The 72089-nt window shown below is 38.0% G+C and overlaps 3 protein-coding genes across 5 annotated transcripts; 1 reads left to right on the top strand and 2 right to left on the bottom strand.

Moving 5' to 3' along the window:
- Positions 1-40540: 40540 nt before the first annotated feature.
- On the top strand, positions 40541-45408 carry LOC129740390 (uncharacterized). Of its 2 annotated transcripts, XM_055732049.1 has the most exons (3): positions 40541-40697; positions 40752-40919; positions 44134-45408. In XM_055732049.1, the coding sequence occupies exons 2-3, from the start codon at positions 40877-40879 to the stop codon at positions 44904-44906; spliced, it is 816 nt and encodes a 271-aa protein (XP_055588024.1). In that variant the 5' UTR covers positions 40541-40697; positions 40752-40876; the 3' UTR covers positions 44907-45408. The 2 variants fall into 2 exon arrangements, with proteins under 2 accessions (XP_055588024.1, XP_055588022.1); XM_055732047.1 differs by having other exon boundaries at positions 40591-40919.
- Positions 45409-51434: 6026 nt separating this feature from the next.
- Positions 51435-52949, bottom strand: LOC129738310 (N-acylneuraminate cytidylyltransferase). Its single transcript, XM_055729494.1, has 2 exons — positions 52636-52949; positions 51435-52577 (listed from the first exon to the last, which is right to left on the bottom strand). Exons 1-2 carry the CDS (start codon positions 52719-52721, stop codon positions 51860-51862), a joined length of 804 nt encoding a protein of 267 aa, XP_055585469.1. The 5' UTR covers positions 52722-52949; the 3' UTR covers positions 51435-51859.
- A 5940-nt stretch (positions 52950-58889) lies between these two features.
- On the bottom strand, positions 58890-66308 carry LOC129738299 (uncharacterized). Of its 2 annotated transcripts, none has more exons than XM_055729483.1 (3): positions 65710-65888; positions 59495-59655; positions 58890-59420 (listed from the first exon to the last, which is right to left on the bottom strand). In XM_055729483.1, exons 1-3 carry the CDS (start codon positions 65762-65764, stop codon positions 59052-59054), a joined length of 585 nt encoding a protein of 194 aa, XP_055585458.1. In that variant the 5' UTR covers positions 65765-65888; the 3' UTR covers positions 58890-59051. The 2 variants fall into 2 exon arrangements, with proteins under 2 accessions (XP_055585458.1, XP_055585457.1); XM_055729482.1 differs by lacking the exon at positions 65710-65888 and adding an exon at positions 65945-66308 and having other exon boundaries at positions 58915-59420.
- Positions 66309-72089: the final 5781 nt, after the last annotated feature.

Here is a 72089-nt window from a genome sequence, read left to right as displayed (position 1 = left end):
TCTAGTGTTCCTTTAAAGAAAATTCTTTGGGAAAATGAATTCCCTCACTGTTGGTCAATAAAAATCAGGTTATTTCACTGATACCTTTCACTTATGCACTCGTCACTCCTATCTTATCTTATTTAAAGGCTCTTGATCAGTTTATGTGTCGGATAGGATTTTTTGATCTTCTTTAAATTTGATGGCGCTTGATAAAACTTCAGTTAAGTACATTTTTATATGTTCAACTAAATGTTTCCGATCTACCTCTGTAGAAAACATTTTATTCATATTTTTGTTATCAATATGATTAAAAAATAACCGTGTAGGCGAAATGGGTTAAAAAATTGTATATGGGTCATTCCATGTCAAGTGTGCACAGCGAAAAAAAAATCTTATCGAAAATTCGCCAAACTTGGCCGAAAGACATTCTGAGGCCTACAAAACAAATCCTCAATTTTTGAGAATGATCCGCCCACCCCTCGTTCCAGGACCCTCCCTTCATTTTTTCAAGATTTTGAAAAATTCATCATTTTTAAAATACAATATCTCCGGACTGGAAAATCATACCAAAATGACAAAATATGCGCTGTGTAGATTTTATTAAAATCTATCAATTGATGTTATTCATTTTTTGAAATAGTGACGTTTTAAACGTCAAAACATAGCTGTAAAAATAAAACGTTATTTTTCGCAAGGAAAGTATATTTTTTTCTCGAATTTTATGATTTCATTGTTTTTTTGAGAAAATTTTACGTAAGAACCAACCAAAATCCCAATATAATATTTTTTGTTTTCGAGATATGAAAGATTTAAGTTGAAATGTCTAACAATTATACAGTCGCAGCATTCAGTGGTTTCACTAGAGTGCATTAATCGTTGAAATTTTTAGTTACGTCTTCCATGCTTGAACAGATTTTTTGTTTTAATGATTTGTTTTATAACTAAAGAAAATTAGAAATAACATTTTGAATGAAAGAAAAACAATATTTTCGATTTATGAAATATTTTTATTCGAAATATAACTATTTTTTCTTTTTTTTTTGTTCCAACACTGTAAGTTAAATCATCTTTAGATTGTCTTTTCTTTTTGCATACATTAAATATTTTAAATTCCGTGGAGCTTGAAAATGTTTTCATTCCATTTTTTCCAGCATCCAAAGGGATTGCGGCGTGAAATGAACGAATGTCTTTGATTGCCACAGATGCATCAAACCTAAACCTTCCAGTCAATGTTATTTTGATTTTAAAGCATTCAATATAAGCAACATTTTGCGAAACAAGATACAATTTATCGAACTTGTTAGAATGGTTTTTGCAGATAGACTTTAGATTATGCACTTCTGATCGTAATTTGAACAAATTCCACCCCTTTGAGGTAAAAAGTCGTGTGTTCTTGAAAAATGTATCCACTGAACATCGCTTATGAAGTTCTTTTCCAATTAAACACGTTGCTTTTGTCATGCTCAGAAAACTGTTCCCGACTATTTAGAAGCTTAACAATAAAAGTCACTAAGACAACTCCGTTCTAATGCAGTAACAGAAATCAACTGGATATTTCAACCGAAATCTTCGATTTTAGAAGTTGTATTCAAAACTACTAGCTAGTAGCAGCAAGCGAGCAGTTGCGGCAACAATTCGTTCACAATGGTCAGTGAATTAGTAAAAAAAATTTGTTATTGTTCAGTACTCCACTCGGTGTCAAAAAAAAATCTGTTGTGATTGCTTTGCATAAATAAAGGCGATGTACAATGAACAAATGCTGTGCGTCAATAGTCAGTATTGTTAAATCAGTATCGCTATAATTCATGTAAGTTTAGTAGGTAATCAACATACGAGCAGATTCTCGACATTTATACATTTTCTGTGAATATGTTTCTGGAATAATGAACCAAATCCTCACATTAATTCATCCGCAGCATCCGCTAAGGAAGCACTTGCTTAATAATTTAAAACAGTTTGATAATGAATAAAATTATCATCCAATAGCAAACAAAATGAAACTAAAAGTGTTATTTTATTTTTTAAGCATCTTATCTTTCAAAAATTTGCTGCTCACTAAAAGATAACTTCAATATGTTTGCTGATTTTAAATTCGTCCAGAAAATCGTGAATGGGATTACCAAAAGTTTAAGGGGATACTGTAAGAAAATATATGATGGACAGTAAAACTTAAATCTTTCATATCTCGAAAACAAGAAATATTATATTGGGATTTTGGTTGATTCTTACGTAAAATTTTCTCAAAAAAACAATGAAATCATAAAATTCAAGAAAAAAATATACTTTCCTTGCGAAAAATAACGTTTTATTTATAGAGCTATGTTTTGACGATTAAAACGTCACTATTTCAAAAAATGAATAACATCAATTGATAGATTTTAATAAAATCTACACAACGCATATTTTGTCATTTTGGTATGATTTTCCAAACCGGAGATATTGTATTTTAAAAATGATGAATTTTTCAAAATCTTGAAAAAATGAAGGGAGGGTCCTGGAACGAGGGGTGGGCGGATCATTCTCAAAAATTGAGGATTTGTTTTGTAGGCCTCAGAAAGTCTTTCGGCCAAGTTTGGCGAATTTTCGATAAGATTTTTTTTTTCGCTGTGCACACTTGACATGGAATGACCCATATAAATTCTTTACATTCTGTATATTTTTTTTCAATTGTCCGCAAAGTGTCAGGTAAACGGTGTAAAACGGTAAAAGTGGCTGGTAAACGGTGGATAATGTGCAACACGAGACCCCATAGTGGTCATATCACCTCTTATTCACAACTCCTATCTCTACCTCCCCGCGGTGCCGGCTGGGGTGCGAGTAACCTAAGCGGAGATCGGGTACCCAACCCCGGTGGATGCTTTGGTCGCATGCAGACTGAGAAGGTGGCCGCACGCGTCTGTTCCCCAGGTCAGGGGCGGCGTGCAACAACAACCGAGCGTCTGTTCTCCAGGTCAGGGGCGGCTCAAACAGCGTCTGTCTTGCAGCAAGCGGCTGAATTTATGAAATGCGGCTCCCGCCAGCTAAGTCCAAGATGGCAGCCCCATCGCGGGATAGGGACTTTAGGCTAACAACCTACTGCTCCCGATTCATAACTTGTTACGGAATCCGAAAGAAATGACCGATCTGGAATTTTGGCGACGACTTTTAGCATGAAAACACGGACACGAATTGGAACTTGGAATGTTTTAACCCTTGCCCAACAAGGCAAACTGGAACAACTTGCTAGAGAGGCTAGCCGCCTCAAGCTTGAAATTCTGGGACTGAGCGAAGTCCGTTGGCCTAATACTGGAGAACACAAGACACAATCCGGGCAAGTCCTGCTTTACTCTGGCATACGAGGAGAACATGCTACTCGGGAACGAGGAGTTGGTTTCCTGTTAAGCCCGCAGGCCTACGCGGCCCTCATTAGATGGGAACCGATAAACGAAAGAATAATCGTAGCCAGATTTAGAACACGGGTTAGAAACCTTACAATGGTCCAGTGTTATGCGCCAACTGACGTTGCCGATTTGCAGGAGAAAGAGCAGTTTTACAGTCAACTGAACAGCGTGGTAGAGAGAATTCCGAAGGGTGACATTCAAATCCATTTGGGCGACTTCAACGCAAAGATTGGCTCCGACAATCAAGACCTTGAGCGCATCATGGGGCGCCATGGCCTAGGACAGATGAGCGAAAACGGAGAGCTGTTTGTAGAATTTTGTGGCAATAACAACATGGTGATCGGTGGATCGCTCTTCCCCCATCGACCAGCACATAAGGTCACTTGGGTATCCCGAGATGGCCGAACAGAAAATCAAATTGACCACATCTGCATCAGCCGAAAATGGAGAAGGAGCCTTCTTGATGTCCGCAACAAGCGAAGCGCAGACATTGCATCTGACCATCACCTCGTCCTCGGCGAGATACGACTGAGAGTTGCGCGTGTCCAACGGCGCGAGGAGAAAGTCGGGTGTCGATACGACGTCCGCCGGTTGGAGAATCCAGAGGTGAAAAGGGTATACGTTGAACAGCTAGAATCCCGAGCCTCGGAGCTGCCGACAGACGGAACAGTCGAAGAACAGTGGTGTGGAATCAAGAATGCCTTTATCACGACGAGCCATGGTACTCTCGGTAAAGTTTGTGGAAGAAGAAGTGGATGGATGTCGGATGAAACTTGGAGGATGGTCGATGATCGGAGAAAGGCGAAAGTCGGAATTGAGCAGGCATGTACCGGGTCAGCCAAAGCAGCCGCCCGCTTACGATATGCGGAGCTGGAAAAGGCAGTTAAACGAGCTTGTAGACGAGACAAGAGAGGCTGGACAAACTCCCTAGCCGAAGAGGGGGAAAGAGCCGCCGCCAATGGAGATATCCGATTACTTTATGACATTTCTCGCCGCCTCAGTGGTGCAAGGACTAATGCAAGAATGCCGCTGAAAGACCGAGCAGGTCAGTTATTGACCGATCGAACAGATCAGCTCAAACGATGGACTGAGCACTTCGAACAACTCTTCCGAGTCACGAATAGCGATGGCCAACAGAACCCGCAGCTTGAAGCGCCAACAGTAAGTCGCATAAATGGCGTCAACTCGGAAGCGCCCTCGCTGGCTGAAATAGAAGCGGCAATCAAAAACATGAAATCCAACAAAGCACCTGGGATCGATTGCATCCCTGCTGAAATGCTGAAAGCCGACCCTGCCCTGTCAGCACAAATGTTGCACCGTCTTTTCGCTGACATCTGGGATACTGCAACATTCCCGGCCGACTGGATGCAGGGTATCCTCGTAAAGGTCCCGAAGAAAGGAGACCTGACAGAGTGCGGTAACTGGCGAGGCATAACGTTGATCTGTACAACCCTCAAAGTACTCTGCAAAGTGATCCTGAACAGGATCCAGGAGAAAATCGACGCTACACTCCGACGGCAACAAGCTGGATTCCGATCCGGACGATCATGTGTGGACCACATCACAACGCTACGAATCATACTGGAACAAATCAACGAATTCCAGGACTCTCTTCTGCTGGTGTTCGTTGATTTCGAAAAAGCATTCGACCGACTTAATCATGAAAACATCTGGGCGGCTCTAAGGCGACGAGGGGTCCCAGAGAAACTAGTCCATCTCATCGAAGCACAATACGAGGCATTTTCGTGCAAGGTCTTGCACGATGGTGTCTTGTCCGAACCAATCCCGGTAACTGCTGGAGTGAGACAAGGATGTATCTTATCACCGCTACTTTTCCTCATCGTAATGGATGAGATTCTGACTGGATCGATCGACTGTGCACCGAACCGAGGATTGCCGTGGAATCCTGTAACCATGGAGCAACTGAACGACCTTGACCTGGCTGACGATATTGTTTTGCTCGCCCAAACACAACAAGACATGCAGAGCAAACTCGACGACCTCACCGAAAGTTCCAAGGCAGCAGGTCTCAAAGTCAATGTCGGAAAGACCAAGTCGATGGAGATCAACACAGGAAATCCCTCCGGTTTCATAATAGCTGGGCAACAAGTTGAGAAAGTGGAGTGCTTCCAGTATCTTGGTAGCCAGATAACGCCTGTTGGTGGTGCCAGAAAAGACATCGAAACCCGGATCAGAAAGGCCCGATTTGCGTTTGCGAATCTCCGAAACATCTGGCGGTCACGCCAGATCTCTCTACGAACAAAAATCCGAATCTTCAACTCAAACGTCAAATCCGTATTGCTGTACGGGTGCGAAACTTGGTGCACATATGCGGTGACGACGCGAGAACTGCAAGTATTTGTAAACCGCTGCCTGCGGAACATCATCCGCGCTTGGTGGCCTGGCAACTGGATCTCGAATGAGGAACTACATCGCCGGTGTCATCAAAGGGCGCTAGAAATCGAGATTCGGGAACGTAAGTGGAGATGGATTGGGCACACGCTGCGAAAAGATGAAAACGAGATTTGCAGAGAGGCGCTTGACTGGAATCCAGAAGGTCATCGAAGAAGAGGCAGGCCCAGAAACTCGTGGCGGCGAAGCCTAGCCGCTGAAATCCGAACTGTCGACGAGAATCTAGACTGGGACCAGGTGAAGTCGCTGGCTCCGGATCGTCAACAGTGGAGGTCTTTTACCACGGCCCTATGCACCGGAGGATCGGCGCGGGATCATTAAGTAAGTAAGTAAGCAAAGTGTCATACCATTATTTTATTAGCATCAGAACTAAATTTATATTTTTAAGACAACAAATGCTACCTACATTAACACGAATAAAATATGAAAGAATTTTTGCAAATCTTTCAATTGGTTTTGATTCGATTGATAAAATACCAATCCGTGTCACATCTAGGCGTCATTTATTTCCACGTGCTGTGTGCAATTAAGCAAGAAAAAACACATCTAGGTTGCATGTCGCTTCCACGTGCATAAGAAAAATAGGTACTTGGTTGAGAAACAGGCGCCTTATTGTTAAATTTTTCCAGCGATCAATGAACAGAATGCTTTGGATACTATCCATCCACTTACGACCAGGGGTGTTATACTCCTCAAAACAGCACAATATGTTCTAAAAGCACAATGTGAACGCAAGCTTTCTAGAACTGCGCGCACGGCGATAGAATATTTACTGCTCGCTCTCTTACTGCGCGCCGATAATCGAATTTTCTGAGAGGTTTCTCACAATGATGAAAAACACAGTGAGCTGATTCACTCTGCTCAATGTGCTGCTCAATGTGAACTCTGGCTTTAGAAATATGCCAAGCACTCTTCTTCGTTTTATTTTTTCTTCTCATCGAAAGAAAATAAAAACGATCATCGTTCGTCCAGTCCGGCACGAAGACACACCGGCTGCTTGCAAGGAAGAAAATAGCTCATAAACAAGCAACAGCAACAACACAAACGAAATTCGGTCGGGCTCGGCCTGCCGGCTGCCGACCAGCGATGCCACGAAAATCAATACCATCAGTGTATTTAGTTCTGTTAAATTGGGACATGTATCTATGGACGAAGATCAGACTCATTTATGATACAGATTTTTTTGTGGCAACGGTGTTCGGCAGCCGGCAGGCCGAGCCCGCCTAAATTTCGGCTGTGTTGTTGTTGTTGCTGTTGCTTGTTTATTCACTCAGAGGAAATCTTATTATAAATTTCATAAGATACATCTTATGAACCACTTTTTTGCGTCCAAACTAATTTTTCATAAGAGTCTTATGAAATTCTTTCAATTTTCATACGATGTTCTTATGAAAAATAGAAGAAAAAGCATTGTGAAAAAATGATGAACACGTTCATTCATAGCATCAGTTTTTTTTTATCATCTAGGGTAAATGATCTTGAGCGGAACTAGTCGAAATCTGATCTTGAGCGGAACCATTTACTTTTCCTAAGATCTAGGCAGTGGTTATTTATGAATCTTATCGAGATGTTCATAAAACACTTTTTTAAGATCTTTTCATACAATCTTTGTCATTTTTGCTAAAATTTATGGAATGAAATAATGTTATTAAAAGCTTTAAAAACATACGCTTTTCTGCTGCAATTTTCACCAATCTATGCTGACTTTGAACGTCAATTTATGTAACTCTTGGCCGCTATAAACTGATTCTCAATTATTAAAATGGTAGAAAAATTCTTAAAAAAGCATTATTCGGGTTTTTGTAACAAGTTTTCCATTAAAATATCAATTTATCGCTTAGTTTTTAAAAGTAAAATATGATCTTGAGCGGAACCATCTTTGATCTTGAGCGGAACTACTAGCTTCCGAAAAAAACCGCTAGGGTTCGCTGCCTTATGCCTTATGTCTCACACGCAGGTTTTACCCCTGAATGTAAGCAACACCCTTTTATTTTTCTTATTATAAGCTTTAGGGACAGAAAAAATATAAAATTAAGCTCGAATAAAACTAAAAATTTATTTAATTGGTGTCACAGCGTACCAAACCAGGCACTCAAAATGTTTAATTTATTGGAGTACAGGAAATGTTTTCGATTCTTTCTTTCAGAAGGACGATGGTCAGGTGGAGGAAGGCTTTCATACACATTTTTTGGCATTATTCGAGAACTAATGAAGCTAATAATGTAAAATCATTATTCCAGAATGAAAATCAATCTTCATTGCCATTACTATTCGATCTCCAAGAAGCAGCTTTCGATTAAAGAGGTAGTTCTTGATGTTGAAATTCCAATAGCAAACGATATACCAATAAACAAAAATTCAAATTATTTTTAACACAAATTCTTTCAATTCTAAAATGTGTTGCAAAGCACATCTGGTTAGCTATTTTATAATACTTAATGATTCAATTGGTGGCCTGGTTGAAAACCTATGTTTAGACTTGAGCTCATGGAAATTGGGTTTGGAAATAAGTATTTTATCTATTGAGCTAAATGCTTTCCATATTTTTTTTTAAATATGAATTAATTTTATCGTGATTCCTAAGAAACTGGAATTTATTATAAACTTTGTTCTATGAACTAGTTGTTTCGAGCAAAAATGCTGAAATCAAAGAAAAATCTGGAAATAAGTATTTTATCTATTGAGCTAAATGCTTTCCATATTTTTTTTTAAATATGAATTAATTTTATCGTGATTCCTAAGAAACTGGAATTTATTATAAACTTTGTTCTATGAATAAGTTGTTTCGAGGAAAAAAGGTGAAATCAAAGAAAAATCTTAAAATTTCACAGAATTTTGAGCAAATTTTTATCACAGAATCTGTGCCACTGAACACAGAAATATGAAATATTCACAGATTTCACAAAATTTTAGAATTTTGAATAGATTTCCAAAATTATTAAGATTTCTTACTATGAATTAGAAAAGTTTGATAAGAATTTCAATGTTAACTGAGTTTTCCCAACTAAAATATAAAAAAGAAGCAATTTATCAAAAATTTTCAATTAAATTAAGAGAATTAGCATCACCGAAATCTATCACTGAGTTTTGAGAAAAAAGTACAAAAAATCAGAATTTTTTCACAAAACACTTTGATTTAGAGCAATGAACAGTTTTATTTGCAACATCTGTAATTTAAGGCATCTTCTTTTTTATTACAGACTTTGTCGTAACCTTCAAAAGTTGTTCGGGGCAATATAACCCTAAACACGCACATTCAAATAATCACTCAAATACACAAACGAACCTAATTTTTGAGTTAAAAAACTAAAATTTGAGTCTAGAGAATCTATTCTTTCAAAATAAGATACAGTGAATCAAAGTGAATTTTTTATAAGTAAGAAATAAATTTGAACGGATATTTTGAGAACAACTTCGGAAGGCTAAGTTTTTGTAATTTATGTAAAAACATAAATTTTTGAACTTTAAAATCTTAAAAGATGATATTTAATTGAAGTTTTCATAGTTACACAAAGATTTGGAATGATAGCTATTAAAGATGTTGACAGTACAAAATGGTTCCGCTCAAGATCATATTTTAGTTCCGCTCAAGATCAGCATGGTTCCGCTCAAGATCAGAATTCTTACTTTAGTAAAACAGCTCTAGAGTTATTAGGATTAACTCTAAAATATTCTAAAAATCATCATTAGAAAGCAGAAACCAAGATCTATCCGCTGAACTAAAAAAAATTTCGTTCGGATATAACCCCTATCCATACCGCTTGGTCAAATGTTCCGAGTTGCGTCGAATTGAGCCAATTAGTTCCGCTCAAGATCATTTACCCTAACAGTACGAAGCAATCGCCAGTTCATATAGTTATTATAGTTTTCCTTCAATGTTAAATGATATTGTTATCTCCGGAATGGTAAGTTCGATTTGATGTTTTTGGTGTGAACATTGAATATATTAGTAAACTAAAATACATTATTTGTTTACTTTTCAGCAAGCTGATCGGCAAAAAACGAAAGGTCGAAGATAAACATGCGGCAAAAAAAACTTTGATGGAGCCGTCTGTTGATGCGCTGCTGATGGTGACCATGAAGAATTTAGTTTTAAACAAATTTGGCAAACAATAAAGTGAATGTTTTCAGCATGAAATATCGAGAATTTTTCTTATTAGAAAGTGATTTACTGTTTCCATAAGAATCTCTTATGAAAAGCAACAACCTCTCATTGAAATAGGCGTTCATCTTCAGAATTCATTCGCGTCATAAGACAATCTTATGAATTTCATTAATTTTTCTTATGGCGCCACTTCATAAGAGAATCTTATGGCATACATAATAGTATTTTTCTGAGTGTTGAGGAAGAATGCGTTTTCGTTTGTTGAATTCAGCGTTGTGGTGGCATACTGGTACACATTGTGCAGCTCAATGTGCTGAGGGCTACCGCTGCGTAGCTCAGTGATTTGCTTCGATGTGGCACATTGATGGACAGCTAGCTCAGGCAGTGCTCGGTTTTGCTCTCTCAATGTGCTATGGAAAAAATGCACATTGAGCTCATTGTGTGAGCGAATGACACCTCTGCTTACGACGACGTTTGCTTGACTATAGAGACGAAAAACAAACCCCTCAAAGAAAAGAAAATCTCTGAAAATGGATACCATTACCATGACTTTTCAATTTCAGATTTTGGCAAAAAAAAATGTATATGTTTTATTTGATCAACAAAATGTCAATCTGGGTCACATCTAGGCGTCTTTCATAACCATGTGCTGTACAAATGAGATAGGAATCAAGCAGAAAAAAATCACATCAAGGCTTCATATCGCCATCCCTTGCATTGAAAATATGCTTGGTTGAGAAATACGCGCCAAAATATTTCCACTGATCAGTATGCTATGTCATGGTTACTATTCTCTCGCGACGTTGGATCGCGACGCCTCGACCATGGGGACGAAAAACAAACCGCCCAAAGGAAAAAAAATCTCGAGAAAATGGATGTCATGACTTTAATTTGTTTCGAAAAACTACAATTTTGTATGGGAGGCCCCCCTCTCTTAAGTCGGATGGGGTTTTAACTATTATAGAAACCATCTCCGACCCCAAAAACCCTCAGATGCCAATTTTGACGATGATTGGATCAGTAGTTTCCGAGTCTATAGGGAACAGACAGACAGACCAACATTCATTTTTATATATATAGATTTCGCTGTGAGGTTGCAGAAATTATAGAAATATCAGATAATTTTCAACAAATTTTTGTCCTATACTCTTTAATACAGTATTCTGATTTAAGAACAGATTTGACAGATTTATTAAAAATATTTATAGTCTTTCATGAAAATGATTTGAAATTCGACATACAAAAAGATTTTTCGTTGAAATCATGACATAATTTGATTAAATCAAACACAAAACACTTTTTAAAATTTTCTGGTTTACTCATAGAATTACAAAATATTGTTGTCGAAATCACGGACGTTTTCTCCGCAATCTAGGTCGTGATTCAGCAATAAATACAGTTATTTGGATCTGATCCATATGCTCTTTGTTGCTATAATACTGTTGCAAATTTATAAAAACTTTGTAACTGCTTTATCTGGAAAAAGAAAATGCTTCAACAGCGTTAAAAAAAAGAGTTCCCTTAAAAAAATTGAAAATATTGAGAGAGAAATTTCATAAAAACATTCTCACATGTGTTTAAATGCTGACTCTGGTGAAAAATTTTCTGTTTTTAAACAAAATAGGAAATTTCTAATTGGTTTTCATCATTTTTGGTTTTATATTTTTTTAGTATGTGAAAGCCCAGCACCGCATAGAACGATTATGATAAACTTGGCCTGTTTAAAGATAATTTTTTTGTATTTTTTTACCAAATTCCAGTTTTTCAATGAAAAATGCAGTGATTATTGTGAAGCAATCTCAAATTTTTTGAAGCTGTATCTTTTCTTCAGTCATTGTACACTTGTACAGTCTTTGAATGTTGTTGAGCGTTATTTCGATAGCTGATCTGAAATGTGTCAAGTTTCATGAAAAAAATATCATCTGAAAGAGAGATGGCAGCTTTTCAGTGCTCTTTTGAACGCCATTATAGCTTTAATTCAAAGTTATATCGATGTACTCATACATATTTGGTAAAAAAACATTTAGCTGTGTCAATGTTATTACAATGCCAAAGAATGAATTTTTTTTTCCGGTTTACCGGTTTCTTACCGTTCCAAAACCCGGTATTTTCGGTATGAGACAATAGACGGTTCCGGAGAGTCCACTGAATCACACTAGCACTAAGGCCAGAACAAATATCAATTTCATAATCAATTTGTCACTATCCACTTTCTTAGACCTCCCCCCCCCCCCTCCCCCCGCACCCTTCGAAATTTCCAAAAAAACACGAAAGGGGGGAATCAATAAAGTTTGAAGTTTTTTTTTTTTATTTACATAGTATTCCGTCTCACGGCATAACTTGACGAACATAATTCCTAAAATTCACTCGGTACATGGCAACCGTTCTCCAATTTCTCGGGCACCCCACGTTGGTCAACCACCTCGCTCGTTGCGCCCCCGCTCGTCTTGTTCCTACCGGATTCGTAGCGAACACCTGTTTTGCAGGACCGTCGTCCGGCATTCTCGCAACATGTCCCGCCCAGCGTATCCGGCCAGCTTTCACCACCTTCTGGATACTGGGTTCGCCGTAGAGTCGCGCGAGCTCGTGGTTCATCCTTCGCCTCCACACTCCGTTCTCCTGTACGCCCCCAAAGATGGTTCTTAACACTCGTAGCTCAAATACTCCGAGTGTACGCAGGTCCTCCTCGAACAATATCCATGTCTCGTGCCCGTAGAGAACAACTGGTCAAATGAGCGTTATATATAGGTTAAACTTCGTGCGAGGGCTAAGTCTTCTCGACCGCAGTTGCTTGTGGAGTCCATAGTAGGCACGACTTCCGCTGATAATTCGCCTCCGGATCTCACGGGTGGTGTCATTGTCTGCGGTCACCAGTGAGCTGAGATAGACAAAGTCTTCGACTATCTCCAGCTCGTCGCCGTCGATCGTGACCTTGTTATTACTGGACAAGCGGGTTCGGTCTTTCTCGGATCCGCAGGCCAGCATGTACTTCGTCTTGAACGTATTAATCATCAACCCAATCCTTCCTGCTTTGCGTTTCAGTTTGCGATAGATCTCCTCCACCGCCGCAAATGATCTGCCGACTATATCAATGCAATGTCATCGGCAAAGCAGATAAGTTGACTGGATCTGTTGAAAACCGTGCCCCGTATTTCGCCCACCGCTCGTCGAATAACTCCTTCTAGCGCCACGTTGAACATCATGCAGGATAGACCATCACCTTGTCGAAGCCCCCTGCGCGATTCGAATGAACTCGACAATTCACCCGAAATCCGCACTGCGTTCCACCCATCGTCGCCTTGATCAGTCTGATCAGCTTCCCGGAAAAGCCGTTCTCGTCCATGATTTTCCATAGCTCGTTACGGTCGATCGTGTCGTATGCGGCTTTAAAGTCGATGAATAGATGGTGCGTAGGGACTTGGTGTTCCCGGCATTTTTGGAGGATTTGCCGTAATGTGAATATCTGGTCCGTCGTTGACCGTCCCTCCATGAAGCCGGCCTGATGACTTCCCACGAAACTGTTTGCTTGTGGCGTTAGGCGGCGGAGAAGGATTCGGGACAGCACTTTGTAGGCGGCATTGAGGACAGTGATCGCTCGGTAGTTCTCACAGTCTAATTTGTCGCCCTTCTTGTAGATGGGGCATATTACCCCCTCCTTCCAATCCTCTGTTAGCTGTTCTATGTCCCAGATCCGGACTATCAACCGGTGTAGGCAATCGGCCAACTTGTCCGGGCCCATTTTGATGAGTTCAGCTGCGATGCCATCCTTCCCAGCCGACTTGTTTCTATTCAGCTGGCGAATGGCTTCCTTAACTTCACTCATCGTTGGGAGTGGCTCCTCTACGTCGTTGGCTACGCCGGCGATGTACCTTTCCCCGCCGTCTTGATCTCCCGCATGTGCGCCGTTCAGGTGTTCATCGAAGTGCTGCTTCCACCTTTTGATCACCTCACGATTGTCCGTCAGGATGCCTCCGTCCCTATCCCGGCACATTTCGGCTTGCGGCACGAAGCCTTTGCGGGATGCGTTGAGTTTCTGATAGAACTTTCGTGTTTTTTTTTTTTTTTTTGTACACAGCAAAAAAAGTGTTGCGATATTACATCAAAAACGTGCACATAACTCGAGTCGCTAAAAGTATCTAATACTACATTGTTTTGATGTTCCAAGCAACTACACGTTTTGGATGTAAAAAAATACACTAAATATATGTAACGCAGGAGACAAGATCGAGCACAGAGGTAAAATACAACTTATGATAAGATCACTAACCGTTATCATTTTTTAAAATTTGAATAATTTCCGATATGTTAAAAAAAATCGACAATTCAAATTAGAGATTCATAATTTAAGCTTCTACTTATGTATGTATAATGGGTTCAGAAAATTTTATCATAGTAAATCCAACCATTAAAAACTAAAGCGATAATTTTATTCCATGAATAATACGACAAACTAAAAATTGAAGGATGGAAGCATTAGAATGGATTCAATTACAACTGCGTCGGTGAACCTTTTAGCACAGACAAACAGACAGGACACTCATAACAAAATCGGCAGAATTTTTCGCAAAGTGATGGCATTGCCATCTGTTGCCGACATTGCCTATCAATAATTCCAAAAAACAGTTTGATCATGGTAGCTCATGCTAAAGTTGGGTAAATGAAACTCAAGCATAGCAACCAGCCAATTTATTGTTTACGTTTGGATATACACAAGTGCGGTGCAAATAGTTTTTATTTAAGATTAAAAATTGTGATTGAGATTCGAGGGAATACTAGCGGAACGAGCTCACCTGCTGAACCGGATCACAAAAATCGAGATTACTGCAAGTTGGTGCCATTTTATAAAACGTTCGGATGCGACCAACATAGTCTGAGCTGCAGCTGCCCTCAACAGGAACCTTCAAGGCTTCCAGTTGCTTCTAGCATTTAGAAGCAAAAAAAAGGATTGGTTTTTTTTTTCTAACGTATTTTCGAAAGTGTTCCTTTCAATATATTTTATTTTGTTTCAGCCTGTCGGAATTTCCACGTTGATTCCCACGTCGAAGAGCAGCTGACTAGTGCTACTATTACTGACCATTCAGCTAAGGCTATAGCAAGGAATAATAAAATGTTACCAAGAGGATTCTTCGTAGGTCCACTTACTACGCTGCCCCGGTCCTTGGTTATATTCCCTTTCCTGTGACAATCGTGGGTGGAACTTCTATTACTGCTGACAACTTTAATAAATTATGTTAACATATTTTGATCAAATTTTTGCCCTAAGAAATTTGTGCCAACAAACCACCCAAGTAACAAACCAACACTCTTCAATTTAGGAGATGGGAATATCAGATATTACAAAATACTGTTTTATGTTAGAATAGAATTGAATAAAATTCAGTTTATCCATTTCTGGAAAACTTTTCTTTACTTAAATTTGTAAATAATTTGAAATGGTTTTTACAAGCGCTCGTGCTTTATTGTTGGAGTTCCAGCGATAAATTCCCGTTGATCTGCAGTAATAAAATCAAAAATAATTCTCAGATTAAGATAATACTGGAAATACTGGTCAGCGCTTAGCGTAATTTATGGCTGTACTCGGTTTGGCAAATTCGGAAATCACCAGGGAAAAAAGTATGTAAATAAAAAATTCCATCATCAGTTTATATGTGAGTTTTTCAGGTATTCTTAACTAGCGTGGGATGAAACGAAATTTCGCTGGAAGTCTGTCGCACTAATAAATGATTCCTGACTTCAAGAATCGACCTCCATTTATTGGAATCATCTGTCTTCATCATTTCTAAAAAAAAAAGTATGGAAATGTTAAATTTCGAATAATAAGGTATCATAAGGAACAACTTACATTTTCTACTTAGAAAACGATTCATATCCTTCGAAATCCTTCCTTTCATCCTTTCATGATTAATCGAAGTCAATTTTCCGCCCATGTATGGTAAGCTTCGATCAGGAACCGGAAATACTTATACACCTTCCAATTTAAACCAACTTTTTACATTTTTTTCACAATTCAAAAAATGATTTTTGGACTTAAAGGAATTTTTGGTCGGCAAGGAATTGTAAACAAACATTACTCAACAAACAGGGCTACCATGATGGAAAATTGTGATTTCGGAAAAAGGGCAGCAGAGCTATCTGGTGGTGACATTGCCTAGCTTCTAAGCTAGTTTTGCGAAGAATGAAAATGGAGTGTCCCGTCTGTTTGTCTGTGCTTTTAGTATCCTGATAAAATGTTCGATCATATCCTTTATTCTATCTTCAGCCAGACATTCACACGCGAAAAAAACACTGATTGACAATGTTCCGTATCCGTTTAATCTGTCCCTTTGAAGGCCATTGGTCAAACAACCTCGCATTTGCAAACGGTGACAATCCATTTCTGTAAACATTGAATGAAAAAGTTCACAGGGAGGATTAAAAACTGAACGCAGAATACTCACCTCAAATACAACTGTTTCTATTTTCTTTTCTCCGGAACTCTTTTGTATCGCTGATTAACGATGGCCAAAATTCCTGGAAGAGCAAAATTATGTTAAGAAATTATCACCAATAGTTTTGCTTAGATGTATTATCAATATTGATATGACTTACCAACAGAGCAAACCCTCCTGAGCTCCACAATCCGGTTTTAACTTTCCGACACGAAAACTATTTAAAATGTCAATTGGAATGAACATTGACTACTTGATGTAATAATACATAGTAAGTTGGAATATTACAAAACATGACTTGTTCAAATTGTTTACATCGTTTGGATGTAATATTTTAACCGAAATCAATAAAAATGCATAGGTTGGCTACCATCGTCATAAATTACATCGTCCAACGTTACAATTTTTTTTGCTGTGTAGCGGCCCACCACTTTCCCCCATAGTCCTATTTGCCGCTGGTAGTGTTCGTGATATTATGCTGGTTGCTTCACCAACACTTTTCAGTTTTAGGACAATCAACCTCAAAAACGACCATGTGCGTCGACCGGCTGCCCGTTTTTTGTACCGAGAGTTTTTGAGGTTGATTGTCCCGTCTCATCTGTACACGCTCAGCAAGTGTGCGCAAGAAATGTCAAAAACAACTCTATACCAAAAAGCTCGATAGAGCCCCCTGGTAATGGACGCTACTGTTCTCAGCACGTCAGGCAGCAAAAAATAACAAACAAAATAACTAATACGCCACGCGGGCAAATATTACTCAGTATAACAAAGTAATTCAGTATAATCAGATTAACTTCATTTTCATCTGTTGGTTGGAGAAAGATTGAATTCCCTATCTCGTTTATATTGGACAATACGTCAAACTCAGGTTAATTAGGTATTCCATTGGCAAGGTCGGATCCAATTGAAGAGAAAAAACTGTTGAACTTATCGCCAAGACTTTTTTTTGTCAGTTATAAGGTTTGAACCTTCGGTTAGATGCAGCTGCTCCAGCTCCTCGAGCTCTTCCAGAAGGAGGAGCCACCTGGAAGAGGCGCTTTTTCTCCTAGAAAATTCGGACTCGCTGCCTCTTCCGCTGTCGGTGATTTTCCACATTTCGACGGGTGACTCTTTGCACTACTGCCGCCCGCGTGGCATTCTCTTCGTCCATCACCCACCTACACTCCTCATCGAACCAGTCGTTCCGTCGAGTTCGCTCCACAAAACCGATGACCATTGACATTGTACATTTGAAGATGAACCGAGGAACAGTTGCCAAAGGAAAAGGACACCACAGCTCTGATTGACCACTGTCAGGAGATGGGACATAGGTTCAACATAACACAGACAAAAATTCTCCATACTAAACAACCTAAAGAAACACAATTATAAAACAAAATTTCGCCCGAAAATTGTTAAAAACACAGATTCTCTCCCTCCAACACAAACAACAGACAACAATCAAACAGATACCCAACTGACAAACGCAAGCAACATTTCATTTTGAAAAAGCCGGTTTAGTGTTTCAAAATCGCAGTTGAAAAGTTATGTGAGATAGTTTTGAATTTATCATTTTTTTTAATTATTGGTAAGATTTGTTTAAAAATCTTATATATTAAAATGGAGGCGTTTTCTTTGTAACACCATCACGCTGAATGGTCGGTCGGAATTAAGTGAAATTTGGTATCCAAGGGTTTTTCGGGTCAGCGATGGTTTGTATAATAGTTTCAAGAATCTCACTTTTTATGGAAGGGGGGGTTCCCATACAAAATTATCTCTTTTCCATATCTTCTTATATATAAAAAATGGAGACGTTTTCTTTGTAACACCATCACGGTACTTCTATGTTCTGTACAATGGGCGATGCGGTTACCATGTCACATAGAAGGCTATTCAAAGTCCTTTGCGTAACTGTTATGATTTAAGAAGGCTTTATATGGTCATATTTATAGCTTTTATAATGTATGTATATTAGAGTGATGAAGTTGACATGTCACATAAAAGGCTATCTAAGTTTCTTTATTTTTTAATAAAAATGAGGATAATGGTTTAAAACAACCAACGACTGTTTTAAGTCTATTTTTCGGTTTTATGTTTCTTACGAAACGTCATTCATCAAAAAGTACTACTCGAAATTATCATCCCTGAATCCCAGGATAGTTTTTCACACTAGCTTGAAAACATGCTTCATGACCTCACGATTCAAATTGCTAGACTCGAGAGGCCCACTATCGTAAAGGTATGGGAAAGCTCAGTAAGCCACCCACAAGCTAGCTGCATTTGCTGGCGGCATGTGTAAAGTCGATCGGCCGACGTATATTGCAAAAAGTGATACATTGCATCTTATAATCGATTAGTGATTGATTGACTTGAAATTTTCCCTTCTCGCGTTTTTTGAGTTCCCAAGCTCGCTCAGCTGAAGGCAGAAATGCTATTTCAATTTATATTTCTATCCATTTGGATAATATTGAAGAAAAATTGACTCCGCAAATAACTTATGATGTTTCGCATCGAGATTACACCTCACATATACGATAATGCATAATTTTCTTGCGCCAGTCTCAGTACGATTTCAATTCAGTTTCAGTGCAGTTTCAGTTCAGTTTCAGTTCAGTTTTAGTTCAGTTTCAGTTCAGTTCCAGTTCAGTTTCAGTTCTGTTTCAGATCAGTTTCAGTTCAGCTCCTGTTCAGTTTCAGTTCAGTTTCGTACGGATAAAATTATTCGTCACGGTTTCGAAGGAATCCTCGAATTTTTCCTAGAACTCAGCTCATTAGGTGGCGCACACCTTCGTGCATCGTTTTAAATATCTTATTCTATCTTATATTCCAGCTTATATCTTATATTATATGATTGATGTCTTTGGCAACCTTTCCCTTTGCCTTGAGACTCCTCTTCATGATTGCCCAGTATTTCTCAATTGGGTGGAACTGGGGGCAGTTGGGTGGGTTAAGGTTTTTCGGAAAAACTGGACCTCATTCTCTGCATACCATTTTTGAACGACTTTGCTGTAATTACAGCTGACCAAATCTAGCCAAAACATTACGGGATGGTCGTGGGATCGCATGAACGGCAAAATTCGTTTTTGTTATAGTTGTGACTTCATTGTCTTATTTGTAACGAAAACTTTCGTTTTTTGCCACAGCTGCAAATGTCCTGCCGAATCATAAATTTTCGAGCAAATCTGTTGGCAAAAACAAATTTAAATTTGGCTGAAACAATCCCCCCGAGCCGTTGCCAAGTAAAATTTTCGAACTGGGATTTGCCCAAAGTCAGCCTTGACATCAGTTTTATCGTCCATCACAAGACATCTGTCGAACTTGGTCAGCACCTGATCGTATAGCTTCCAAGAACAGATTTTGGCCACACCATTTTGTTTTATAGTCTCTGTACGACTTGATTCCTTCCCGCAGTCGAATTCTCTTCACGGTACTTTGGGCCGCACCGAATTTTCTGGCCAAATCACGGTCCGACAGATTGGAATTCCTCTTAATAATCTTCAAAATCTTACCACGCAGTTTCCGATCGACAGTTCGACACCGACGATTGGCTTGAGGCTTCCAAATCGTCGTCAATGGTTCCATATACCGTTTAATAACACGCCGTACGGTATTTCTGGGCAATTTCAACTGTTTAGCTATCCTAGATGAAGACCACAATGGATTTTCCAAATAACAGTGCACAATTTTTTCCCTTCTTTCGGCTTCCATGTTGATGGTTAACAAAGTACAGTCGATTTGCGAAATGCATACGTGAAGCTGACAAAGTTCTCGACATGTGGGCGCCTAGAGCTTCCAAATCCGTCCACCAGAAGCGCCACAATACGAGCAAAAGTTTGATCCAATTCTAAACGAAGAAAGCTTTATTTTGATCTCAAATGGACGGACATTGAAAATTAAAACTGTGAAACTGTAGTTCAATTTCCTGGAATCGAGAAACTCCCTAATCACGGTGATCAACTACCAAACAGCATCGGCTGCTAAATCTGTTAACGGGAGCCAGTGAGATGATGGAATTACCGATGTGCGCTTTACATGTTGCAGGTTGCAGGTTCCTCCTCATCAACGCCGAAACACACCCAGCTTGGGCCAGGCACGGGCTCTGAAATGGAGAAGTTGGGAAAAAATAACCTACCATCATTATCTCCGAACGCAATTCAAAACGCGTCTCAAATCTACCGCTATAGTTGAAGCAAATAAAATAAAATAAATTTCAAGAGAGTAAGAGAGAGAAAAAAAAACTAGAGCTTGGAAAGCCTGCAGCAGGAACTTGTTCGGTTCGCGGTTGGTCGTTGTGGCCGTGTGAGGATTTCGTAGAATTTGAAAACAAAAAAGGCTCGAAATGGATCCCGGCTATCCAGAGACAGGTTACTAGACTGATGCATTTTAAAAAGAAGGTTGTTTTTGTTCAACTTTAAAGCGGGCCATAGACTACACCACATTTGAACAAAATGCGATGATTCCCGACGATTGTTTGATTCTATGCTAGCCCACACACGATACAAACAAATTTCGCGAGAACTCAAAAGCTTCCTGGCGAAAACAACAACAAAAAACCACCTCCACCCCGGTTGGGGCTAAGTAAATGGCCTGAAGTTAGTACAAACAGCACCATATACCATGCCACAGAGGGTGGTTTGTACAAAATATTTCGATCCCGACCGATTTTACTCAAACCGTTTGCGCGATCATTCAAGCAGGGTTATATACGATGCAAATCGTATTCACAGCGACAGAATTTCATCGCATTTGCATAAATGTGGTGTAGTTTGTGGCCCGCTGAGAGTGCGGGCCACAGACTAAACAACATTTGTACAAATGCGATGAACTTCGATGAAATTTTGTCGCTGTAAACACGATTTGCATAGTGTATGGCACTGCTTGAATGAGCGCCCAAACGGTTGGAGTAAAATCGGTCGGGATCGAAATATCTTGTACAAACCATCCTCCCAGCCGGGGTGGAGATGGTTTTTTTTGTTGCTGTTGCTGTTTTCGCCAGCAATCGTTTGTGTTCGCGTGAAAAATGTTTGTATAGTGTGTCTGCGTGCATAGATCAAACAATCGTCGTGGAATCATCGAATTTGTACAGGCCATTTGTGTAGTCTATGGCCCGCTTAAACCATTTCAATCCGCAAATAAGCAAGCTTGTATTTAAGTTCAGTGCTGCGACAGCACCTAACATTGAGAAAAAAATCTCAGTCACCCAGATATTTTTCGCAGTTTTTGATAAATAAACTGAAGGTGCATTCATGACATCCAACCTCGAAAACGTTCAAAATTTGTTTTTTTTTTTTCGACATCCCTCCATACTCATTCGTTAATGGAGAACGATTGCCATTAACCGAGTAAATTTTAGTCCTATTCGCCGCTGGTAGTGTTCGTGCTATTATGCTAGTTGTTTTACCAACACTTTTAAGTTTCATGTCCGACATTTGAACTGCTACATTACTTCAACAGTAATTATTTCGTTGCACACAAAATAGTATTGAACGACCCCTCGTCACTTTGTTTACATTAACCTTCCTAGGCCATTCGCAAAATTTTGAACAAATTATTTTTCGCTGGTTTTGACTAGTAAATGGATTTCGTTCCACTGATCACATATCTTGACCGATATTTATGAATTTAGATTCATTGTTTAGGTAATTTATTCAAGATTTTAAATATATAAAATTTAAATCGATTTGACTTAGCAGATGACCTATAGAACGCTTTGAATAGAAAAAAGACATCATTTTAAAATTCTTATATCTGCAGTATAGGTTGGTGTAAAAATTTTTTTTTATATGTTTTGAAATTGTGAAAAATAAATCTTTTTAAACATATATAAAAATTTTAGGGTCCCATGGGAGTTTTGGTCGCGATCTTGGAATTACCGGAAAAAAAAATTCTCACTTTTCAAAAGAGGTAACATTTTTTCTTAGCAGCGCTGTATCTCATTCATAATTGGACCGATTTTCAAAATTTAAATTTTAGTTTTATTTTGATAACATGATAATCATTTTCACTGAATACACTTAGTATCTCATTACTGTTATTCGTAATACGAGAATGAAAACAAGAAAAAAAATCGTGATTTTCGAACCCGTCTGTTATGATGCGCACATTTCTCATTTTGTTATCGTGATTTCTTAAAATTTTTCATCAAACCTGCCCATTTTTTATATACCCAATGATAGATTTTAATCTCTACAATCGATTGATATGCTGTTTATAGGGTTTTTCAAAAATTTGTAGCAACGTTTTCCGAATTTACTAAAAGATATCGGAATTCGTCCAGATTTTCAAAAGTTTTGTAGCAAGGAAGCACAACCCCCCGGGAGAGCGTAAATCGAACAAAATCCATGGCTCTCCCAGTCGTGCTCTCGAAATCTGCCGTTCTATGGTAGACTGAAGGAATCGCCAGCATGGTTACTTAGGGTGGTTTGTGCTGATACGTATGCATATTTTTACGTACCTAATTCATAGCTAAGTCATTGTCTTCATCATTTTGATTGTTTTTCAGCTTTACAAAGTTACAGAGACCTAGTTCAGAAATGTTTTGGAATTCTCATTTGACAAAATAATTTCGGTGGCGTCTTCTTTGATTTTTATTTGTAACATAAAATTTACATACATACATAAGACTTTTACACAAGTGTCAATGATTTCGATGTTAATTTTTGAATTATTTCAAAACAATACGTATTAAAATAAGATTTGCTGTTTATATTTCAGATTACAAATCTGAACTTCAAATCCGAATGAAGAATAAAATTTAGAATAAATAATTCAATATTCATGATTCATTTTTCTATGTTCACAATTTATTTTTTCTGAATTCAAAACTCTTAAATCGAAATTGTTCACAATACTAAGCTTCCAATGGTGAATTTTGAATAAAAAGTCCACAATTTTCAATTCTTTTTTAAACCCTTATTTAAAAAATAAAACAAACTCACGATTGAAAACTCGTACTACAAAATTGTAAGTTTCATATTTATGATACTAAAATCGAAACTATCAAATTTAAATTTGAATTCTGATTTTTGTTGGGTTATGAATTTGAAATTAAGAATAAGCAATTCTTTTGTCTTAGTTTTCAATTACTTATTTATTCATTATAAATTCCAATTCTGAACTCTTAGAAAAATGTTAATTTGAATTGCAAAATTCATATTCGGAAATTCGAAAATTAAAATAATAAAATCCGACAAACTAGTTTAGATCTCACAATTCGAAGCACAGCATTATGAATCCATAAAACTATTTCTGAAGTTTTAATCATAAATTATTTATAATTTATTTGGAGTTTTTTTTTAATCCTGATAAAAAGTTAAAATTATGAATCTTTTTGAAGAAAACATGAGTAAAATCATAAAAATCACACTTATGTAAATGAAGAATGTCTATTTAAAAAAATATCACTGAAACAAAAGATGTCGATGACAATTTTCTGGAACATAATGTCTTAACCTTTTTAAACACGACTTTTTTAAATTGATATGGCAATCACTAATTCATTCAAAGCTTCTTTTAATTCTCATAACACCACGAAGAGTTCAAATTATGATTTAAATTACTTTTATGCACATTTTGTCTTATATTTCACATGTAAATTAGAACTCGATATTTATAGTATTATAAACTTAAAGATTTAAATCGTTGTAATATTGGTTGTGATTGTTTTTCATATAACAATATCCACGCGCTTCCGGAATAATTTAAATTAAGTGTCGTTTTGAAACCACACTATGCATTAAAGATAAAATAAATTCTGAACTAGGTCTCTGTAACTTTGAAAAGCTGAAAAACAATCAAAATGATGAAGACAATGACTTAGCTATGAATTAGGTACGTAAAAATATTCATACGTATCAGCACAAACCACCCTAAGTAACCATGCTGGCGATTCCTTCAGTCTGCCATAGAACCAGTGATGTCAACCTTCCAGATTTTGTCTGGATCTTCCAGACTTTTTGGACTTTTGCCAGATATTTTTTTAGGTTTCCAGACTTCCAGACTTTTGGCATTTCTTCCAGACAATTCCAGACTTTTGTGTTTGGACATGAATTGTTCTTAGATTCTAAGAAAATTCAATTTTGTCATAGTGTAATATGGCAGGAAACAGGGTGGCCACCCATTCGGGAAATGCCGGAAAAAGACGGGATTTGGAATCCACCGGGAAAAATGCAGGAAAAAGCCGGGAATTTCTCCCGAAAAGTCGGGAATTTTTGGCTCGGTGAAAGTCTGTTCAATGAAGTTTAAACGAAAAAGGCGAAACAAGTAAAAATTGATTCACAGTTGATCATCAATCTCTTTCCGATTGGCTTCGACCGATTTCTACCAGGTCGAAATGGATCCTCCTACCGTGTTGGATCGGTTTTGACTAGTTTTAACTTGCTTCATTGAACAACGGGAATAACCGTAACGAAATCGTTAATCCAGTATGCTCGTTATACTCACTCGAGAGATGTCGAGTCCTATTAAAACAAAAAAAAAGGGAAACAATCTGTTATAGAAACTATTGCAAATCGGAAGCGAGAAGCGGCCGAGGAGGCGAAACAATTGAAGCTTCTATCCGACGCTCATAGAGTTTTTAATTATAAAACTCAGAGCGATTATTTCATTTTCCTTATATTTGTTCCATTGTAATACCCCTCATGTTTTGAATCGATCATTTCCAATCAGATGATATTACCATATGATGTATTACGAGGTCTTTTTCAGGTAGGGGTTTCTCTGAAATTCAAAATGTCTCAAAGAATTGAAAGGACATCAGATGAATTGTCGCTGCTAGGGCGTTGATTACCAAAGATATTTGGATCCTGTGAAATCTGGAACAAAACATGTCAAAGCAGGTGCTAAGCAATTTGAAATTGCTTATTTGATATTGAATTATATGAAGGTCAAATTTAAGCAAAATATCTTCAAAATAGTAGTTTCACAGAACGATGATTTTTAACTTAAAAATACCATACTTTCCACCACACGTTTCTACATGGTCGGGCAATTCAGGACGATTTTTGAAAAAATATTAAAACAAAGGCAAATCTTAGAAATCTAGGTCTAGGTAGGTGGTTTCAAAAATAAATATTCGGATTTTTGTTTTGTTTCCTGTTTTACAAAATCGGGAATTTCATGTTAACATGCGAGAAAAAGTCGGGAAAAATGCGGGATATCCATGGAAATGATTAGTAGAACCTATGAACTATGAATTCAATAAGGGTTCGAAACCTTGGCAAATGCTTTGAGGATGTATGTTAAATTGAGACTCAGACAGAGCACGTGACTGATATAGTGACAGAAAAATACTATTGTAACATTGAGATCTGGGGACCAAAAAAAAAGGTCGCCACCTTCAAAACTTAGGTGTCCAGACATTTGCAGAAATTTCCAGACATTTTTTAAAAATCTTCCAGACTTTTCTGAAAAATAGTTGGCAACCCTGCATAGAACGGCAGATTTCGAGAGCATGACTGGGAGAGCCATGGATTTTGTTCGATTTACGCTCTCCCGGGGGGTTGTGCTTGCTTGCTACAAAACTATTGAAAATCTGGACGAATTCCGATATCTTTTAGTAAATTCGGAAAACGTTGCTACAAATTTTAGAAAAACCACATAAACAGCATATCAATCGATTGTAGAGATTAAAATCTATCATTGGGTATATAAAAATGGGAAGGTTTGATGAAAAGTTTTAAGAAATTACGATAACAAAATAAGAAATGTGCGCATCATAACAGACGGGTTCGAAAACCACGATTTTTTTCTTGTTTTCATTGTCGTATTACGAACAACAGTAATATTTGAGATACTAAGTGTATTCAGTGAAAATGATTATCATGTTATCCAAATAAAAATAAAATTTGAATTTTGGAAATCGGTTCAGTTAAGAATGAGATACAACACTGCAAGACAAAAGTTCATAAAAAGAAGCTTTTTTTCAGAAATTCCACGCTAGCGACCAAAAATTCCATATGACCATCAATTTTTATATATGTTTAAAAAGATTTATTTTTCACAATTTCAAAACTTATTAGATAATTTCAATACGTCAAAGCAATGAGAAGATATGGGAATTCTGAGAAGACATTATTTTCGGGGGTTTTTTCCATTCGGAGCAGAATCCAGACGTTCGGATAAGTTACATCAAGTGAAATTTTATACATTCAGAAACTAGAATAAATTTCCTAACTAATGAATGTAAAATCATGAAAATCGGTTAACATATATCATCAGGGGAACGCGCGCAAACTCTCGGGTCATATTGACCCGAACGGCTTTTGTGTAACTTTTTTTTTCGGCTTGCCAGTTGTGGCATTTCCGGTGGTCACAGGAAGTTGCTTTTTCTACAGGTTATGTATCTCGTGGTTTTAGTAATATGTTCCAAATTTCATATTTTTCCGATTTTTTTCAAAAGAGTTATGACGATTTTAAAGTTTGCTTCGGGTCATATTGACCCGAACGGCCTAGGAAGGTTAAGTCTTAAGCGGGCCACAGACTACACAACATTTGTACAAATGCGATCAAATTCGATGAAATTTTTTAGCTGTAAACACGATTTGTATGGCACTGCTTGAATGAGCGCCCAAACGGTTGGAGTAAAATCGGTCGGGATCGAAATATTTTGTACAAACCATCCTCCCAGCCGGGGTGGAGATGGTTTTTTTGTTGCTGTTGCTGTTTTCGCCAGCAATCGTTTGTGTTCGCGTGAAAAATGTTTGTATAGTGTGTCTGCGTGCATAGATCAAACAATCGTCGTGGAATCATCGAATTTGTACAGGCCATTTGTGTAGTCTATGGCCCGCTTTAGCTACCATGGGATGTAAGTGTTACTTTTGTAATCATGTGTTATCCAGAATAATGTGGATCTCGATCAGAAACGTAGCGATGTGGTTGCCTTGCTCCTAGCTGGCAAAAGGCAGAAGGACATAGTTCGTGAGCTGTCCGATATAAGTGTTTGCAGAAGTTTTGTATGCCGTACAGTTACAAGATACCTGGAGACCGGAAGTGCCAATAAACGGTATGTTGGGGGCCAACCTACTGTGGTGACAATTGCCATGGTGAAGATCATCAAGAAGCGCCTTAAGATAAATCCCCGTCGTAGTGCCCCTAAACCAACATATCGGATCGAAGTCTCCGTCGGATCCTGGAAGATAAACCTCAGACCAAGCCTACAAGATCCAAAAGGTTCTAGACCTTACGGTGAAGCAGAAACAAGACCGGGTAAAAAGAGCGAAGGCGCTGCTTAAGAGGGCCGCGGATGGAAGGTTGAAGAATATCGTGTTTACCGACGAAAAACTCTTCACCGGTGAATAAGCAGAACGACAGAGTTTGGTTGCCAGACAGATCACGAAGGTGGCCGACTTGCTGACGGCCACCCGGCGACAGAAGCCAGCATCGGTGATGGTTTGGGCCGGAATCACCCGTCCGCGATGGCCGGACTCCGCTGGTTTTCATCCCTGAAGGAGTTAAGATCAACCAAAATACATATCGGGACCTAGTTCTACAGAATGTCGTCGAACCGTGGGCACGTCGACATTTCGGTTTCAGGGATTGGGTTTTCCAACAGGACTCGACGCCGGCTCACAAGGCCAAGAGAACCCAACTTTGGATTGCGCAACATTTTCCAGGGTTCATTTTAAGCTCCGAGTGGCCGGCGAGTTCACTAGACCTGAACCCAATGAATTTCGCTGTTTGGAGTATGTTGGAGGCCGAAGTCTGCTCTAAGAAACATGAAGGTGTGGAGGTCCTGAAGCGACATCTCGTAGCAGTCTGCGATAAAATACCACAAGAACACCTGCGGGCCTGATATGATGCGTTCCTCGACAGTCTGCGGCAAGTGGTTAAACTCAATAGCGAACAAGTCGAATTTTACCAGTGAATTTTGAAAAAGTAATTTGTTTTCAAGAGAAATTGAATGAATTTGAAATGAAAAGTTTTTGTTTTGATCAATTGATATGTTTATTTCAATGTAGCACTTCAATTGACGGACCTTGTATTTGTGTTGCTTGATTAGTTTAATATTGAAGCTTTTGATGAGCCTTCTATATATGGTGTTAGTCAGTTTTAACTCTTTTGAACAACGACTGCGACAGATAATAAAAATAAATAAATATAAAAGCGTGACTGCAGCTTCCACTTTTGGGCTAAAACTCATGGACAACTGCAGCTCTGCCAACTGAGCTATATTACAAGCCCAATTTAAAACGGTGCTTGGAATTTTTTGAATCAGTCTACTGCGCGCATACATCTAGGGTTCCATAAACCTGGGCAAGGCAGGAAGGATGCTCTGGTCTAGGTCTTCTTTTACGGACCATCCTATCTGCTAGAGCGGCAATTCGCTAAACTAAATTAAGGCACGTTCAATAGACTGGTTGAAGGACGCGGGGAATAATTATCTTTTTGCTTCGCGTGGCTTCCACACACAAACTTTTCGACCGGCCACATCTCGATGGAGCCCTGTCAGAACGCAGCTTCCGTCTGTTCATTTCTTTTCGCTCTCCTTTCGGTGCCACCCGAAGTTGGTGCTCTCAATTTGAGCCTTCACCAAACCCACGAATATCTTCAAGACGTCCGTCGAAATCGACCAGAGCGGAGAAACCTGAAGAGGGGGAGATCAAACGAAATGGGCTCCAACGGCGCTACTTTATATAAGAAAAATAGATGGACACACTACCAGAAGCCATCAGCCAGAAGATTTTTTTTCTTAGCATCATCACCTAGGGAGCTTGGGTTTTTTTTCGCGTACATCTCTCATTTCCTTTCCAACAGCAGCCCGGCAAAACTAGATATAACAGCCTTTGGAGATGGATGAGACTTTGGCACCAGCTGCTCAAATTGTGCTCCTCCTCCTTCCGCTCAGATCCGGATGGTTGGGTTAGTTTGCGGCCCCGTTTCCTCTACTGATGATTTTAAGCCCCCGGTCACCAAACGATGGATCATTCGATGTTTCATGTACAATAATTCAAAAATTCAAAATACAGACCCCGTTCGATTTTGGCAACATCCGATTTTGGCAACATCCGATTTTGGCACATGTGCCAAAATCGAACGGTTTTTAGAAGCAACATTACCTTTTAGATTTCGTTATAACAGGACCAATTGTATTTAGACAAATACCATAAATACGTTTTTATGTTCTGAAATGGTGATAAAATGCACCAATGAAAACAAAAGTTTTTTAAAAAAATTATAAAGTACTCAAAAATGACAAAAAGAAGAAAAATTCAAAAAGTTAAAAAACTAATTAAAACAAAAGACTGGAAATGACAAAAAACAACTAAAAAATGATGAAGAATGACAAAAACAGCAATTATGACAAATAAAAACAAACATTATAAACAAAACAAGAAAAGTACAAAATGCATCAAAAACTAGATAAAAAAAATTTAAAAAAGACTACAAGTGGTCACAAATTGACTTAAATAACTTTTTTGATGATAATAGTAGTTATTTTGTAAAAAAAAACTGAAAAAAAAGTTGAGAAAAAAAACCGTTCGATTTTGGCAACACAAAATGTACGGGCGTGTTGCCAAAATCGAACGTGGTCTGTATTTGATGTTTTTATTTTATGTTTCGCAAATTTGAGTGGAATAATTTCATGCATGGTCACCATCAACACCCGGTTTCAATTAAGTTGTTTTGTCACAGCTGGATCTTTGATCTTGCGTTTGTTGCTGGTCAGCATGCTAAAAAGTTAGCCAAAAAATGTATTTTAGTTTCCAAATAAATTTAACGACTGCAAGAAATACTTACTATTAAAAAATACAATTTTACTTTTCACTTAGGTAAATTTAAAACTGACAGGGAGAGTATCCAGAGAAGATGAAAATCTGATGGAATGAATGAATGTGTTAATTTTATTTTCACAATGCAGTTTCATCTATTTTTCATAAGAATTTTGTAAGACTCTTATGAAAAAAACAATTATTTTTTATAAGAATTTTGTGAAACTCTTATGAAAAAACAATTAAAGGATTATACGGTTAAAATTTGGTCAATATCAACTTGACGTATTTCTTTCAATTTTGCATTTAAAAAACCTGAATACCCCTCATTTTGAAGGTGTGTGTGTGTGTAGAATGTTGCTCCTATTTTAATTTTGGAATTCACTCTTCACTTGTCAAAATGCCGTCCAAGGAAGAAGAGCAGCGTATCATAATTTTGCTCGCGCATCGCGAAAATCCGAGCTACTTGCACGCAAAGCTGGCAAAATCGCTAAAAGCCAAATTGCAAAATTGCCAAATCAATCGTTACAAATTTAATTAAAGTGTTTGGGAAACGTTTGTCGACAGCCAGGAAGTCTGGATCGGGGAGAAATCGAAAACCGGAACCTCTCTCTCCGAGATGTCGCAAATAAGCTGGGTGTAGTGTCTACAACCGTGCATCGAGCCAAAAAACGAGCCGGACTATCGACTTACAAGAAGGTAGTGACTCCAAATCGCGATGATAAACAAAATACGATGGCCAATGCGCGATCCCGGAGGCTGTACACGACGATGCTGACGAAGTTTGACTACGTGGTAATGGACGACGAAACCTACGTCAAAGCCGACTACAAGCAGCTTCCGGGACAGGAGTTTTATACGGCAAAAGGAAGGGGAAAGGTAGCAGATATTTTCAAGCACATGAAACTGTCAAAGTTCGCGAAGAATTATCTGGTTTGGCAAGCCATCTGTACCTCTGGCTTGAAAAGCAGCATTTTCATAGCTTCCGGGACCCTCAACCAAGAAATTTACGTGAAAGAGTGTTTGAATAAACGTCTGCTGCCTTTCCTGAAGAAACACGGTTGTTCCGTACTGTTTTGGCCGGATTTGGCATCTTGCCATTAAGGTAAAAAGGCCATGGAGTGGTACGCCGCCAACAACGTGCAGGTGGTTCCTAAAGACAAGAACCCTCCCAACACGCCAGAGCTCCGCCCAATTGAGCAATACGGGGCTATTGTCAAGCGGAACCTAAAGAAGACCGAAAAAACTGCTAAGGACGAGCAGCAGTTCAAGGCAAACTGGCTTTCTGCGGTGAAGAAGGTGGACAAGGTTAATGGCAGGGGTTAAGCGTAAGTCCCGGCAATTCGGATTTGGAAAAGCGGAAGCCTAACTGAATATTTTTCCTGAATTTTATACTAATTAAACTTGAAAAAGACTTTTAATTTGATTTTTTAAATAAACGATTTCACCGATTTACAAGCGTTTTTCCTTGACCAAATTTTGACCGTATCACCCTTTAAACACCACAGCGACTCGTTTGACGCATCTTATGGAAATAATAATGAAAATTTGCTTGAGTGAAAGATTTTCAAATTGAAGATTTTAAGACATTCGTCGCCAAGCGTCAATGACTACAAAATATGTACAACTTTGGAAAATCAAAACATCAACTGGAATTACCGTTATATGGATTTTTAGTTATTCTTGCATGGACTTTTTTTAAATAATTTATGATATTTTTTTAAATCCTAGAAATACTAAACTAGATCTTATTTTTAAAGCAAAAAATTGAATATCAATCAATCTTTTATTTAAAACTAGCTGACCCGGTGTGCTTTGCTACACCTTTCAAAATCAAATTATATTTTCAAAAATTTTTTAAAATTTTATTGGTTTTATTGGCATTATGTTAAATCAAATTTTAACATGATTCATAAGCAACCGCTATAAAATAAGAGCTGCAGCTGGAGTTTTGAATTGCAACACAAAGATAACTTAAACTAATATTCTGAATCTTGCTCTATTAATTTGTGTTAAAGATCTGATAATTTAAATCTGTCTGGAGGGTCTCAAATTAATCGTACGCAAACAATCTAACTTATAAAATATGGTTGTTTTGCTTGATATGTTCTGGATTTATGCTAAAAAACTGATAAGAGAGCCCCCTCCCCTGTCCTTTCCTTCACCTCCTGCTGAATGGAGGTCGTGATCTTTAATAATCATACCCCTTTTTTCCGTTCCCAAAAATCCTCTTATATCAAACATAGTTCCATTGGTTGATAAGTTTTTAAGCTTTACAACAAAATGTATATGGAGCCTCCTCCTTTCTTCCCCTCTCTACACTGTAAAGCGTAAAGGTCTATAACAATCGTAGAAACATATCTCGTAACCAAGTACTTTTCCATGTCATATTTGTGTCCATTTGTTGGCTTCGTTAGAACTTATTCGTTGAGAACTCATGCTAACAAAATTGTATTGGGCTCCCCTTTCTCCTCCTTTGTACCTACTCACTGAAAGTGTGTCAGATAATCATACAATCATACCAAAATGATTTTCCGTGTTAAGTTTTGTCTATTTCTCGGATTTTGTAAAAAAAAATTAAATGTAAGCCTCCTCTTCACCTCCTATATTCCCAATTCTATAATAATACTGCAAGAAAAGAATTGTTTCACATAGAAAAAGTATTTTTCGTACTCAAGTACTTTTTGATGCCAAATTTTTTTCATTTGCTCGATTAATTCTCGAGCTATGCAAAAAAAATTGTATGGAAGCTCCCCTTTCCCCCTTTATATCTTTCCGCTAAAAAAGATGGGGCCTCAATTCACAATAGAAACATTTCTCGTATCCAAATACCCTCAAATGCCAAATATGGTTCAATTTGATCGATCAACTCTCCAGTTATACTGAAAATTGTAAGGGAGACCTCTACTCTCCCTTTTCATCCACCTCTTTGAAGGAGTGAGGGATGCCAAATATTCATAGAAGCATTTCTCGTACCCAAATATCGTTCCATGCCAAATTTGGTTCCATTTGCTGTTGTAGTTCTTGAGATATGCAGTAATAACTGTATGAAACTTCCCTCCCTCTTTCTTTTCTCCCCGCTGGAAAAAAGGGGTCTCAAACAATCATAAGAATATGTCACGTTCCCAAATATCCGTCCATGCCAAATTTGGTTCCATTTGCTTAATAAGTTATTGAGTTATGTGAAAAATATTAAAGAGTTCCCTTCCTCCCTTTATATCTCCCTACTGGAAAGAGGGAGGGGTCCCAGATAATTATAGAAATATTTTTCGTATCCAAATACCCTCCCATGCCAAATTTGGTTCCATTTGCTTTATTAGTTTTTGAGTTATGTGTAAAAATATGAAAGAGGCCCCCTCTTCCTTTCTACTGGAAAGAGGGAGGGGTCTCACATAATCATTGAAATATTCTTCGTATCAAAATACCTTACCATGCCAAATTTGGTTCCAATATCTTGATTAGTTTTCGAGTTATATGAAAAACTGTAAGGTAGCCCCCCTCCCTCCTTCCTATCACCCCACTGAGAGGAGAGAGGGGTACTTTATATTCATAGAAATATTCCCCGTCCCCAAATACCACCCCATGCCAAATTAGATACCATTTGCTTGATTAGTTCTCGAGTTATGCAAAAAATAGTCTATTGTTTGGGAGGCCCCTCCCCCCTTTCCTGTTAGGGGGAGGGGTCTCAAACCATAATAGGAACCTTCCCCGGCCTTCAATACCCCCACCTGCCAAGTTTCACGCAAATCGGTTCAGTAGTTTCTGAGTCTATAGGGAACAGACAGACAGACAGACCGACAGACAGACAGACAGACAGACAGAAATTCATTTTTATATATATAGATACAATTTGTTTATTTCTTTTGATCGGGTTCCTTTTCAAATCCTTTCTTCAATTCGCACATTGACCCGTTTCATCATATTTTCATCATATCTTTTTGGGAAAATTTAGCAATTCGCTGTCTTTAGCATTTTCTGATAGCGTAATTTCAAGTTTATATGCTCCAAAAGTTAGAACGATACATGAACTCGTGGATGAAATTGCTATATTTTTAAAGATACAGGATACTTGATCCTTTACTAAAGAAGACTTGATCCTTAATTCAAGGTGCCCTGACCCTAGGAAAAAATCTAGTGAAATCAAAAGATAATTTATCTGATACTTACAATCAGTGAAATGAGAACTAAATTGGCAAAAAATAGTCAACGGAACATTTTTTGCCACATTAGTTCTCATTTCACTGATTGTTAGTACCAGATTAAGAGAATGCTAAAAGTTTGTCTACTACCCTAAAGTCATTGCATACTTTAAGGCGCAACTTTCTAGTTTTTAGATAAATACAGTATTTTGAGTGCTTTTTAACATATAATTACTGGATGAACATTAGTTATTTGAATAAAAAATTGATAATTTCGTGATTACCAATGATCACCATCCATTCAGAAGAAAAATATATCGTTTTAGACACTAGGGATGAATTATACCCATAACATACATTTTGGAAAACTTCTTCCTAAAAAAAGTTGAGTGAGAGTTTACTATTGCTTCGGAAATACGGCATACTAAAGTTTATATTATACCCTTACGATTAACATATTGGAATAAATATTTCTATTTGGCACGTTTGTCTAGAACATTTGATATTTGTAAGACATTCCTGTTTCGAAATATAGCGAAGGAATCAAGTATCCTCATTCTTCCCTAAAGTTTCGCAGATTGTGGCTCGTAGAGTCCGTAATTCTTGATAAAAATTCGAACCGGGCCAATCAATGGCTCTAAATCCGGTTAATGATTGTTTTCGTCATTATATGCGATCAGTAGAGTTTCAATCAAAAAACAACAACTGCAAATTAAGGACCAACAAATGACTTCGAGGAGCAAGTAGTGGATTGAAAGCAAAAAACACTGCACTATAGATTCTGCTACCCTGTGGCTGGCCTTAATGAATGGCAGTGCTGTTTTTTTTTTATTCAACTACCTCGTTGTTGTTGGTCTAATAGTTCTGATTGCACTCACACAAAACTCGCCATAGGTCTGCAGCCTTAAGCTCGATTTGTTCTGATTATTATGAATTCATCATGGAATTCCAATTAGTACACGTACTATTGGAGCTTGATTGAGGTACATTAAAGCGTACACAGCAAAGTCAACTAAAATCGATTTACATATGGATTGAAAACAAAATTGACAGAAAGAATTATGTTACTTCAAAGACATTGTGGTGTGCTGTTGGAAATATGTGGAACTTTTCTCGAGGATATTCTGTGGAAGTTTTCTTAACTAACACGTTGTTCTGTTTACTGCTTTGTAGCAAAAACTTGAAATATTAAAAAAAAGAAAAATTAAAATTCGTTAGCTTAAAACTACTCAAATCGTATATATTGTAATATATTGATTTCAAAAAATCAATATTGTAATATATTATACTCGATTTAAAAAAAAATCAATTCAAAGAAAAACCTTAAGTATTCATATCCTTAGAAAGTTTTTATATTTAGATTGAACAAAAATAAATCAAAGTCGGAAACTCAATTAAAATCCCCAAAAAATTAAAATTCCAACATTCATCGTTTTTGTCATTTTTTATTTTTTTATTTTTTTTGCACATTGAAAATATTTGTATTTTTTTTCTTTTTGTTGATAACTCGGTAAAACATTATTAATAAAAAATATTTTAAACTTACAACTAAAAACTAAAACTATCCTAAAATTAAGCGAATTGTAGAGAGAACGAATCTCTGCGATGGAAGACTGCATCGATTTGCCTCTGAAGTTGGAGATGATTTTGTTGGCCATCTCTTCGATCGATTCAATGCCCGCAATCCGATGAAGATCTCCGGTGCTGTGCCAAGGTGGAAGCCGCAAAATCATTTTCACAACCTTGTTCTGAATCCTCTGGATGGCTTTCTTCCTCGTCGCGCAGCAGCCAGACCAATCGGAACTGCATACATTATCGCTGCTCGGAACACCTGTTTGTAGATGAGTAACTTATTCCTCAGGCACAGCTTTGATTTCCTGTTGATGAGAGAATAAAGAGATTTAGTGTATTCATTACATTTAGATTGAATATCTTCAATGTGATTTTTTAAAGTAAGATTCCGATCAAGTGTGAGTCCCAAGTACTTCACGTGATCAGACCATTCTAATGAAACCCCATTAAAAGTTATGGAATGATTTTCATTAGGTTTTTAAAATTTAGCTCTTGGCTTATGGGGAAATAAAAAAAAAAGGTGAGTTTTGGAAGCGTTAGGAGAAATTTTCCACATTTTCAAGTAATTCAAAAAGGAATTTAAATTTTGTTGCATTCTACTGCGTACCACCCGCTAATTCCGGCCTTCGGCTGAAAGCAAAGTGTCATCAGCAAATAATCTTCTGCCTTTTTTTTCTGGTACATCAGGAAGATCAGAATTAAAAAAATTGTATAAAATTGGCCCAAGTATACTACTCTGAGGGACACCAGCTCTAATGGGTGTCTTTTCAGAGTATGAATTTTAATAGCTTACTTGTAAGGTTCGGCTAGTCAAATAATTTTGAATAATTTTGGTGAGATATACAGGAAAATCAAATCGAGCTAATTTAGCTACTAAACCTTCGTGCCAAACACTGTCAAAAGCCTTTTCAATATCAAGAAGAGCAACACCAGTTGAATAACCTTTAGATTTGCTAGCGTTAATCATATTAGTTACACTCAAAAAATGATGTGTAGTAGAATGTCCATGACGAAAACCAAATTGTTCATCAGGGAAAATGTAATTATGATTAATGTGAATCATCATTCTATTCAAAAAAACTCTTCAAATAGTTTACTTAATGAAGGAAGTAAACTTATTGATATTGATAACTTGAAGGCTCTGAAGCACTTTTTCCAGGTTTCAAAATTGGAGTTACTTTGGCATTTTTTCCATTTATTGGGAAAATAAGCCAAGTGGTAAAAAGCCGTAGTAAAATGAGTTTTAAATTCATCGAAAATTTACACCCTTTTGTTCACCTTTTTTCCTAACTACAAATCGTCAAACATTTAACTGGCATCGCGGATAATCTCCACATGTTAGAAATAAGGTGAAATCAGGCCTATGAAATGATCATCGAATCCCATGTACATGCTTGGCATCGCTCCTCAGATTTGCCCGTTCAGAGTAAGAGCGTGTATTTTTTTCGCTGTGCTCTCCCAAACGGAGAATCTTTAAAAAAATGCTCCGTTACCTCCAGAGCGACCAAGCGTCCACCCGAGTGTGGGCAAGAGAAGCAAGCAAACTGATGAAGTGCGTCCCGGTGCAGATAAATTCGTTCGCACTCGGGCGATAGAGAAGCTTTACAGAAAACTCGGTTTGTCTTCATCGGTTGCGTCTGGATCGATGTTTGGAAGTGCGTCAGAATTTACAATGCAGAACATAAATCTAACGGAACTAAATTAATAACGCCAAAGGTAGTTAAGATAGAATGCTGGTGTTTTCGACAACATTGTTCTGTATAATAAAGCGCATATTTTTATATGAAATATAAAGTTTAGAAGTCCACCAATAGCGAGATATAAATCATAACTTTCTTGTTTAGCATATTAGAGCTTAAGTTTCTTCTACAAAGTTATTTATCTCAACAAAATACACAACTTTGCTTAACATATCAAAGTTCTACAATCTTAACCCAAGAAGATACGGTTGAATAAAAAAAAATACTTGAAAAATGCACTACAAAAAGTTATTGTTATTATCGCGCTATTTTTAAATCTTTCGCCTTTAAATTTTATATCAAAATATGCAAATTAACAACTTTGTCCAAAACACCTATCTTTTCATTCCTAAGCGAGTTCCTCTAGATTGATGTTCTGCACCAGGACAAATGATTAGCTACGATAGCTTTCTTCGGTCGAAAAATATCAAAAGCGTAGCGGTTAAGGAAGATAAATCCTAAATTTTACTATTTGTGAAAGTTTTGAAGTTTTATTACTTAAATTTGTCCCAGATTCTTGCGTAATGTTCACGGTTTGTTTAAAAGGCAAAGATTTTTGGATAATTTGAGTAAATGTTACTTTTCGAATTGCTGCTTTTGTAAATTAATGCTTCCCACGTACGATATCAAGAGCACATAAACCTAAGTAAACAGCAATTTGCGGATGCCCGGATATTGTGAAAAAACTACTTGGATTTTGCCCAGTTTCATCCACATTATTTGGAAAATGAAACAAGAAAATCGAATTCAGTTTAAAATTATTTGTCAAAAATTGGATTTGTGAAAGTTTTTTTCATCAAACATCAAACCAAAACTTTACTTCGTATGCTTTAAACATAAATTTGACACTGCTGATGTGTTGCGACAAAAAAAAATGTAAGTCGTTTTTCTTTACTAGATGAATGTCTGGAATTTCCTCAGATTTGGCCGGATATTGCTCGGTTTATGGAATGGAGAATTTCAGATTATTTGCCCGGTTTTCACCATGTTTTTCAAATAATTTGCCAGGAAGTGCCCGGCCCGGCTACGTACAAAAATAGTTCATACATAAACCTACATTGGACCTCTTCAACTGATGCACTGTTCCGCACTGCATAACGGCTTTTTTGAAGAAAACATTCCTGCATTGAAATCTTTCTGGCTTGATACACTGAGCGGCACAGCAGCGTCGCTAGAGCACAATTTTCTTGCCAGCTCCTTCTCTTTTCTTTAGAGCGAGCGACGTCCACCCGACCGTCAGAGCAACCGCAATCGGGCGCACTCGGCAAAAAGATAAGTGAACGTTGATCGGCTGAGCAGTGCACTCGGAAACCGAAATGATAAAAGTGTAATTCGTTCTCTGCTCTGTTCTGTTTGCGAGGTGTTGGACAAGCATGCCCATGTAAATGGAAATCAAAAAGATGGAATCGCACATCTGGTGATTTTTCTGCACACTTGATGAATTTTACCGCACACTTGGTGAATTTTGTGCACACTTGGTGAATTCTGCCGCACATCTGATGAATTTTGCTGCACATCTGGTGAATTTCAGCGCACAATTCAGTGTGGTTTTTTTGCGTTTCAAATGAATACTTCATACCTGTGGGTAAAATAATTAACGAATTCGGTAATTTGTGTATACTGTGAAGTTTCAATCTACGTGAATCGCATGTAGCAGCAATAATCCCTTTCACATTCGATCTACATTATTTTCACAAACAACTAATGAAAATTACGTGAACTGCGCGAGCTCTGCTATCTGAATTTCACGTAGGTTTAACGTGATTTCCATGGTGGTAAAAATCTATGAACATGTACGTAGCGTTTATCTGAAGAGTTCTTTCAGTGCAGTGTTCTTTCCATTCAGGAGTACCTGGTGGTTTCGTCAAAAATCCGGACAACGCGAAGCAAAAATAAGGATTTTTCAGGACACCTCTTGATTTATAGAAATAACAAGCAGCTCTGCTTTAGATCGCATATTTTGGGATGAATAAACCCATTGGGCTTAAAATCCCGGAAAAAAAAAATTAGATCGCATATGCAAAGGCGAAATACAGAGGCTGTAAACGCCTTGATTTATGCAACAGCAGTAAGAAGTTGGCTGGCCTGCACTTCACAAAAAACACAATTAAAATATAATCTTTACCATCTGTTAAATGGGTTTAACCGCAGGTTTAACTAATATTATTACAGATTAATTCGATTTTCTCAATGTTTAACTACACAATCGAATATATTTGTGAAGTTTTTACGAAAATCAGTACACTTCAGGACATTTTTGAAACCAATTAAAAAAAAATCAAGAAAACTTTTGAAAAACAGAACGGTCTCACGAAAATCAGGACAAATCCCGATAAATCAGGAGACTTGGCACCTCTGTTTCCATTTCATCCTTGATATCGGTGGCTCTACCTGTAGAATAATAGCGGAAGCATATAGAATCACATTCCCTATAGGAAATTAAACGCATGAAAAATGTTGTTATGTGATTATATTTTCCAGTAGTTTGTTTCCGCGGGATAAATAGTTAACAAAGAACTAAAAAAAAAACAGAAGTCCATTTATAGCTAGCCAGTCCTTTTGATAAAAATCAAATGCCAATCGCGCAATTCAGATAGCTCCAAAACGTCGCAGGTTTTGTTGACAATATGTTTCAAAGCTTACTACACAATGCGAGATCTACAATTCGTTGCAGCTCCCTGGAACAAATAGAGTCGACATTTCTCACGCACACTTACCGGCGTCCCACTGGCAAGGAAACATTAACCTCCAAAAATGGCAGTACAAAAATCAGGCAGTCAGCCGTTTTTTTGGTAAAATTTTCCAATACTGAAAAGTAGAAGTGGAACGCCCTGGAATATGACACGAATACTACAAGCGGCAAATAGGGCTATTGGCATCTACTTCATCGTGTTCAAAAGTAGTTAACCGCTTTGATTCGCATTCACCTCTTGACCTCGCATTCTGCATTCACTTCACTTTGACTTATGGCTGAGTGAAGTGTATAGTCAACTGAATAGGATGAAAAAAAGATCGAATTTCCTATCGGGCACTTCGATCAAGCTCACTGGGCTAGACAAACTGTCAAAATATCCCCAACGAATTTGTTAGTGTTAGTGAACCGGCAAATGTTAAACATTTTGTTTAACACATTTTCCGGCTGGTGTTGGTTCTGTTGAATTTCGCTTTTCTTCTGGTCGACTCACAAAAGTACCGACTCCAGACGAAGGTTGGTTCCGAAACGGTTATCGACCAATTTTAGCACGTCTGCAGGTTAGTTTCAGATCAATTGATATTAGGCAAGGAATTAACGGGTTTTCGGACAAGGATACCTTGGTTTTGTTGGCTGATTCTAGCTTTGTATCGGAGAACCTGATACTTCCAGCCAGCCACTTCCATAAATCACACCGCCTACTGATTGGTCAATTGTACTTCAACGAGGCCAAAAAAACATGCCAGAACCAACGAAGGACGAGCTTCGGGCTGAAATTGCCGGTAAGTGCAAAAGATTGCTTGTTCTGGCCTTTGGGGTAGAACTTGTTTTATTGTTCGTTTTAAATATGTATGTAAAACTGGAAAAAATCTATGAAAAATGGAGTTCTTTTTGGATTAACATTCGTACAAAAGCTTTTCTCGGTCGATGCAATCGGTATCTGTGTATTGGTGTGAGTGTACAGGAAATAATGCATTTGATCAGAGCAGGGGTGCCAGGTGGTTTTGTCAAAATCAGGACAACGCGAAAAAATAATATTTTTAGGACACATGAATTTATGGCAATAATATGCAGATCTGCTAAGATTTTTAGTCTGTTCAATGGAGTCTAGTAGAAACGGGTCTAAACAAGTAGAAATTTATTGACAGTTGATTACCTGTCTCTTTCTAATTGACTTCGACCGATTTCTACTAGGTCGAATCTTGCTGCCGAGCTGGATTGGTTTCGACTGATTTCAACTAACTTGCTCCGTTGAACAACGACCTGACTAATTTCGACCAAAACATCGGCTCGTTGAACATCTATCAGTTGACAGAAACCAGTTGAAACCGATTTTTACCAACAGTTGAACGAAGCTTTCATAAATGAAGGCAAAATACAAGTGCTGTAAACGCCTTAGAGCAAGTTCACTGGTTGAGATGGAGTTGGAAATTTCGAAGGTTTACATCACATCACAACACATTTGCCGTCCACCGGTGATGGGAAAATCTGATATTCGAACAGTTTCGCGCTGCAAAATTTGTATCGTATAACACTTTTTGGCGGAGGGTGATAGAAAAACACGATGTTTTGCAACACCGAACCGAGTGATAGAGTCGGCGTTGCAATACAGTATTCGTGCATGAAACGCTTCGGTGCTGCCATCTAACTTATGCTCAAAACCTCAGTTGAGGGGAAAATAAAGGAAATTGAGCATTTTCAGGATTTAAACATAAAGTGATATTTTCTTCTTTTTTTAAACCTTTAATCACTTAAATTGATACGAATTGCAATGAAGTTAATCAACTCTTTCAAACTTACAGCCAATTTTTTTCATGCCCTTGCCAATCGAATACATTTTACGGCGCAGAGATGCCAGATAGCTGGGTGAATAAATAAATTCTGTTTGTTTGTTTTGTTTGAGCGGTTTTCGGGAGTAGGAAATTGTTTCGTTTTTTTGTTTGAAAAAGATATTCCGACGGAACGTCCGATAACAAGTTCGGAACGCCGCCTTTAATGGATCCATCATCTTTAGACAACGGAACCCTCGCTGTTAATTTGACAAGTGTCAATCAGATCAAACGTAGGCGTCGAATCGGGAGTAAAATTCAGCTTGTGTCTGAATTACCTATACTTTTTATACGTCACTTGCTTAATTATCACTTTGAAAATGATTTAGGAAGAGTTCAAAAACTTTATCAACTCGTGTAATGAAATGCACTCCAAAACAAAACTCCTAATCCTGCAGAATACAGTTTAATATTGGAATGCATTATAACTTAAACAATACTTGTTCATACATATAAATAATAAAATTTTCATATTGACACTAGGTACTATTTCAAGTTAATGATCAAGTAAAATGAATTTGTTTTCAATTTTCAAACGGTGAATTCAAAATAAAAAAAAGTCAGTAAAATTACTGAAAAGCAAATTCACTTGGCATCGCTGGTTGCTTTCGATTTTATACCTTCTTATTCTATCACACCGGTGGACGGCCAACATTTTTGGTCTATATTTCACGATAGAAAAATTCCCATCTGTGCTACAGCTGTCAAAATTCCTACCACTTTTTCCCAACACCATTGGACTTGCTCTTAATATATGCAACCGTCGAGAGCAGCTGGGCTGGCCTGCAGTTCATATCGAAAAACACCGTAAATTAAACAAATTGTATACAAAAGCATTACAAGGTGAATTAGACATCTATCTAGAAAATCGATGCATCACCCAAAAAAATCGATTTGAATATTTGAACCAATGATTATTATAGGTTAACCGAGTTAAACTTTTATTTTATTAAAGATTTGTTCGAAGTGTTTATTGTTCAATTCTAAATTCTATTAGAATTGAGATATTCTCTTAAAAATCAGGGCATTTTTCAGAAAAATTTAAAAAAATCAGAACAATTCGAGAGTTAAGGAAAAATCAGGACGGTCTCTCGAAAATCAGGAATGTCAAAAATCACAGTGACGAAAAATCGGCTATTTTCAGTAAACCACTGATTTGAACAAAATTAGTGTCACTAATAATGACAAAAAAATGAACAAAATTCTTCAGCTCTTCTAAAATTTCATACATGAATGCGTATATCGATACTGTATACGCCTTAATTCTCGCAATTCATCAGAGCTTAATCTTGGATGGCCTGAATTGTATTTCAAATCACTTCACATTATTTATATAGAAAGTACCTACAAAGTACAATTCTATTGTCATTTAACTAGAAAATCTAAATATATAATTTTGATTATTCCAATCCGTACATTTAGAATTTTTACCCATCATTCTTCTAAAATCAGTTCAATTCGCGAATTTTAAAAAGCAGTACAAATTCGAAGTCATAGTAACTAGGTGAATTTTTTATGCTTCTAATGAATGTTTTTATGAATGTGTAAATTAATTTGTATGCATGTTGGTTATCCACTATGGGTGAACGGATTCACTGCAGTTTCTGGCTAAGTATGTGCTTATCATTTCGACAAATCTCCAATGCAGAGCCAACATTCCCTAAACCAACCCATGGCTTCGTATGAACTGTTATGGAGTGAATGAATTGCGTATGTTAATGTTAGTATATTTTGGAAGAACAAATCAATCAGGTGGCCTAGCCAGCTGGCATCTGTTTGAACATTCTTATTATACAGTCAGTTATATGAGGAAACGCGAACCCAAAGGTCTTCTTGCCGATACCGGGAAACGAACCCAGTTCGCCTGGCAACTCAAAACAAGACTCGCGCCAGCCTATCCGCTAGACCATCTCAGTGCTTTAAATACATAAGAAATAAAAAAAAATTATGAACCATAATGTAAATTGAAGTCATATCGTTACTTTCAATCAATGAATCAAGGATCTCATTGGCCCTAGATGTAAATAGAAATAATTTGTAAATTGAGCTGTGAGATATTTAAAATATTTAGTTCATTCGTTTTACTTACATTCTAAACCATCGTTTAGGTATAAAATGCAATAAAACAAGAAAAAAAGTTAGTATCTATGAATTATCTTTTTTTTAGTGATTCTGAAGGATGCAAACCTGGAAGAAACGGCGGCCAAAAAAGTCCGGCTACAGCTAGAGGCTAATCTGAAATGCGATCTGTCCGGTCGCAAGAAGGAGGTCGACGATCTCGTGATGGATTACGTCAACGCTCAGGACGAATCTGAGCAAGAAGAGGAAGACGAGGAAGAAGATGAAGAAGAGGAGGAGGAAGAGGAAAAGCCGAAGAAGAATGCTAAGAACAGCAGCAAAAAACGTGCCGCCGATTCAGAAGACGAAGACGATTACTCCGAGGAAGAAGCTCCTAAGAAGAAGGTCAAACGAGGCGCACCAGCTAAAAAGAAGTCTCGTGGATCCGATAGCGAAGAGGAATCGGAAGGTTCGGAGGAGTCGGACGACGACTATAAGCCGAACAAAGGTGCCAAGGGTAGTGCCAAGAAAGGCGGTCGGAAGAAGAAGGGAGGTTCAGAATCAGATTCCGATGAGGACTGGAAACGCTCGAAGGCTGCCAAGCCCAAAGGAAAACCAGGACCGAAGAAAGGTGGTAAAGGAACCGGATATACTCGACCCTATAAACTGTCGACGGATCTGGCTGCGATTTGTGGGGCCGAAGAGCTTCCAAGGCATGAAGTCGTTAAGAAAGTGTGGGCCATCATCAAGGAACGCAATCTTTACGACCCGAAAAACAAACAGTACGCCATCTGCGATTCGGAACTTCAGAAGGTCATCGGAGTCAAACGGTTCCGTACGTTTGGTATGCTCAAGTATCTCAAACCGCATTTCTTAAATTAAGAAATCGTGAAAACTTTCACATCAACAAAAATTCACTCAAACAAAAAAGAATAGTACGCAGATCGCTCTCTCCGCGTACCAATAATTGTAATTTCGTTTTCTTAAATTTCCTATAACGATTACTGAGAAGTCCAATGCTCGGAAACAAAGCAGCTATTTTCTTTCCTGGGTTTTGTTTTAGGTTTAACGTGAAATAACTATTGTGGAAAAGTACTTCTAATTTGAAGTTACAGTTCCGTTAGTATCTGATAATGAAAAGTGTTTAGCTGCCAAGATATTTTTTTTCTATATGATTCTTATTTTATAATCAACAAATGTAAGGTCAAGCCCAATATTAAAGCAAGCGAACACAAATGTAATGTGTTAAACCGAAGGGATTGACTTCTTTTATAAGTATGTATGGTATTTTATAAAGATAAAACAACATAAAACCCCAAATTAAGATGTGAGCACCGACAACATTGACGATAATTTCTATCAATAAATATGAATTGAAAAATTAGTTATTGTGTTTGAATAAGGATGGAAATGGCCCTTCCCTCCCCTAATTTCCTGAATCCCAATATTTTTTTCAACCGGCTCAGGGGTTCAAGGATAATTTTTGAAAATAGATTAAAATCCATCTAAACTTTTATTTATATTTACTCAGCTAAACTAAAATGTCTCTAGGATTTTGAGATGAAGCGATTCTCACCCACGGTGACTACGAGAATAGGTTAAGAACTCACAAAGTTCATCCGAAGTGACGTTCCTCACCTAAACCGACTACTTGAATAGAGTGACTTGGGTGACTCGACTATCGTCACGTCACGCGCGGCGCAGAATAAGGGCCATAATATAAAGCAAGGATAAAATTTCTTTTAGACGGCCAATGGATTTGACTCTTGAAAAAAAAGAGGTAAGGTATACCGGGGTGAGTGCAAACGTTCTTCTTTTCTGTGTCACACAAAATTTAAGAAATGTATCTTCTAGAAATTGTTGTTTGGGCCCAAACAAACAATCCGACATACGTAAACTAAACTTTCTTTAACCTTTTTAAAAAATCGATCGTTTTGATAGCAAATTGATTTCGTTCCCCTGGTAACATTGTTTGACCGATATTCATGATTATAGATTAATTGTTTAGTTTATTAATACTAGCTGATATTACCCGGCTTTGCTCGGGTTCACATAAAATATAGATCAAAATGAGTCGTTTGACTTTTCAAAATTTTTGAAGCTTTGTTTCATCATTATACTCATTTTGACCATGTTTGGTCTTGTAAACTTCGTAAGTTTTGCTAGTCTTTTGAAAGTTATGATTGGGATTTATTTATAAATTTTATCGTTATCACATTATTGAAAACCTAATAGTTATGAGGTTTGCTAATAGAAATTTAAAATAATTTCCCTTAAATGCTTCCTCACTCTATATCGAAAAACATTTTAAACCACCATTTTTGAATGGATTTAGCCTTGTAGATTTTTTGTATCCTCAAATGATAAAAATATTCGTTTCCTGATATCTAATGAAAATCCAGTATCTTACATAACATATGCGAACGACCTCTTTTGAAAATTACCCCACTTTTCAAGATGAATGATCTCCTCGCTAGATAATAATATTCAAGTTTTATTTACTTAGAAATTTCTAAAAAAAACTTCCGCTAAAACCTTGTTGAAGACTTACTCTGCTGTAAACATGCAGAATGAAGTTATCAAAAAACACATCAACTCGGAACCACGCATTTAATTTTGTTTTGAAAAAGGTGTTTTTTGAGTTATATATTCTATATTTTCTATTCTTGGACACAATCGTCCCATTAATTATCGTAAAGAGTGATCAGTGTAAAATCCTTACATATAATTTGTTTGAATTCGCAGTACAAAACGGTTTAAGTTTTCTCATGATTGGAAGTTAAAACAGACCACATTGATTATATCAATAATAACTCAAAAGTCTTCTTCTTCTTCTTCTTCTTCTTACATTAACATGGCCAAAACGTGTAGGCATCCTGGAAAATGGAAGACTTGCGTCTTTCATTTTTCTTTTCAGCGTATCATCTGTTACATATTCCTATGCATTGCAGATATTACTACGGCCAGGCCAACCATGTGCTGAAAATCGCGAAAGATACAGGGTACAGGGGAGGAATGAAGCGTGGAGATCCCTACCAAACTCTTCATATAATATTTTGAATATGGAAAGACCTAAATATGAATTTATGTCTATTGGGAAAGTGTATATAGATCATAGATACATTAAATGCTGTTAAGCAATTAGGAAATGACGATACTTACCAACACTATACTCACCGCAATAATAATTAGAATATAGAAAATTATATTTGGGTTTCTGTAGATCAGCTATTTTGCCTTCGTATCTTTCCGCCCAATCTGTGGATCGTATGAAAGGTTAATGAGCAGAAACATTTGTCCCCAGAACTCAGCTTCATAAAACTGAATGTCCAGAATTTGTTGTTGTATAGTTATTAAAAAAAAAACAAAAAAAATCTTCGAGTTTCATTCAAAATAACCTAAGCCTAGCTTTTCGGAATATTGAAAAATTGATTCGAAGAATCAAGTAGTATAACTTTTACTAGAATGTAAACATTAAGATATGGTGAGATTGTAAATGGTTAAATATAGTAATTTTTCATGAAGTTGCAGCAAACAATCGCTTAAATAAATGAATTATGTCGAACTCCAAACTTGTCTTCTTCTGGATCAAAATCACATAACACCACTAAATCAATAAACCGGTCACTATTTGGAAATGTTCTTTCGGATCCATTTAAGAAAAATTTCGATCTTTAAGAAAATTTTCGCGAACGGAGAGAGAAAACAAACGCGACCGGCTCCACAAAGCATCGCCTACCAATCCGCAATTTATACCTTATCAATAATAATTCAAAAGTCATAAATTTACCAATGAAATGGAATTGTACAAAACAAAAAAAAAGGTACACCGGGGCAAGTGTGGACGCGGGGTAAGTGTGGACGATGGCTATTAAAACAATACTGTGCACTATTTTCTCAAACTTTTAATGCAGAATGTTCAATTTACTTGTAATCTATCCAATAACTGTAAAAAAGATACAATTCCGACAATAACGGATGTTTACAACGACTTTTTGCGAATTTTCTATTTTCACCTACGATGTCGAGGTAATGTGCATTTTTTTCAATTGTCAATTTCTCGTAAACTACCTGGCTCTCGATGAAAAACTCTACATTGAAACAATCCTTACATTCCAAACAACCAGTTAGGAAAAGAAACGGCGGTTAAAAACGAAGAAAAAAGAGCTTATTTACAAAAAATTAAAATTTTGTCTCCAACCCCTGCCTGGGGTAAGTGTGCACGGCTTGAAAAAGATTTGTTGTTTACACATTTTTTCAATTTTCTGTCCTTCATTCTTCATGAATTACATTATTTAGCTAAATTTAGCATTCGGTTCATGAAAAGTTGGGTAAAGTACTTGTTTGTTCAGTGTTTTTGATAAAATCGGAACTCGTGTGTTGTATCATAAATTACACACAATAATTATTGAAAGATGCCTTACTAATAGTATCATGAATATTTTTTAAAAGTTTTGAACGGTTCGAGCAATAAAATAACGTATTCAACCAAGAAAACACATTTTTTTTTGAAAATTTCCTGAGAAACCAAAAGGAAAATCTTCCGTCCACACTTACCCCATAAATCGGGGTAAGTGAAAACACCAGCAGTCCATTACAATTTACGTGATAACTTTTTTTGCTTTGCTTCTATCGAGCTCATCTCTTAAGCGTTTGTAAACAACATGTTCTGCATCACATTGAATGTTATTTAATGAAAATTGTTCCACTGATGTTTTTTTTTATGATTTTTCAAAGTTGAACTATACGAAAAACCGTCCACACTTACCCCGGTGTACCTTAGATTTAATTTAGAAAGATTCGCGCGTTGGATTTGGTTTTAAGTTTTTCTAGATTATGCACGGTAAATTGTGAAATCCCTCATTTAAATTCCTACACGGATATCAAAGCGTTTGAATCGCAGCCTCCAACTTATAAGTTATTTATTTTTTCTTTCTCTATGAGCAATTCCAAAATATGGGAAAGGTTGGTTTCTCAAAGCTAGAACATTAGTCTTCAGCACTAAATCTAAATAGCTATTTGGCTGAAGAAGCCAATTCAGTATGAATATGAATTATTGCACCCATACTTTACACACTGCATATTCTTGTAGACTCTCAACACCCCTAGAAACGCTAGGGACCAATTTGAAAACCACTGTTCAAGTTAATATATGGCTAGTTGTTTTTTCAATCCTAAATTAAGGCTCATTATTGCAATTAAATACTTCGTATCGGTACCACGTGCTCAGCAGGTTTTGAGTTTTTATACAGTACACATCAACTCAGCTTGAAGGTTGCTTATAAAGCTCGGCAAAGGGAAAAAAGTTGAAGAGGTCAAGAGGTTATATAAGACACATCCTCAAGGTTTTCATAGAATAGCTTGATCATTTTTTTTCTTTTTTTTTACCGAAATCCTAACATGTGTAAATCGTTAAACTGTTCGGTGATTTTTTCGGTAAAAAATAAACGAACATCGGTAAATCGATTCTTCATTTACCGATGTTCGTTTATTTTTTACCGAAAAAATGACCGAACAGTTTAACGATTTACGCATGTTAGGATTTCGGTAAAAAAATTACCGGACTCGGTAATTTTCGTTTACTGTGTATCGCAGCTATTCTCTCTTTACTGGGGTGCAGGGTTTTGCTCGGGCCCGAAGGGAGTCTTCCATTACCACGCAGTCAAACTTCGTCAGCATCGTCGTGTACAGCCTCCGGGATCGCGCTTTGGCCGTCGTATTTTGTTTATCATCGCGATTTGGAGTCATTACCTTCTTGTAAGTCGATAGTCCGGCTCGTTTTTTTGGCTCGATGCACGGTTGTAGACGATACACCCAGCTTATTTGCGGCATCTCGGAGAGAAACGTTAGGGTTTCGCTTGAAACTACCGGCAACTCTATTTGTCGTCTCAGCGGCTTTCGGTTTTCGATTTCCCCCCGATCCAGACTTCCTGGCTGTCGACAAACGTTCCCCAAACACTTTAATTACATTTGTAACGGTTGATTTGGCAACTATTAGCGATTTTGCCAGCTTTGCGTGCGAATAGCTCGGATTTTCGCGATGCGCGAGCAAAATTTTGATACGCTGCTCTTCTTCCTTGGACGGCATTTTGACAACTGAAGAGTGAATTCCAAAATCAAAATAGGAGCAACATCCTACACACACACACCTTCAAAATGAGGGGTATTCAGGTTTTTTAAATGTAAAATTGAAAGAAATACGTCAAGTTGATATTGACCACGTTTCTTCATGTAGTTCCAACTTTAAAAGTTCATTGGCTCGCGTTCCAGTAGCTGCAACCTGACCGTCGCGGTTCAAAACCATGCAACCAGCATCGTTGAAAATCACCGTGTAGCCCTCGCCTCGCTGACAACCTTGTTGATCGAAAGAAGGTTTATCGTTTACTGCGGGATATATTCCACATCGTTGACGGGAATAGCATCTTCTTGACAACGAGATTGTAACAAAGCAGTACCAGAGCCTTCGATCTGCATCGTTGCCTTATTCGCTGCTGCAACTGATCTTGAGGCGGGCTTGATGTTTTTGAGTAAATATTTGTTTCGCGTCATATGAACTGTTGCACCCAAATAAAAAAAAACATTCACTGTCACTTGAGGATGTGAATATCGACAACACGGTGCAGAACGCTTCAGCCTTCTTGTTGCTTCTGCATTCCTGGCGATATAGCCATGTTGGCCACATCCCCTGCATTTTGGTCCTCTTGGTGATGAATTTGTCAACTTCTGCTGTCTGTCGTGGTGTCCTTTTTTGCCTTTTGCCAGTAACGCTACATCCGCTGTTGGTACTTTGATTTCCTGCAACAGTTACGTTTTGATGGCGTCTCCTGTGATTGCAACGCCGGAATTCTCCAAGGCCATGATCATCGACCTGTATTCCTCGGGTAGACCACATAACAGCAGCGCACCAACCCATTCTACAGAAATGGCAAAATTGATTCCATTTAGCTGATGGGCTGTCGATATAATTGTATTGATATATTCCGGCATTGAAGTGTAACTCGCAAAATTCGTCTTGATAAGTTTCCGGAGTAAACCAATACGCCGTGCCAATCCGGTGTCATCGAACGCCTTTTCCAAATCCGCCCCAACTTCTTTGGCCATTGTAGCATTCTGAGCGTGAACGTAATTTATCGGATCGAGCAAAAGGATAATCTTTGCCCGAGCTTTGCGGTTCTGGATCAACTGCTACATCAGAACCATCCGGTTTCACCTTCGGCTTAACGGCATCCCAGAGTTCTTGAAGTTCGAGGTAGGTTTGTACGGCAAATTTTCATGTTGCCCAGTACTCCCTGCCTTGAGGTCGCTCTATGCCCGGAAGGTTTGAAATTCCGCGAGAAGCCATATCTTGAGATCAAAATCTTCTAAACGTAACGTGGTTCATATCCTTTTGTAATAAGAACGACTTGTTCGTTTGATGGTTAGGAATAGAATAGTAAAATTTATTTTCAACTATAAATGTCATCGGTTATCACCGCTTACTACAACAGAATGATAAAAAAAATTCCTTAACACACTGCGGACCAAATACGAAATATGTATATCGTTTTTTCGCTTGCCGCGAATATGCTACACTCAGAAGCATTACCCGAATATTACAAATTTTATCATTGAATTAAATCCTAAAAAATTGAACATAAGCCTTTCTGTAACACAAATATACTTAATTTTTGGAATTTGGTATAGAGGTTTTTGAGATACAAAATGCCGAATATCGGTATTTTCTGGCTTGGATTTCTTCACTGTCCTTAATGTGTACATTGAAAGAGTGATTTATCCTCTGATTGTCGATTGAGGATTTTTTTTCGACCGAAATAGTCAACCAACTAGATCAGTTTTTATTGGCCACCGTTTTGTACAATCATTTTCGCTAGCTCCAAGTCATAGCCGGAATCGATCTCCAGCGCATCTCGGTAGTCGATCTCCACAATACCACAGTTATCGTTCTGAAATCGTCCTTGCATCAACAAGCTCTTGCGCGCAAAATAGAACATGCCCGTTTCTACCAGTTCACCGGTCCAGTCCTGTCGACGAGGTCGTTTATCTGGGTTGAAATTCACTGGTATGATCATATCGTCGACCGATTCTTTCCACCTAAGCTTGTAGCTTCTAACCGCACTGAAAACGCAATCCTTTTTACCCCGATGAAACTTCTTGAACGCATCTTCCAGATAAATCGTTCTCAAGAACGGTGAAGTACACTGTACCAGGGCTAGATTCTCAACCTCCGGGTGCTTAGACAGGAACTCCAAAACCGAATCTATCGAGGTAGTATCGTCTTGCGAAGTTTCCGGTGAGCGATAATGCACCCGCACAAGACTACCGTTCGGGAAATGATTCTTTACATCGGATATAATTCGTGGATCGTCGGTTGACACCCAAACGGTATTGAAACGTTCGAATTCTACCAAAACTTTGAGCGTTCGACTAAGCAACGATCGCCCATCTCCGATCTGTGCCAAATTCTTCAGCGGGATGCCTTTCGAGCCACCCCGAGCAAGAACTAATGCCGTAAGGCTGCTACGACTAACGGAATTGGATAGCTTCCTAGAACATCTGTAAGGTTACACGTTTCATTAATAGGAAGTTTTGATGTTATAATTCACTCACGCACTTCGATTTCGGTTCGCATTGACCTGCAAAGACCAATTGCAACAGGAAAAGACCAACAACTCCTATTCGAAACGACAACAACCACATTGTCCGCTGCTAGAGGACGCGACTCCGATAAGACTAACCAAACCCTTCGAATGTTCTAAAGTGGATTACACACATCCCTCGCTCGCTTCATTTGATGTTCTCTGGTGATATCAGTCTGATCAGCCCAGCTGAACCGGCACGCTCCGGATGAGGGAGATTGAATAAAATTTCTATTGAGCCGGAATATTACGCGAGCAACCGCGACTGGCATAGTTTATTGCAATGGGACAGGTTCACAGTTTAAAATGCGCGACAACTGCTGTCCTAAACACACGTTTAGCAGACAAGAGAAATTTGATTGTGGAGAATGTTCGCATTTGGTTTTAGTTTCAGAGCCGTTGAAACAAGCGGACAGTCCTTCAATTACCTATTTGATACATAATGAGCCAATCTGATTGTGTCATCAGGTATTGGGTCTGTAGCGAAATCAGCGTTGCTTTCGAGTAATCATGGTAATGAGGTTTGCATAAATTTTCATTTAGCAGTTGATAGAACATCCACGGGAGTGGGTGATTGTTTTTTTTTTAATTTTTTGAAAATTGAATATTATATGAAAAATTTGTTTTTAGAAAACAAGTCTTATGCATTTATAACTCGGTTGATTTAAAAAATATAACCGATACAATGTCATGATATCATCTTACGCAGTTCTCTGCCATTAAATGCAGAATTTTAGCATAACATGCTAAAATCAATTTAGTTCTGAATTTTGAATTAGTTAGTCGATAACGGAGCCCGTGAGGCACCGAAGAGCACCTCATAGAAATGAAGTCCTACAGCAGGGCTCTGGTGTAGTGGACCACCTCGTTCGTGAGATTCGAATTTTTCACTCAAAAACACATAGCCAAAGCGCAGCCGGAAGCTTTTGCGAGGAAAGGACTCATCAGGTCTCATCTAAGCTGTGACGAACCACCCTATTGATTGAGGATCAGGAGGTGAACAACAAAACCACGAAAGAGTGGAAGTGATTACTTCGTCGGGTAAGTGATCGGTCGATGAAATTATATTCGTAGTATTGCGGAACTATCGAAGTATTTTTGGTGACAGATTTGGGTATTACGTTGGAGATGATTTTTTGCGGAGGTGGAAGGTTCAAAAGAGACCGGGTACAACTAGGGCGTTCACAACTGGGGGCTAAACCGGGATCCTCGCATATTTATTAGGGGTTCATGATAAGACAACTGAGAACGCGAGAATTTCTTCGGCTTGGTTTTCATCGAACGGTCTATGGTCAGAACGAGCCTATTCGTGCCATGTGTGCAGTATTCATGATGTATATAGTGAATTTGATTTTAATTTGTCCAGTGATACATTTGTGAACCGCTTACGAGCTAGAATGCTAAGTTAATTTTTGTGTTGTACAGCGTTTTAAGTTAGCTTCTATTTTGTTAATCAATTAGTGCTAGTTTTGCCTCATGATAACTGTTGTATCGTTTATGTGATCTTCTTAGATGGGTTTTTTCGCCTAGTGCTTTTCCCACACATCCATTTAGACTTTCGGTCCGATGGATTAAATAAATAAACAATAAACAAAACAATAAGCGATCAGAAGAAACGTCTGAAGCAGCAGTCCGAAGAAGACGTGGAAGAAGAATATTTAAAACGTTCGGTAAAATAGAGAAATGGCGTCTAACCTATCAAACCCAGCAAACATTTCTGTAGGTATATTTCTCTACACCTTTGTTATACGTCTCATATACACTATGGAATGATCGTATGAAACTCGAAAAAACAGCATTTACCCAGGGACCGAAAACAGCACGAGAACAGTAAGTGCAACACAATTTGATGACACAGCACTTCCGAAACGAAACTGTGCTGTGTCTGTGTCAATCTACTTTTGTTGCGTGTCGGCCGCAACACAGCACAGTATGCGACACAGTTGACGACACAGTGTGTTCGTGTGCCGGTCCCGATACGATTATCATTGTTGCTCCTGCAGGTAGCTTTTTTTTCAATTCGTCGCCTACTTGCTTGCGGCCGAACTGGATAATTTCTTTTCTTTTGCTTTTGCTCAACACAATGTGAGTGAAGAGCTTCGCCATTGAAAATAAGGAGAAATGCTGTCCAGTCAAGTGCGACGGGTGAAAAAATAGCCTTGCTCGTAACAACACTGTGCTGCGTGTTGTGTTATCCTCGACACGACACAACTGGGAACTGTGTCGTGTTGATTTGATGCAACACAACACAATTAAAGTGCTGTGCCAAACCAAAGTGTCGCACACAAAAATTTATGTGTCAGCACTCCAGGATTTGTGTTGCACGTTATGTACTGTGTTGTGTTTGTGTTTTTTGTCGGTCTCTGCATTTACCTACCAAAGTGGAGGCAATATACATACATATTTTCAACTTCTGGCTAAAGCGGTAAGATTATACGTGATTATACGATTTGGACGATATAGGACACCATATTCATACAAACTGAAAAAATGCAAGAGAGCACCAGTTTTTTTTCTCTCAACGCATGCAAACCTTTGCCAGCGACAATATTTGTTGCCTCTGTCATTGGGCAATTCTTGCAAATACACCATCTGATTTTTAGCAATCTGGTTGCACTGCTGGTCGCAGAGAGAACAACAAAGCTGTTCTCTCACTTGACCCACGCGGGAGAAAGCAAAGGAACGAAATCGTCTTCAAAACCTGCAAACATGGCGGACTTTTAATCATATCCGATTTAAACCGACTTCGAGTAACGATTTTTACGACCTTTTACTTGCGTTCGACGGAATTACGATTCGCAGTAACGTTTTTAATGACTTGAGTTATCATTTTAATGCGATTTCATGTTTGCTGGGAAGTTGGTAACCATCGACCTGGAGAGCCGGAAAGAAAAGTTCTCAAAGTGTTCGTACCACAAATTTGGTAAGTGGTGAATTGGGCGATCGTAGTCCATCAGAGTTAGTAGCTGTGGGGGTTCGTAACACCGAATCGCTTAGCGAGAGATTCAGAATCGTGCAAATGTCCCTAGTAGTAATGACAGAGTAGAGTATAAGGAGTGTTAGTGCGATATCCCTACCTTATATCACATTAGTTTTTGTGTGCGGTTTATTTATGTTTATGCTTATGCTTATGCTTATGATACATACACAGTCAGATCTTGTCAGCATCCCGGTGAGTAGTAAAAGTACATTTACTACTCATCTTAACTCGGCCGGGTCTACTGTGCAGTATTGGACGCAAAGACAACTGGAACACAGGGAGGAAGGAACGTGGACAACAGTACCATACGTTTCCATGATTATAAAATGTTTTCGGGGGCGGTTTATTTATACTTCGAAACAGTGAGTTGATTTTATAGAGAACCACGGATGCATTGACTTCTCATGGATGAGTCTTCCGGCGACGGGTGTTCCAACAGGCCCTTGATTATTGCCACGAGTGTAGTTCGCTTCGACACCACGAAGTGATGGAAATTTCGTTCAGATGGATAGGTCCAATATTGAACAGGATATCAATAATCAAGCGAACACTGGAGAAGCGAGGACAGTCGAGAGGTATCCGGAAAATCAAGGACGCGACAGTCAGCAGTATGACATTTCGGATTCTCAACGAACTGCTAGTTTGCTACCAACAGAACATCCAGGGGCAGAATGTTCTAATTGAATTGATGCAGGCGTTGCAAACCCGGATGAATCAACTGGAGCAGAGTATGAGAGAAACTTGTAATAACCAAAGGCGCTCAGAGCAACCAGAGGTAGGTAATAATCAGGCTGCAGGATAATATTCTAGGGGTTTGGCTAACCCAAATGCAGCGAGACATTCTCCGACGAGAAGAAGCTGTTCATGTACAAAGACAGGCTCACGGAAGAGCACCTAGAGCGATGGAAGGTGTACCTGAGGTACCCTTTCAAACTACAGGGAATAGATTCACTACGATGCCACCTGTTTACTTTGGATGCACGATGCCTTCTGGTCCAACGAACGGACTGGGTACATCGGGTTGACCAGGTAGTACCATTAGAAGAACTGGGACCGGCAATCAGTCAGGATTTTTCCAATCCTTGGTTACCGAACTCGGTCCATCCACCTGTAATTGATGGAAGTAGCGGTTTCACAGGGACGGAGGGAAAAATTTATAGAAATCCTTTGTTGGCCACACCTTCGTTCAAAGAAACTTCGAATGAACAGCATCCAATGGAGTTCATAAAGCAACACGAGTACTGTTTCAACAACAGCGTATCCCCTATGAGAAATTGTTAGCCGTTTTGCCCTGCTTAGAAGAAGAAGCGAAGACATAGGCTAGTGGGTTTGATCATTTATTTCAAAACTAAGAATATTTTATGTACCATTTCTTGGAAAATTATTGGGTACAGACAACGACAAGTTTCGAAGGAAACTACGCGAGGTTCCTATGTACAAAGAAGCAGATCTCACAGGGCCGAATATTTTTTTAAATATTGTGGCAAAAGCTGGATATCTGACGCCTCCACCAACAGAACGAGAATTGATTCAGTATCTCGCCCGCCATCCAAGAAATGTACAGCATTTTTTTGGCTCATGCTAGGAAATAGAATCGGCATATCAAGTTTTACAGTCGGAGGACCGGTTCATAAATTCCACGGCCCTCTATAGTAATGGATCGGGTAACTATTCATCATGGAGGGAGCAAAGCCTGGGCCTGGACCGAGTAACATCAGTCACAACCGCAACATCGCCGGAACCGAAGAAACAACAGAGGAACCGGCGGTCTTGACAGTATTCGTGGGTCGGGAAGAGTTGCTTAGGAAAGATCCGGAATATGAACAATCGAAAATTCAGCGAATCTATCGATCACTGTACATTGAAGTGAAGGTGGACAAAATAAAAGTGGAGACTTTAATCGACAGCGGATGCGAACTGGACAAAAAATAAGCGTTGATGGAATAACCATCGACTCTAGCAAAACATCGGCTATACAAAACTTTCCTGTCCCACGCTCTGTTCACGATTTGCGGAGCTTCATAGGAATGGCAAGCTACGTTGCACGGTTCATGCCTCACTTCGCTGAAATAGCTCGACCACCTTACGACTTGTTACAAGGGAAGCAGCCTTGGCAATGGATGGAAGACCAATAACTGGCATTCGGAAAACTTAAAGAAATGTTCTTGAATTATAAGTTACTACATCACCCTGATTCTGAGAAGGAATTTTTCGTACAAACGGATAGTTCCGATCCAATGAAGAAATTGTCGGTGTGCTTTTTCAAAAGGACAACTTGGGAAACAATAAGGTTATTGCCTATGCAAGTTGAAATCTAAAATCGGCAGAGACAAATTACACGGTTACAGAGCTAGAGGCTCTCGCAATCGTTTGGGCTCTGGATGAATGGAGGCAGTATTTGTTCGGTAGGCATATCAACATCATCACAGACCACAAGGCAATTATTTTTCCTAAGCAGTGCAAATTGCTGAATGGTAGACTGACAAGATAGGTTTTGTTCCTGCATCAATATGACTACGACATTCAGCATTGTAAGGGAACGGAAAACACGAATGCCGATACTTTGTCTTTGTGTTTGTTTGTATAGAAAAAGCCTTCATCATTGTAATGAATGAATGGTAACATTTTATAACTTTAAGAAAAATCATCGCCACTTCCCAAAGCTGTCTTATATAGATCCGGTATCGCCAAATTAAACCTCGAAAAAATATTCAATCTTTAATATCTCGGGAACTACCTATAAAATATTATAGTGAGATTTTTACGGAATATTATCTCTAAAACATGATGAAACTATTTTGAGATCTCAGAGATGAATGAACTTTTAAGTTTTAAGTCTCTCTAATCAAACAATCAATCTATCTTTAATGAGACGCTTCAAATGTAATTTTATCTTAACATCAACAATATCAATAAAAAGATTATAGTAAAATCGTAACATCGATTATTTTGTCATTTTTCTAAGACTTCTAAGCTCGGAGATTTCATATTTCATATTTATGATGATGACTTTTTGAAAATCATGAAACAAAGGAGGTAGGGTCAAGAGTCTAACTCTTGGGTGGGTGGTTAATTTTAAAAATTTCTGGATTTTTATTGTAGACCACAGCGAATGTATCGATTAAGTTTGGTAAGTGTCGGATAACAAAAGAAAAATAAACATACATAAGTGTATAGCGTTGTTCATAATTTGAATGAGGCGACAAATCAATAACATGGCTGATACTTGTTGATGAACTTGACTTGTAATGGACCTAGTTAGTTAACCCTCACTCAGATTTATCAATGTATTGGCTAAATGTCATGACCATTTTAACAAGCTCATTATTCAATTGGAAAACTTCAAAACAGATTGTTCATTTCTAGTCCACCTAGTAAAACGAATTTCAGCGGCAAAGTAATTGATTCATTTTATTCGATTCGCAAACTCATACTCTTGCAGCTCTTGCTTTGAATTCCGGGGAACGTAAACCTTGGATCGAGCTCTGCTAGTTTATCATAGTCCATCACGAAGGTCTCCACGAAGCCAACCTTGGCGGCCGGAATTTGGGATCCTATGGCGGTGAACACGGTCGAGGTCAATTTTACTCCCACTGCTTGCGCAAGGGGAACACGAGCTCGAAGGATCTCCGTTGCAATCCCCCGACCGCGATAGCGTGGTGACACCGAGAGGCCCATCGCAGTCAGGTATTCAGTGACGTCGAACCGTTCGAAAACCTTACTTTGTTCGGTGATGTATAGCACTGCATCCACGACGTCCTGCCAGCGATCACCTTTGCTCTGTTCGGGATCAAATGTTAAAGGGTGTTAAAGGGGGAAAGAAACATAGATCCCAACCACAAATCAGCAATTACCTTATAATCTTTGGCATCATCCACACACGAAACATAGGTAACGTTCATCCCGACGATATCATCGGCACCTTCTCGGAAGCAAACAAGGGCCATCCGCTGCTTGACGAGCTCTCGCCAAACATCCCGAATTTCCTCCACGCTAGGCTGCTGCTCCGCTAGTTCTGAAATGGTAAAGTAAACATTAATAATTACAAACACCACCGTTTTAAATGCAAAAACTTTAGTTTGGCAATGTTCAAACAAGCTGGTCTTGCGTTTGGCATGGATGACCATAGAATAATGTAATTTCACGTTTTTGCAGTTTTTGTTTCATCATGTAATGTTCAGAAGCGATAAAAAATAATGTGGCTTATTTTACTTGCAAAAACGTTTCCGTAAACTTTTTGGTCCTCTTACTAAAAAGGTGGAACGATCAAAAAGTGCTTAAACCAAAAAAAAACTTTTACAGTATGTTTATTCATTCGTTATTTCTTGAGCCACCGAGTAACCCTTCAACGTTACGCTAACCAATGGTGCAACGTAAATCATATGATACTCCGACACGATGAAAATCAGGGACTTGGGTGTTATATTTAAAGGGTGTCCACGATGAAATTGCCACACTATGAAATTGCTATAGCTTTTTAACCGTTGCGTTGGGTAGAATTTAATGAAAAATTGGGTGTATTTAGTTAATAGTGCATTGTTTACATCCTGCAAGTTTTAAAGTCCTGTGATCAAAGCTCGCGGAGTCGAAAGAACAGTTCGTGCGTGATAAAATCTTGTGCATTCATCACGAGAACAATTAAGGATCTCTCGCATCGTTCTTTCGCTAAAACGTTGGGAATTGCGAATTCCACGGTGTCGCGGGTGATTGAGCGGTTCGAGAAACGATTGACCACCCATTGCATTTGAAGCCCAAAAGTGAAGGAAAAAATATTCCGTACAACACCAAGAATCACAACTGCGTAGTCCCAACTACGACGACTTCAACCGAACCCGAACGCCTCCGTTCGAGATGTGGCTCAACATGCTGACGAAATTTGAACGCTGCATCATGGACGACGAAACATATGTGAAGGCCGACTACAAACAGATCCCCGGCAACCTTTTTTTCACGGCCAAGGTAAAGTTCAGCGTTCCGGAGCCTGTTCGCATTCAGGAGATGTCCAAATTTGCGAATAAATTCCTGGTTTGTCAAGCCATCTGCACGTACGGGAAGCGGAGTGCACCTTTCGTGACCCAGGACACGATGAACGGACAGGTTTACATGAAAGAGTTCCTCCAGAAAGGACTGCGTCCTCTCCTGAAGGCCCACAACGTGCCAACAATTTTCTGGCCGGATTTGGCTTCATACCACTACTCCAAGGACGTGCTGAAGTGGTATGCGGACAATAAGGTCAATTTCGTGCCGTAAATGTTCAACCCTCCCAACGGAGCTCCGCCCCATCGAGAAGCAGCACCTTTTTAAACGACCTAAGATAGTGAAGACAGTCGAGGAACTGAAGAAAGTATGGGTTTACATTCAAAAAACGGTTGGTTCACAGGTTGTGCAGAATCTTATGGCCGGGGTTAAGGCCATAAATTGGAAAAATGAAGTTTAATAGTTATTTTTCAATCCCTGAAAATTTGATGGTAATCGGATGAAAACTCGAATTTTGCGAATCAATTTTGTGTGTGGCATTTTTATTGTGGATACCCTTTAAAATGCCGCCTCCGGATCGTCAGTGCAGATATTTATTATGATTAAAAAAAACTTTGTTCTTATTTAATTTGCTGTTATGTTTACAGAGCTGTTTATAACTCATTTTTATCCCCTTTCATGGATCAATGATGGCAAATAAATTGGTCTATATTTAGACATGCCAGATAACAGGAACCGGTTGCAAGAGATTATTATTATCCCAGAATATTGCCCCTGAATGAAGCACGACATCAACAATGAACCTCACAGAGCACATATTTCATTCATAAAAGAATAATCTTATCGCAGCTCGACGGGAGCGATAGCGGCTTTATAACCTGGTGTTATCGGAAGTGTGCTTTCTATTACCAGCAGGAAATATTGAGAAAATAACGTAGTGAAAACAAGCAAAACGGAATCGAAACAAAATAGCTTAGAAAAATGTAAAGCAAAAAAATCATTAGTGAACTCTCGAAAAGTTACAAAAACTCTCATATTAAACGGGATTGTGCCAACGTATGAACTTAATTATACAAATAACACGCGACGTATTACAGGATCCGACACTTAACACTTAACGTCAAAATGATTCAAAATTACCTTTTTTGTCGACCGGTTTCGGGCTTGATGTTGCCCATCTACAGGACGATGTCCGACTCGTCCTGTAGATGGGCAACATCGAACCCGAAACCGGTCGACAAAAAAAAAAGGTTATTTTGAATCCTTTTTCCGTTTTGTAAGAACGTTAAGTGTCGTGTCCTGTAATACGCCGTGTGTTAATTGTGTACAAAAACTCTGTTTCAACCATATCCAATATTGTTAATTAAAACACCTGAAAAAGACTGTTATATTATTTTAATTTTAATTTATTTTTGTTATAGTCGTTTTAACATTTTTCTGGCATTCTCGACTTTAGATTAACGTTGCAGTTGGCGTACAGTAGAGTGCCCCAAATGACCCGACCCCGACCTTTGAAAAAGTTATGCGCTGCAGGCTAAAATTGATCCTGGCCTAGTACAAGAGCTCATGCCAAATTTGAGCCAGATCGGATTACGGAAAGGGGTCGCTCAACGAGCCTGAAGTTTGTATGGGATTTTGAGACATTTTGTTCGGGAGAAACATGAAAAACCAGTTTTTCATCAATAACTTTAGTTCCTTTCGGTTGATTTCTTTCAAAAACGGTTTTTCTTTCAGCCTAAATTATGAAAAATATTTCATCCGAAGACAGCATATCGATAAAAGTTAAGACAAAAAAGTTATAAGGCTTCAAAAATGGGCTAACTTTTTTAAGGATGGTGTTCATCACTGTTAATGAGTCGGGGCGGTCGAACATATTGCCGCTTCATTAACAGTGATGAATGCCACCGTAAAAAATGCTAGCCCATTTTTGAAGCCTAATAACTTTTTTATCTTAAATCTTATCGATATGCTGTCTTCGGATGAAATATTTATCATAGTTTGGGCTTTAAGAAAAACCGTTTTTGAAAAAATTTTAGCCTGCAGCGCATAACATTTCACAAGTTTTGAATTTCCCATACAAATTTGAGGCAGTCTAGCGTACAGTCATTGAAAAATTCATCCGATACAACTGTATCCGATGTTTACTCTTGGGCTCCGCGGACATCAACTCAGGAGGAGGCAACTGATTGCCAACAGAGCTGTATCACGAACCCACTTTTTTTTACGTATTTTGTCAACTTACCTAATTCAAGTCAAATTACCTTTTGATATTTTATTCACGCCCTAGGCATTATTTATTTAAATCTCATAGAATTGGTAACCACAAAGTCACATAACTATGTACATAAATTATCTCTTTTTATAGCCACAGCAGTAGCACACTAGAATGGTCTAAATTGAACCAATAAAAAAGTTTAAAGCGGTTTGGAGTTTGCGCTTGGGCCCAATAACAACTGGGCAAATTTTGGTAGCTCTTTGATATAACATGTGCTGTATTTCAATATATGTATGGTAGTTAGTTAAAAAAATCCGGCAACCTTATCAATTTATTAAAATCAATTTCTTAAAGCTGAATCTTGTAGTTGAAAATTCACAGTGAAAAAAATGTCGAAAACTGTAAGTCTGAACAAAAAAAAATTTTTTTCTTACTAATCACACCAACTTTAAACGGCAAACTGCTATATCACACTAGACTGAGTCGATTAAGGGTCATTTTTGAATTTCTGAAAAATGGTTTAAAATGCTTTGTTTTGGTTCAAAACTCATCCAGGATTTTTGCAGAATTTTTAAGTAACCTTTACATAAGTAAATTTGAACTTTAAGGTTTGTATTGGATAATTGATAATTTTGTACTGAAAAATCAACCTCGTGTTGAACGGGGGCATGTCTTTTAGCATTGATAAAACATAAATTCAATTGACATCACTGCCGGGTGCCTCGCTAAGTATTGCATGACTTCTTTTCATGCAAAGCTTCGCGAGGCACCAGCAGTGATGTTAATTGAATTTATTGGTTATCAATGCCAAAAGACATACTCTGGATAAACAGCTAATAACTTTTTTGCCTAATTACATACGAAGTTACGGTCTACTATATTTTTAGGAAAAAAATACCTTTAAAGAATTTAAAAATTGGCACAAAAATTATTGGCAGGCTCGGTTTCACAGAAAAAACAAAAATTATGTTGATTTTTTAGTACAAAACATTTAATTCTTCCATACAAACCTAAAAGTTCGATTTACTCATGTAAACGTTACCTAAAATTTCTGCAAAAAACATGGATGAGTTTTGAACCAAAACAAAGCTTTTTTGACCCCAGGGTTTGAGAAATTTAAAAATGAAATTTAATAATCCTAGATCCACAAAATAAGAACAGTTTTGATACGGCCCAAAAGGAACCCAAAACCGTTTGATATTTTTGGGTTTAATTTGGACCAGTCTAACGTACACTCCAGCTGGATTAGGCATAATTTGACGAAAACGAAATTGAACTTGACTTCTAGATAAGGTCGTCTGAATAAACACGCCGAGCCGTTTGTTTGCGCCCAGATTCTAACGGTCACACACATTCTATTCAATTCACCCGCCTCTTATCATGCCGATGTTTATTCAATTGGACGTGAAGTAGCTGAGTGGCTTTCTACTTTTTCTCCCAAACAAGGCGATAGTGGCGATTTAATATTTAATTCGTCAACTGATTTCCATATTCTAATGAAAATAAATGATTAGCCTACACAATCTCGCAAATTTAGTTTTTATTTTTTCTTCAATTAGTTTCATTGAAATTCATACTTGAGAAGTTTCTTTATTAGTTTTAGATACAATATCTCACTAGCTCATAAGATCTATCTTATCAATTTAAAATTCGACATCGACAAAAGTTTGATTTGAACGTGTAATTTATATTCCGAATGTTATTTACAAACAAAAATTCAAAACAGATTGCTCATCTTACTTTTATAAATTATCCCAATGAATAAACTATTTCGGTTACTCCTAATAGACACTGATTTCCGGTTGTGATGCAGAAACTACCTCCAGAATTTTTGCCCTTGTGTTTTTCTTCTTTTAAGCTACTCCAATTATCTTTTTAAAGATAAACTTTTTGACACTTTTGATGATAGACGGATAGAAGATTAGAAGAGGATTTGTTATAGAAGCTGAACTACGTACTAAATTCTTTGTCCGGCATCAATAAATTTTATCGAATAAGTGTAATCTATAGAGACGGCACGACATCCTGCATATTTGTTTTTACAGGAACTAAGGGGCCGTTCAGATACCACGTGGACAGAAATATGAGATTTTTGACACCCCCCTTCCCCCTCCGTGGACAAGCGTGGACATTTGGCAAACCCCTACTCCCCTCCCCGGATGTCCACGTGGACAGATTTGAATTTGTTTTTTTTTTTTCAAAAACTCATTTGACAGTTAGAAAACACTTCTTTTTGCCTATTTGTTATTGGAATGGCTTATTTAAAAAAATAAAATAAATAGCTTTACCGGATATAAAATAATTTCAAACTTTTAAAATTTCTTAATAATCATATTTATTACTTGCTTTCAAGTGGCTTTTGATTGTTTAAACTTAAACTAGAAAGCTTTGTAATTCTATGATTCAAAAAGTAAATATGTCCACGTGGACATGACCCAAACCCCTACCCCCCTCTCCGTGGACAAGCGTGGACATTTCCAAACACCCCCCTCCCCCACGTGGTATGTGAACGGCCCCTAACTGGGTTGAGTTGTCACGTATGTAAGTTCAACAGTCTGTCATCTTTTCAAATCTTAAACCCTCACAGATAAAGCTGGATAGTCAATTATAAAACAAATTTACGGTGATCCCTTCTAATGAAAATCATTGACGTATTTCAATATTGTTTCAAATTCCAGCCACACTAATGATTTAGAAAGATGGCGATCAGACCTAACCTTGTCATCTCAATTGAGCATTTAAATTTTCGTTTAAGGACAAAACAAAGAGCGACATATTTTCACTCTCTGGTACCAATAAAAACAACACCAACAACTCTCTCTATGGAGACAATTTCTATGGTGAATATACCCACATAACATAGGGAGGAAAACATACCTCTGCGTTGTTCCATATTCACCATTTCATCTTCATGGAAACATTTGCTCTGCATCTCGAATCACTCCGCTTCCGCTCCAGTTTACAACTTCTGGTTCAGTTTCTTTTCATTACACCCTCTTTAACATGAAGACTCTTTTCTCGTTGTTCAAAAATTTCACTCCTACCTAAACGAGTCGCTTGATAAAGCCTTAATTTTTTAACCTTATAAACATAGGTATAGGAAATCACTCACTTTTGGCCCTGCACATCGGCTCGTCGTGGATGAAAATCCCAATCATATGGTTTATTGCATCCTCAAAGCGTTCCTCCGGCAGATCCTGGACCACGTAAGTCACCATGGCGTCACTGTCCACATCCTTGGCCTGGAAGCGGTGCCACACCGATGGATACGGAACATCCTTGGGACGAGACCAACCCATTCTTGACTCGCTTCGGTTGCCGTCGTACAAAGATGACTAGTAGAATCACGATTGATAACGACGATTGGCGTAGCAAATTCAGACCGTTCCTCTCAAGCGCATGGGACTGGCTGCCTGGGAGTTGTGTACGTAGCGTATCACGCTTCGCGTCAAATTGCTGTTATTTTTCCGCCACTTGTGAATTATCACTTGTCCGGTTGGAGAGCTGCGGCGTTAGAGAGAGGAAAAAGGGAGACTAAAGACGTTGTTTTGTTTGCCGGAGGTAACGTTTCGCGAATTGGCAGAGGTGTAGTAGGATTTATGAATTATTTTCGTTAGAAGAGAAATTTTATATGTACCTACTTTTAATTTTTTTTTGTTTCTCTTTAATGAGTCTTTTCTCACAATTTACATTGTGTTATCATCGGGTTTTTTTTTCATTAGACCTTTTTTGAGTTATTGCGGCTAGAGATTCATAAATAGAGGGAATACACTGTACAGATCAGCTTGAATCTCTTACCAGGATATCGTTCTGGTTAGAAGTTTATCAAATTCTGTGCTGTAGGGCAATCATTAATCATACTAACGGAATAATTCATTTATTACATTCGACTAGCTGTTACCATGTCAATGGGGCTTATTCTGCGAGGCGAGTGACGTGAAGTGACTTAGTTTTTTAGAGTCACCGTATTCTAGCAGGCGAATGCCGTGACTTCAATGAACTTTAGGTGACTTGAATGAACTTTTTTTAACTGTCACCGTATTCTCAGAGGCGAATGGCGTGACTCGAGTCGGTGGCAAGTGACTTTTGGAGTCGTAACCTATTTCGCAAGTGACTCGATAGGAAACAAGGTGGAAAGGCAAAAAAACATAAGAAAATGGAACGAAATTTTTATCAAATCATTCCGTGCGTATAATAAAAACTTGTAACATGAACTCTGACTTCAAATTACGTTCTTATTAAGCAACAAAATCTGCAACTGCGGGGATCGTACCTCGCCGGCTGATGAGTTTTTTTAACGACCCGAAACAGACAAATGGTCTAAGTGTCCGCTTAACGCAACCAATAGGTTTGGGATAACTTTTACACCCATTTCGTTGGTACTTTCATTCTATAAATAAAAAAAATGATGATTCTCTCTAATTTGCTTATTTATTTCGCGTTCAATTTTCTTTTACCGTCCTCTTTGTCTATCAAAATTAACACCCAAAAGGCCTAGAACCGCAGCTCCGGATCCGACGAGGGATCTAAGATTCACAGTGTTTATTTCTGCCGCTTATAGTGCGCGAAGGAACACTACTGGGAATTGTACACTGGTCAGTTTCGCGGTCGTTAAACGAGCGGCTTCAGCGCCACCTCTTTTAGTCGAGGACCACTCGTCGAGTCCAAATTGCCCGGCGAGAACTTTGACCTCAGGGCAGGTCGTTCTTAAAAGGATCCAAGAATGGATACGAAAGATCAGGTTTTATACAATTAGCCTGAGTAGGAACTACTCGTATCGGCTTCCTTTCCCAATTAAGAGAAAGCTTATGGATACAGCGTTCTATCCCCTTAGAAACACTCGCTTGTGCTTCTCATCACTGGCTCAAAAAGACCAAATCACCCTAGCTCAACACGTGATACGAAGCAGAAGCGAGCAGACTGATTTCCCGGGCAGTCCTCCCAGAGTAAAAGAAAAACTAATCGGGGAAGAACACGTGAACCACCTTTTAACCCAAGAGCTCAATGTTCGGGGAAGCACAATTAACAACTTAGAACATTTTGTTGGAAGAACACATAGTAGATTTGTATTTAACGATCATTTAATATGAATAACGAAAATCTATTTATAATACAACATGCTTATTTGTGATTTATTGTCTTATCCTAGGAGTACATTAAGTTTTGATTTCTAACTGTTCCTTCCCTAACTTCCCCTATTTCGTGTGCGGTTTACATATTCTGAAGAACTTTCTGGCGAGTTTTCAGAAGTGGAACCCTTCAATGGTTGGCGGTTCCGGAAATAACTGTGTGTGTTTTTATGTTAGATTTACATGAGGAGTTTGCTGAGTGTAAATCTATTTATATATGCGCATATCTTTAATTCTCACTCATGCGGTACCGATTTAGATTCCGGCCGATAAAGTAGGCCTGCTTGTGATAGTAAGACGGTGTTACTTTGAGACCGTGGGTCAAACGACGAAGTTGATGATGTTAATGATTTCAGCAAGTTTAAGTCTTGAACGGCCGGAATAATTATTCTGGAGGTTGGGAAAAAATCATATTGTGCATTCAGCACTTCATATTCTTGGAGAGATTCCCAAAAGGGTACATACCTTCGGTGGAGTGATTACCGAACACGTGGTTACTCGACACCGTATCGGGTCCAACGCTTACTGTGGGCAACGCTTCAAGAAGGATGGTGGTGGCTTGAAGCAGAATAGTTTGGGTCATCTAAGTGGCAGCTGACGACCTCGTCCGACTCTCAGCGGCCGGGGTCCGAATCCTCACCGTGGTGTTGTACCGGAACTGCTGGGCTGTAGCGGTGTTATCAATCGCTAAACGTGCAACGGTTTTTCTCCTGCATATAACTGTCGGATTACGACAAACATTAAATCAATAAACACACATAGAACACACAGATAGGTAGTACTTTTACCTTTCACGCTTTTTTTTTATAACGCACATGAATTGTAGAACCGCACACACGACTTAGCTAGCTACCTGATGGCTAATTAATCAACTTTCTGGGAAGGAACAAGGAACATTAAAACACTCGAATCAAAAGGCACCTAACGTGTTCTTACGGTACAAAGACGCGGAACAAGAACAACCTCGCTATCTACTTTTTACCACGGTTAAATTCGGAATAACCCAGTGAATTCAAGGGATTCCTCAGATTCGCACAAGACCATCTGTGGTTTCAAAAGGGGAGTCGAAGATTTCCCGAAGGAAGTCGTTGACCTTTGGACACAATAACCAATGGGCTTCCACCCAATTGAAAGTAGGGCTTCTCTTTCCCTCCTACTCAGTCTAATCGTTCCATCTCATAACGATCCATCCTTGGAATCCCGATTCCTTGAAATAATGGGGTCAACTCGAGAGATGACGCTGAGCGCAAAACTTCTCAATGAGACAATTCCCGTAGAGCGCAAGTTTCCTCCACTTCCTTTAAAACACGTGCATTATCAAATGCATTACATAAATAAAGGCGCTTCTAAGCTGTAAGTTCTAAGTATGAGTCTACATATTATAGCATGCAATTGACTACAGTAATGAACGAATTAATTAAAGTAACGAAATTTTATATGTTAATGATATTTACGACAAAACGAAAATGTAACCCTGTTACACGCTGAAACATTTCCAAGAAACTGTAAAACTCCAGCCACTGCCATCGTCGTCGATAAGATTCTGGGCAACCTCCATCTCTAGCGGAATCTGCTGTTTGAGCTGTTCCTTCGATTCCGGCGGCAAAGTTATAAAACTCCTAAAACCATGACCCGGGAATTCTCGGACATCTGCGGATTCTGGATGGCCCCCAGCAGATGTGTCACCGTGCCTCCGAATGGAAGATTGTTGAGGGCCTCCTGAAGACCGGTGTTTGCCGTTTCACGTAATTATGTTTAATTTGAGTACGGATCCGTCGGGTCTCGATACTTTGACAGATTGTTGGGTTCATGCAAAAGAACACAGTGGCAAAAACTCTTGGAATGTAAAGGGAGGTGATGCAAATATTTATTTTTAAAATTAATGGTAACCAAAACAGACGGAGAAGCTACTTTTTTGTTGATTGTATGATTGAGCTCGTTGTAAAAAAACCCGATTTAATACACTTGACAGTGGATTGTAGCCTTTCTTACAGAGTGTTAATTATCTTTTGATGCATATGCAAGACACAAAATAATTCCTAATAGGTATAAACTGAAAATAATATTAAAGAATAAGGCAAAATATAGGTGCTGAAGAAGCCTCGAATTATGCAGCTGAAGCGAGAATATCCTTGGCTGGCCTGCAGTTAATAGCAAAAAACACCATTCAAATATCATTTGAACCGAAGATGATCAATGGTTGAACTATTTTATAAGAGATTTGTTTGATATTATCATCATTTACTAATAAATTTAGTTATAATTTAGATATTTTTTTTAAATCAGGACACTTTGAGGGTCATTTTTTTAAAAATCAGGACAATTCAAGCATTTTTGAAAAATCATGACGGCCTCTCGAAAATCAGAACAAATCCTGAAAAATCAGGACACCTGACATCCCTGCTTAGTACAAGAGAAACAACAACAACAACTGAACAATTGTAATGCACGTCAGAGGTGCCAGGGGTCCTGATTTTTCAGGACTTGTCCTGACTTTCGAGAAGTTGTACTGATTTTTCTAAAACTTTCGAATTGTCCTGATTTTTGAAAATTTGTCTTCGAAATGTCCTGAATTGTTCTGATTGTCAAAAAATTCTCAAATCTCTATCGAATTTGTAATTGAACTTTGAAAACTACGAACAAATCTGTTATATCCTAATTTATGACAAAACCACCTGGCACCTTTGATGCACGTACAAGTATAACTATGCCAACGAATGACGCGAAACGTAAGGTCGATTTTTGAAAAGGGCGCCATGAAAATTGAGATTTTTGAGACTAATATCGCTAAGTTCGCATTTATCAAATATGATACACAGATGTTGATGTTTTGATTGTTGATGATACCAAATGCTCTGGTTTTTGGCAAATCATCAATATTTTCTAAAGCATATCAATGTTAATGATTTTTTTTTCAGACAATCTTTTTCGTTAACCCTTCATTTCATGATTTTTTTATTTTTCCTTAAAAATCATTTTTAACAGTTGCAAATAATGAGTACATCAAGAAAAAAATTAAAATAAATTACGATTTTTTCATTTTTTCTAAACATTAATTGTTGCAAATTTGTTACTTTATGAAACGAAGGGTTAATATTCAGTTGTGAACAGGGTTGCCAACATATATTTTCAATAATCAGGGAACTGGTGAAATAAAAATCAGGCAAAATCAGGCTACATAAGTAACGGAAATTCCTCTAAAAGTGATGACCTTTTTTTTTTTTTTGGTCATCACTCTACATTTTAACTGTGTTGTGGGCCTACTTGGTTGCATAATTCTACTGAATCAAAGCCGAAAGATTCCTTTTCATTCCCTTTTTAAGATATGAATTAATGGGAATCTTTCGATTGGTTTCATTCAGCCACATTTTCGCTTTTTAACTTCAGCAATGGTACCTAATTTAGTTCCTTACTACCCATTTTTCTTCACATTCGCAAAAATCAGGCAAAATCAGGCATTTTTTGAAAAATCAGGGAAATTCAATGGCTTTTCAGGTTGTCAGGCAGAGCCTCGAAAAATCAGGCAATCCCTGAAAAATCAGGCATATTGGCATCTCTGGTTGTGAATGTTGTCATTTTTGTCTCTATTGGTTTTTTTTTATTAATTTTGTCAATTATGCAAATTTGGTCCTTTTTGTAATTTTTGACAACTTTAACAATTATGTAATTTTTGTAATTATTGACTATTTTGACACTTTTGTCAATTATGTCAGTTTCGTGAAAAAAATTTCAAATTTTCACTGTTATCAATTCTGTAAATTTTTCATATTTTGACAACTTTTTCAGTTATATGATTAATTTTTATTGATTTTATATACTTAGTTTTGCCAATTTTGTAAATGTTATCATTTATTTTGTCATATTTTTAATTTAGTCATTTTTACCATTTGTGTCAATTTTTTTATAAATTGTCACAAAAATATCATTTAATTTCAAAACTTATAAACAAAAACCAATTTAACATTTTACAATTGAGAAAGTCATGCTTGAATATTATAAAAATTGACAAAAGTCACCAAATAGACAAAAATTACATTTTTGACAAAATTGACAAAACTGACCAAATTTACAATATTGAAAAAATTGATAAAAATGACAAAATTACAAAATTTAAAAAAATCATAATTT

Source organism: Uranotaenia lowii, chromosome 1 (genome assembly GCF_029784155.1).
Source record: "Uranotaenia lowii strain MFRU-FL chromosome 1, ASM2978415v1, whole genome shotgun sequence".
NCBI classification, from domain to species: Eukaryota; Metazoa; Arthropoda; class Insecta; order Diptera; family Culicidae; genus Uranotaenia; species Uranotaenia lowii.
This window is presented reverse-complemented; position numbering and strand designations above follow the sequence as displayed.

Bases quoted from the DNA above. Each gene is read 5' to 3' on its own strand.
- LOC129738310 (XM_055729494.1), bottom strand. From the start codon at position 52,721: ATGTGGTTGTTGTCGTTTCGAATAGGAGTTGTTGGTCTTTTCCTGTTG. The intron at 52,578-52,635 runs GTGCGTGAGTGA...GTAACCTTACAG, and splicing joins CAATGCGAACCGAAATCGAA to ATGTTCTAGGAAGCTATCCA.
- LOC129738299 (XM_055729482.1), bottom strand. From the start codon at position 66,131: ATGGGTTGGTCTCGTCCCAAGGATGTTCCGTATCCATCGGTGTGGCAC. The intron at 59,656-65,944 runs GTGAGTGATTTC...TTACCATTTCAG, and splicing joins GCCGATGTGCAGGGCCAAAA to AACTAGCGGAGCAGCAGCCT. The intron at 59,421-59,494 runs GTAATTGCTGAT...GATCCCGAACAG, and splicing joins ATGATGCCAAAGATTATAAG to AGCAAAGGTGATCGCTGGCA.
- LOC129740390 (XM_055732049.1), top strand. From the start codon at position 40,877: ATGCCAGAACCAACGAAGGACGAGCTTCGGGCTGAAATTGCCG. The intron at 40,920-44,133 runs GTAAGTGCAAAA...TCTTTTTTTTAG, and splicing joins GCTTCGGGCTGAAATTGCCG to TGATTCTGAAGGATGCAAAC.